The sequence below is a fragment of the Rhipicephalus sanguineus genome, chromosome 5, assembly GCF_013339695.2.
Source record: "Rhipicephalus sanguineus isolate Rsan-2018 chromosome 5, BIME_Rsan_1.4, whole genome shotgun sequence".
NCBI lineage: Eukaryota > Metazoa > Arthropoda > Arachnida > Ixodida > Ixodidae > Rhipicephalus > Rhipicephalus sanguineus.
The window spans coordinates 148,920,913-148,993,001 of record NC_051180.1 but is presented as its reverse complement, the minus strand read 5'-3'; positions in this window follow the sequence as shown (position 1 = coordinate 148,993,001).

Sequence of the window (72,089 nt, the reverse complement as noted above, 5' to 3'; positions counted from 1 at the left end):
GTGCGCCGCACGATTAGCTTGGGCCTTGGTACGTAGCTCGAGACTTTGACAAAACACGCGGACCGTCAATTAGAATCTTCAGCCAAATGAAGAAGTGCGTACGAATCACTGTAGTAAATAAACCAATGATGTATATTGCGTTACCGTGTTTTATAACGCTTTGATAAAGTGCAATCAAATTTTTGCTGATATTTTTATGCACTTGAATATTTCTTATATATGCTGCCAGTTAGACGCCACGCTGGTAGGCAGCATCTTGTACCCAACGTACACGAGGGACATGTCTTACACACCAGAAAGAAAGGCCAGAAGCCGGAGGCCGCTTCAGCCGCTGTGAACCGTAACACAACCACATAAGTGCTTTTTGAGGTCAATAATTCACATCCATACACCCCACGGAAAGGGCAGAACAAGCACAATTACACCCTTTTCATGGGCATACTTCACGGACGTACACCGTTATATGACTCAATTTTCAAGAACCAAGAGGGCATACGAGAGAAAGTGAAAGTTTCACCGCAAGGGCGAAGCAATTAATGTGATAGCAAGAAATTGGAATGCTACACGAAGAACGAGAAGCAGCTCGACACTTGCAGCGCGCCGCTGAAGCACAAAGAAGGACGCCCAGAAAGAACGCACATGCATGCACAAGGCAAGCGTGAAGTAACCACTGTCGCGGTTGTTATGTCTTTGTGCTTGAGCAACGCGCTGCAAGCGTCGACAACGGAGAATCAGATGCTCTCTAGATGTTTCTTTCAGTTCTTTCAAACTGCAGCGCGTGGATTGACCCCCTGCGTTTCCTGCCACACGGCGGCGTCTGATGCAAGGTGCGCCTAGGGAGCCTACATGACCGGCCGTTTTAGGGTGATGTCAGCCTTTGACCCACTACATGCCGCCAACGCACCGCCGCCGGCCAAAACACAGTGTTGCCAGACAGCAACGCCGCGTTGGGAGCGGCGGCTGGCCCCAATATGGCTGCGAACAGAAAACTATGCATCTTGGCGCCCGCACTGCGTCTGCTCCCGGTTGTGTTTAGTTCTCGACAATATGGCGTCGAGCGTTGCGGTAGCGTGTTAAACGCTGCCAGTGAAGCCCTGGATGCTGCGTACCACTCTGCACTAACCACAACAGAAAGAGCGTGCGAATGTTCCGCTTCCCAGCGAGCCCTGGCCGACGACAACTCTGGATGGCGCAAGTGAAGCGAGACGGCTGGGACAGTGCGTCTCGTATTTGCTCTGTGGGTACTGCGCATTTCGTTCAGTTTTTTGCTGCAGCACACGTTATACGTGTTTCACGGTGATCGCGAATGCGTAGATAACGATGTTGTCGTTGCTGCGTCCACGCATTGCGAGTAGGAAGCTTACAAACGGGACGCATCCAAGCGTCCGTACGAAGACGCGTTCGCTAGTCTGAGCTGTTGCCTCCCTTGCGTGAGTTCGCGTCAGCGTAACCTCAGTATTATGTCACCATAGGGCCCCTTATGCCTTTGCCTAAGATGACTAGACGTAGAAAGCCTTCTCATTTCGATCTATTATATTGATCCATACCCCGGAAGCTTTCTGCACCTAACGTGCTTTTGCATTGCCTCCGCGATCATAGGCATTGCAACTTTTTAGTTTCGACTTTCGTAGTTAAGCATTGCCTCCGAGATGGGCACACGTTTCACCAAGCGACGATGGCGTGTGATGACGTCATCATGCGAGGTCATGTGATGAACTCATCATGAAACGTTATCGACACGTCACAATTTTCGGAGCTCTCTGACATCATGATGACGTCACACGGTCGGCTCCTTGATGACATCGATTGACATTCAGGTCATGCGACTTTCGATGCGCCGTCGGCTCGCATGCATTCACCTATCCAGCACGTGACCTCTGCCTACCTTTATTCCGTTTTCTTGAATCATTTGTGTTGACACCGCCGCCGACATTGTGTGGCGATATCATCATACGTGTTACGTCATAGTGATTCTCATGATGACGTCATACTTTGGTGTCATACCATGGTATTGCTTATTGATGTATCGCTCGTGTTGACGCCGACGCTGGACGCCAACGACGGTTACATCTCGCGTTGGATGCATCTAAGGCTTTCTCCTTAATAAGGCTTTCGCCTGAAAAAGGTCGTTTGAATACACAGCAAGTCACTGCTAACCGTGCAGGTCACGAGTAAATCCATTCATGGCAACCCTTGTGGAGAGCAAGAGTGCGTAGCTGGAGTAGCCACCATAGCTGGAGCGAGAGGCGGCTGGCCCCATTATGGCGGCGCACGGAAAACTATGCTGAATTTGGTGGAAGCTGGCAACAGCGTGCCCCATTACCCGCTGGTTTTGGCTGAGTTTCTTGAAGGCATTTATTAAAGGGGCCCTCCAACACCTTTTTCATCGCTGCTGACCGCATCAACGCGTAGTGGCGCTCGCCAGAACTATTGCGGGCGGAAATGACGAAGATGAGCGCTGGCCTATGATTGGATAAATGCAACGTTAGAAGCAATAGCTGCGTTGCATCACAAAAGGGGTAATTGTTGGGTTTAGTTTTTCTTAAGCATGCTTTTTTCACTGAACGCCAACTAGACAGACGATCTTAGACATTTCAGCTTTAAAACTGCAGCGCCCGGCAAAGAATGCGCCGAACGCAACGGCGCTGGAGGGAAACGCGCTCGGGACGCTCCAGGCGCCGTTGTTTGTAGAAACTGAAGGGAACAAAATGTAAGAGCGTTGATATAGACGCCGTCGCGACAAGAAACACGACTAAAACTATAGTCGGTGACAAGCTAAGAATAAAAAGTAAACTATACCGCTGTCCATTTGTATTATGCGCGTCCAACTACGGCCGATCTTTACATTGACGTAACGGTTAAGACGAACCAATGAAAAATGCAACATGGCGCCGTTCGCGACGAGAAGCGAGATACCGCTGCACCGAGACCGAGATCCGTCATTTCGAATTTCCTGCGGTGTTTGTTTCTTCCAGAAGGTGCTATTTCCTACTGTTATTCGCACGTACCCAGCATCGTACTCGCCGGTCGTCATTCGATGCAGTAGAACCTTGTGACTGTGCCGCGTTTGAAGTGCACCGATGTTGCAGCAGCTCGGAGTGTTTTGCAACGCTTTAGCGCGTTCCGTCGTTTCGGCAGCGTCAAGTTGCAACACGGCGTGTGTTCCCTTCATCGCTCGGATACATCAAGCATATCGCCTGAGGGTCACCACATCGGCGATTGTCGTCGCGTTCATTCGTGTGCAGTGAGGTGAAAGTGAAGTCGGAATGTGCGCGTCTGTGTACGATTTACCGCCCGCAAAAGCCATGGCATTAGCGTTGCCACATGTGCGCGTGTGTGTGTTGCTTGGAGCATGCGACATGGGAATCTTGGTGATCTATTGTGATATGCGCCGTGCTGTGCGCCTATATAAGCGACGTATGTGCGGACGAAGCGTGAGAGAAAGAAAGCGACCAACATAACCCGTTAGTGCAACACAATGCGAAAGTAAACAAACCAGGTGTGGAGAATAGGCAGTGGTGTTTGCATTATAAGAAGATAATTGTGGTAACCTGGTGCGTGTGTGATTATGTGACGTGTGCCCATTTGCGCAGTTGCGTCGTCTTAACGGAATTCAGTTCCACCAGCCCAGAATGATGTGCTAGGTTGAAGTGTCCGTCGCGTAAGTATCGCGCTCGATGCACAAACGCCTTGCAATGAGAAACGCCGTGCGAGGTAATCGTTGTCTACGAACCGTGAAATGCTGCGCTCGCTGTGAATCGTCGATTGCATGGATTGTGATCGTAACTGAAGTGACGCCGCTAAAACTATTATTGAGTGAAAAGAAAGCGTTTGTTTTTAATTGCGTTGCATCATATTTCACGATATCATATTTGGAATACCTTGTTTTTGTCTAACGTGCGTTTTTTAGCATTTCGCGTGTATGGTGTTCATGTATTACGAAGTGATATTTTGTTTAAATTAGACTCGTGAAGCGTATAGTGCATAGACCCTTTTTTTTTAAGCGCTTATCCCTTCTTCTGAAGCCTCACCCCCTCACTATGCTTCACGAACAAATGAGGAGGGGGCAGCCGGAGAGCTGGGGCTTGACAATGTAGGAAAGGAATGTACTTACTGATTGTGTCCACCGAGATTACCTATGTAGACATCTATATGTTTTCCTTTTTTTTCTTCGAGGATGCACATGCTTTTTCTATGTCCGAGTGTATATGTGTCATCTTTTGGCCTCCCGATTTTTTCATTTCTGCATCTTTTCTTTTTTTTTGTCGCTCTACCTGCACGGAGGACGATGCTATAAAAGCGCATCGAAGCCTCGTAAATTTTCCCTTGATAAAGATCGGTCTCCGATCGAAACGTTGACAAATAAACTTTTTTGAGAAGCGTGTATCCTTTTCCTATTTGTCTTATGGCAACCGATGACAGCCTCTTCACAATCTACGTATATATATATATATATATATATATATATATATATATATATATATATATATATATATATATATATATATATATATATATATATATATATATATATATATATATATATATATATATATATATATATATATATATATATATATATATATATATACCTTCGCACAGATACATATATAGAAGGTAGGGGCCCCTCTTCTGCTGTAATTTCCACTGGGGTGACGCAGTTATGTAATAGATAAGTAATAAATTAACTAAAACCTGAATGTTCAAGGGCTAAAGGGGTAATGGCAGTGCCATTGCAAGTTGTCGAAGCGAGAAACAATCCCACGTAAAGCTTTTAGTCAATGCCAATTTAGCCGCGTACCCCTCCTTGGCGTGAACGGCAACGCACGCAATGGCCGCCACAGTTAAACGCCATGTGTGCAACATGCTTTTATTTCGATGAAACAAGGCTTCCGATGAAGCATGGGCGTCTTCCTCAAACACGATGACAAGCAAGACGACTAGAGACGCAAATACGGTATTTACGGCAACACCAGAGTCTAAATTCACAAAGGTGATCTCAGACCACTTCGCCATACTTCGCTTTGAGTCACAGTTGCCATAGTTACAGCAGACAGTGAAGAAAACTGGCGGCGAGAGTTTCGCAAAAAAATTACAAAGGACTTTATTAAACGTGATTAATATCCCTCTTTTGTTCTGTGAAACCGTGAAATAACGATTCCTTTATTTTAAGTTTTATGTTAAATCTGGCATTCTTTGTTTTAATACCATATTAGATACTGCTCAGAAACATCGCCTTTGAGATGTACATTACTTTTTCGTATAGACACCGAGATGAACGCGGCGGGGGGTGCGATTTAAACAACACATATATTGTTATGCTGACGCTGAACTCCGTGCCTTCACAATTTATTTTATCTAGCTTTGCTTTCTTATTTCAATATCAGTGCAGTATTGGAAAATAAGGTTTATATGAGTGAAAATTATTGCCATTGTTTAGGAACTACTTCGTTTGTAGCGCGGAGGCATGCAAAATATCAGCAATGCGGCCTCGTGGGCGGAGCTTATATTTATTCTTTGGTTGTCACCGACTATAGGAAACATAATAGAGGCGTTCACGATCTGCCTCGTTTCGGACGCGCAGTTCACTCTTAATGCCCCACATTGTTTGTTACTATCGCAACGGCGTCATCAATACGTTGGAAAAAACGGCCAACATTGTATGCAAGCTTCCCGTACGTAGGATCTTTCAGTTCATTTCATTGGGGCGCCATCAGACGTCACAGGGCGACTGAAACATGGTCAGGTGACCCCGCGAGAATCGAGTTGAGGGTAGGCCTCCATTTTATTGTATTTTGAGTGTTCTAGGTTGAATAACTTCGGACTGCGTGCCCCTACCGCTGCCGTTCTTGCTGCACTAATCTCCTTAGCCTCCAGTTTACGCAACCCGAAAGTAAAAACTGTAAAACATTGAGGTCAGGAAAAGTGTTAGAGGGTCCCTTTAAGATGTCTCCACCCTAAAAACGGCCGTTCATGTAGGCTCCCTAGGTGCGCCCGGTGTGCTTTGTTGTTTTTTCTTCCACATCACGAGTGGGTAAAGAAAAGGGCCACTTTGTCGTGAGCGTCTGAAGGGCAGTTTACAAAGTGAAAGAAAATTAGGAGCGTTCCGTGATAGAAAACACGCTCAAGCTCCTCCGAGATTTGCTTACCACCAGTGGTTAATGGTGTATGTAAATAGCTTGCCCTTATTTCGCCGGCGCCTGCATGGGGCATGCTTGAGGTATTTAGTGCAGTGGGCTGGGGGTGGAGGGGTCGATGGTTCGAACCCCCGATCGGGTGCTTCGGAATTTTTTAACATGTAAGTGTTTTATGCCGGGGTCCACCAAGACTTTGCTGACGTATTTCCGTCACGGAAATAAGTCAGCAGAATGAACGCCATCAGGCGAAGAAAAAAAAACCAAGTTCCGCTGCAGGAGTCGAACCCATGACCTCTCGGTCCCGCGACGATGGCTGGTGGGCGTTTAGTACACTGAGCTACCGCCAAACACATAGCAGAGGCTACATGAACGCGCCTTTTATCTTTTACACTTTCCTCTAACAGTGCTCATGGATGGATGCTCTGAGCGTCTTTTTTATAACGGGGCGGGTACGTGTGTGCCACCATGGACAAACATCGTTGCTACGACCGTCCGATTCGGCGCGTTTCCAATAGAATTGTAATTTCGTCAGCGCTTTAACACACCGCGAGGTAGTGGCTTTAGCCCAAGCCTCGCTCATAGCATCCATCTATATCGAAAAAAAAGCTCTCTGACGCTTGCCTGGCTGACGCACCCCGTTCTCCGCTCACCCTGTGAAAATTAACGGCCAGGCTAGAGGAAAGACACGACGCGCGTAGCGTTTCTATTCGCGTTTCACGACGCTTTGAAGGAGTGCATATCGAGTATCAGTGCTTATTATGTGCCTGTTGATGCCATATTTTCGCGGGATTCACCATGCAACGTCCACGTATATGTTAAGACTTCAGCTACCGCAAAGGAATAATCATGGTCATGGGCGTTAGTCGTCGGTACGGAGATGTGTCACTAGGCGTCAACGTGAGTGCTTCCACATCAAGCGGTGTTATACCTGCCAAACAACAGTAGGAATTGTAAAAGCGCTCATATACCTATGCACTATAAACAACCAACTACTTCTGTGACGACACTGTTCACTTTCGTGTTATACCAATTCCTATGACAGGGGAATCAGCCATCTTTTTTTTCTTCTTCTTCATTTTTCTTTGTGCCTTTTTACATATATATGTATATATATATATATATATATATATATATATATATATATATATATATATATATATATATATATATATATATATATATATATATATATATATATATATATATATATATATATATATATATATATATATATATATATGGGACATGAAGGCGACGGCGACGACAAAAAAGTCACAGTTTCGCAGCAACGGCGAAGCAATGAATGCGATAGCAACAAATTGGAATGTAACGCGAAGAACGGAAAGCAGCTCGAAATTGCTAGCGCGTCGCTCAAGCCCGAAAGACGCACGAAAAGAACGCACACAAGACGAGCGCGAACTATCATGCGTTTCAGCTCGATACTTGAAGTGCACTGCTGAAACATAAAGCAGGACGCACGAAACGAACGCACAGGTACACACAGGGCGAGCGCAGACTAAATGTCGCAGTTGTTACTTATTTCTGTTTGTACAGCGCGTTCCTTTCGCAAACGCGGCCGCTGCAGCGAGCGACGTGACCATCGTTGCGCTCCTCGCGCCATCTCGCTGGCAATGAAGAAACGCCTACAACTGCCTGCCGTCTCCGAGTCCGGCCAGCTGTAAAGGTTGTGTATATAACGCTCGCCGTTAGCTTGCTAGAACATCAGCGCTTCGTGGCGTGTTGGCTAGCGCGACGGGCTGCGGAGCGACAGGTCCCTGGTTCGATTCCGCGCTTCGGAAGCATTTTCAGAATTATTTTCCTTTGGGACTTTTATATATACATACTTATACATATACGGTGAATGACGGCGGCGGCGACGGGGACGGACAAAAAACCAGCCGAGACCGTCCATATAATTGCTATCGCAATAAAATAAGCCGACAGCGTCCGTATAATTGCTATGGCATAAAAAAAAATGTTCAAGCAACGATGACACAACGCACGTAGTTAGACCGAAAAGGGGCCTATATACCTTTGAGAGATCACAATTTCACCATACATTCATATTTATCACATGAAAAAATAGGATAAAGAATTCCTCATAAAGGGACCCCACGAAAGAAACATTCACTACTGATGTGGGGTTGCCTGATAATCGTTAATGCAAAAAAATTCCTGGCATATCCCACGCACTGTGGGAGTCGATTTCATGCGAGCGAGTAAGCCAACAGATGCGTGTGCCCCGTTGCTCGGCATAGCGCCAAGTCTCACGTTGTGGATTGATATCTTTGTGCAAATTCAGTAGCTGTGTGCATATCTAGGGCTCACCAGCCATGTCCACTACACTGCTGGGCTAATGGTAGCGTTAGACGTTACAGCAAATACGCCACTTCTACCGAAACGAATTGCAACCAGCGTTCGTTGGCATAGTCCTGCGCAAGCTAAAAACACTAAACTATAGATTGCTGAGTTATAGCAGCATATGTATAATGTTTATTATAATATTATAAGGCGGATAGCCAACACTCCAACCATCATTGACGTTAGAAGAGCACCACCACAACTGATGTTAGGCAACCGTTCATGTAATACAATTGTTTTGAACCGTACCGCATGACTGGTCATTCACGCAGCTTTGTCACCATTGGTCTGCTCCATTCAAGTCCCTAACTATAACAAACGGTATGTCTTTGTCTTGTTCAGCCCTAAGTCTCATATGAAATGTCCGATATCTATTCTCGCCTTTCCTAGAATTATATATACTGCGAATCCCGTTTCATCCATACCCGCAAACCACGGACCGTGGTATGTGGCTATGCTTCACAGGTGAATTGGGGAAAGGATTTCGTGAGGTACGCGAGAGGCACGTCACGGTATTTATGACATAACCTGTGAATCGTGTTTGTCATACACTTACGTCCTTTTACGTATACCAAGTCAAGGAAAAGACCATGAAAGCCCCCAGACGCGCTATAGGCGGATCGATGGATAGATGAATGGTGGACGGACAGACGGACGGAGGGACGGACGGAAGGATAGATGGATGGATGAATGGATGGATAGAGGGAAGGACGAACGGACGGACTGACGGACGGGTGGATAGATAGATAGATAGATAGATAGATAGATAGATAGATAGATAGATAGATAGATAGATAGATAGATAGATAGATAGATAGATAGATAGATAGATAGATAGATAGATAGATAGATAGATAGATAGATAGATAGATAGATAGAATGGTTAGAGTGCCTTTGCTTCACTGGAAATGCTTCGCATTTGATATATTGAAGCATCTGGACATTTGCTTCCACAGCGGTCGCCCAGTATGAAAATGCGAACTTCGTGAAGAATGTAATCTCATGAAGTGCCTGTGAATTAGAAATCAATGTCATAATTTAGGCAGCGGCATTGGCTTCACTACGCCTTCTCTGTACAAGAGCTAAATTAGCCTCAGAAATTTTTGCTCTTGAAAGCAAAAATCTTCCTGATTACTGATCGCAAGGCATTCAAGTATCGCAAAAAATGGCTTTCGCAATCCTGCGAAAATAAATATTTTTCTTCATTCAAGCAAACTTGGAATGAATTAGCGTTCAGTGGTCGCGTGGAGTGCGATAACAAAAATTCGAAAAGATCTGGCACCATTGTGAGCCTAGCACATCTCAGTCAACCGAGAAGAGAAAATTGCGAATTTGTCGATAAAAAATTCGGCAGATCCAACGTACCGTGGGAGTCGATGTTATGCGAAGCATGCGGCGGGTAGGTGACTGTGGCGTTATTTTTTTTTACTGAGCGACACGTTACAAAATGACGCTAAAGATTTGTATAAATTTTATACGCACACATATATATGTTGAGGAGCCGCATATGTGTTATATAACCAGTTGTATACGCTTGGGTAACGCTGCCAATGGCAACGTGGGTATTACCAACACCAGAAGCGGTAAGCTGATATGTAGTGCTTATACGTGTCCCTAGAACGCACGCACGTTTCACGAACCTGTGTGCAAGAAGTTCTTGATAGTTCTTGAACGAGGGCATTATCACCGTGATCAGTGAGCACCAGCAGCTGTTCATGACTTGTTATAGGATCCGGCCATTATCGTGGTGACGAGGGGGGCATGGGTAGTAAAGTATGTGGTACAGCAGAGCTGTTAGAATTCGTGGATACCTCGGTCATTTCGTCGACAAATTCTCTGTCGATAGAGCCGGCGACATGTCGAAACCTGAAGCCACCCTTCGCGTTGGTGAGGTATAGGCCGTCGAGGCTGGTAGGCCTGGATAGTGCTACGTAGACCAACATTAGTAGATGGTATTTGTCGTATTCGTAGACTACCTGGGCGTATGTAGCCTGCGTAGCCTAGTCTACAAAGCGGCTGTCCATCAATCTGGCATCATCCTCGGTCAGCATGAGGCCATCGCCTAGCCTCGTAAGAAATGAAGAGGACACTGCGTCCTTCCGTTGGACGAAGTGCACTTTACGGTGCGGTGATGTGGATATTATATGTAACTTTCGTTAATGTATTCCTCCGGGATCGAGCAATGCTTCAATATAGCTTGCTGAATCACAGGAATACAAACGTGTTTATTAGACTGCTATAAAAGCGGAGCCAACACTGGAACTACAGACGTTAACCTGATATGACGCCTGTATTGTAGAAGTACACATCGTAGGAGTATCGTGTAGTGTTTATTGCTTTCTTGTAAAATGAGATAGCCAGCACCACAACCACAGTTGACGTTGCACCAATATTACTTCTGCCTAAGCTGTTTTTTCCAAACCAGTTTATAGACCTGGGGTGGCTCAGTGGTAGAATACCTGATTGCCACGCAGCATGGTTGGGTTCGATTCCTGCTGGGATCCTAATTTTCATTCTTTCCATTCGTTGAGTCAACGCTGCCGATGTTGGTTTTCCTTAACGCTCTAGCATTTAAGTTACCAACGTCTGTTCTCGCCGTTCCTGGGTAGATATAAACCGTCAATCACCTGTGGCGCATACCCGTACACCGCGGCCCGTGGTAAACGGGTATGTGCCACACGTGTCTAGTGGAAAGGGTTTGACGACGTACGCGACAGGATTTTAAGGTTATTGATGTCATGAACCAGCAATCAGATTCGTCAAATCCTCTTACCCTCCCATGCAAATTTTGGTCTACACCATGTTAAGGAGGCGATCATGAGAGCACCCAGACGTAGGCGGATAGATAGATAGATAGATAGATAGATAGATAGATAGATAGATAGATAGATAGATACGTAGATAGATAGATAGATAGATAGATAGATAGATAGATAGATAGATAGATAGATAGATAGATAGATAGATAGATAGACAGATAGACAGATAGATAGATAGATAGATAGATAGATAGATAGATAGATAGATAGATAGATAGATAGATAGATAGATAGATACGTAGATAGAAACGCTCAAAGTGCCAGAGGTTCGCTAAGAAATGCTTCGCATTTAAAACTCATTCGCCGAGAATGCTTGCCTCGCGGACACTTTCTATGAGCCTCTGGACGTAGGAAAAGTAATGGACTTGTTTTCAGGAAAATGTTCATGACGTACAGACACTCATAATAAAGAGATATGAAAATCTAACAACAGGATTATTGCACTCTAATGCTTGCTGGTTGCGGAGCAACTTGCATTTCACAACACCTGTTTAACCTTCATTCCGCCAGCCGTTGCTACATATTTATCCATAATAATGATTCCACTATCTCGCATAGCCAATCCGAAGCAGCACCATTTGGAAAAGAAGGTCATTTCAACGGTTTGATTGTGCACAGCTGAACCCTTCGGGGGAAACGCCATTTTGCGTGTTTTGGCGCAGGCGAAATGCAACGTGCGGTAGTGGTAAAGAAAAAAAAATAATACAAGTGTTAACCAACTGCAAAGTCACCGTGTAGAGTTCTTCCCGCAAAAATATAATATTCTATTTTTGAACGATCCCCAATTAGTTTATTCACTTATTTAGCAATATTCCAGTGCGCTGTAGCATTACTGGATCGAGTGATAACACTACACATATTGCAACATTACAACAATATAAAAAAACGCTTTTACATCAAACACTAGAAAACCTCTATCAACCTTGAAATGCTTAAAGAAAGAGAGATGGCAAGTCAGTCATATGCTGCGTCATCCTTTTCGGAAAATTATTTCCTTTAGCTAACACAAAACCCTCCTTATTCTAAAGGTGCAATCCGTGTGAGAGGAGACGTGGACCGGAGAAAAAAGTAATCGTATAGGTTGGTTTTACAATGGACATACACAGCAAAATAAACAACGTCCTAAGTGCTCATTGGGTATACCAAAAAATAAAACAGCGTTTTCATTAGGTATTTTATAGTAATGAACAGGTAGGCGATCCTTGAGCGCTACCGGTATTGAAATGAGCTCATTCGACTCCAAATGTCTGAAGAAATTGTTACAGTGCTATAGCTTAAAGATAATGTGAACCACAGAAGGAAACCGCGTAGACTGACATGCTTTGTAAAAAATAAAGAACTGCAGCATGTCGGACACTGTTGAGTGCTCCAACTATATCTAATGAAATTAGTGGAGTAGAAAATTTGGAGCTTTGTAATAAGCCAATGCGTTGCGGAGTGTGTACGTAATGCGCAAAGCAAAGGGAGTTCACTTTCCAGACCTTTAGTTGTGAGCACACGCCATATTTTATGTTGCTGTAATTAAAGAAAGCTGGTGCCTACGAAATGGAGTCCATGGGACTGCAATATGCATTTCTTTTGTACCACGGTATGGTTGTTGTTACCCGTGTTACACAATGAAGGATCCGCACTTGTTGTTTTGCATGGATATACAAAAGCTATTTGGATATTGCTCGTAAGATTGGTAGATAGCGGAGTCAAATAATGATAACCACAAATAAAGCTGCATGTTTTCAGCTCAGCCACTGTTCAGCGATAGTACGCATACACGTTATAGTAATTCCTTCGCGAACTGTTAGTAGTGCTCATGCCAAGAAAAAGCAAGAAGCACAGGTCACTAAACGATCTTTCAAATCGCTGTGATTTTTCCTAACACGGATACTGGGTCGCCTAATCTAACAACACGTTCATCCCTTTACGAGTACTGTCACTTGCCCAATAAAATTGTAGAAGCAGTTATTATACCTGTGTACCACACAACAGCACATTAACTTGCAACTACATGTCTCTCGAACTTTTTAGCACTATTTCCTAGAAATGCTTCACTGACGTTTCCCAGAAGCTGAAAATCTGACCGTAACAGAATTATATTGACAGACACATCGGAATAAATATAGGCACCAACGATTTATCGTTTCATAGATGAAGCACTGTTCGGCATAATCAAAGATATCTTTTTTCTTAATCTTGAATACCCTTGCATCAGAAGGGTTCACATCAATAAGTTAGGAGGAAACGTGAGCACCCATATACGGCTCGCCCTGTTGGAGGTGCTTTTAAGTTTTTCTTTCTACGATCGTCCCCTTCTTTCTCGCTCTTGTATACTGGTGGTCACTGGCTCTTCTGAAGGCGCTCTTTTGATGTCAACAATCTGTGCTGTATACATACATGTATCATAGGAGATGGATGTCAAAGTAATGCGCTAGTTCAAGATTTCGTTAGACAGCATTTTGTTCAGTAATTGGATGTTTCTTTCGCTCTCTCGCAAAAGAAAAAGGAAGAAGAATAAAAACGATGACTGCCTAAGGTTGATGCACAACTTGTATGACAGCGCTTTTTAGCACAGGTACAAATGCATTGTAATATGTGAAAGGACAACCCTAGAAAACGTTAATGAGTAGGAGAAATACAAATTTATTGTTTCAGGAAGCGAGAAAGTGTGTGTTCTTCAACCGCGGTCGGCGGCTCTCTCTGTCAAGACAGCCAGCGTCCAATGCCGCTGCCCGTGCCAGGTCCAACACACTTCACTGATCGTTCAACCTCTGTGCCCTCAAGAGTGCAAACCATGTACACAGGGGTCCGCAGTTAAAGGGAACATCGGAGCATGTGGCGGCAGCTCGGCTCCACCGCCGCCCAGTGGCTGCAACGAGATTCGCGCAGGCGCAGTGCGCGCTGTGAGTCGTGCGTTTTCGCCGTCTGCTTTCGCGCTGCGAATCGTCGCGAAGCGAACCGTTGACGCGACGAAAGAGCACCGGGCACAGTGTTCACTGCGTCTGCGCGAATCTCGTTGCTGCCGCCGGCCGGCGGTGGAGCCGAGCTGGCGCCACACGCTCCGATGTTTCCTTAACAGTGGACCCGTGTGTAGATGTTTTCAGTACTCTGAAGATCAATAAGGATGCGCTGTATAAGGGGTAGCAATATGATATGGTTGTGGCATACTTTCTTGATAGTAGAAGTACAGTAAGAAAGATTAACGCCGCTTGCACCAAGTCAGGCAAGGCTGGGTCACAGCAGATCTACTGGGTACCTACTGGCTCGTCTTGGCTTTTACCCTCTCACCTCTCCTCTTCCCACTCCTTGCTATTCTATACTATACACGGCTATGCTTGCGCTCTCCAATAGCGCGTATGTGTCACAGAAATTGGAGAAATGCCACTGGTCCAATAAACATTAAGGGAACACGCGGGCGGCAAACACCGATTAGGGGCCGCAAGTTTCATCTCCTCTTGTTAACCAGCTGTACCGAATGCTGGGGCAGTGATTCCGCGTGTGACGGTTCATGATGATGATAATTTTATATCTACGACGCGCGGCAAGCCTCGACCATAGCAGCTCTGCTGTACAAGCGCAAGAGCGCACAAGTACCATAGATATTAGCCAATCCCACTACTCGCCGCACTAGTCCACTGAAAATCAAGGCAACCCACGGGCGTCAAGCACCAATTTGGGGCCGCAACTTTCAGCTTCACTTGTTAGCCATCTGTACCGAGTGCTTGGGCGATCACTGAGCATGTGCCGCTAATGATGATGATAATTTTTCAACTACGACACACGGTGAACCTCTACCATAACAGCACCGCTGTAACAGGGCGGTGCAGGTGGTTAGTTTCTGAAGCGCCATATGCAAGACTAGGCTATAGAGGTTAATTTAGTGGGAACTCGGAAATCCAACTATAAGTTGATGGTAATGACGAGACAAAACGTTAGAGGGAGAAAGTACAATTCGTTATTTGAGACCCGTAATTGCGTACAAAGACTTACGAATAATCACATGCAGGAGCATTTTTCCCCAGCAGTGGCTGATCAGGTAAACCAATACGCTTATTTCACGGATGAAATACTAGCATGCGACGATACGAAAGAAGGAGACTTGTTCGAAGCACTCCTTTCTTTGTTAGGCACAACCAATGAAACCCACATACAGTAAAGCCAAGGAAAGCATAGGAAACATTACTTGTTGTTTTTCTAAGGTTGTCGATTCCGTTCGCACCGACAGAAAGGGCGCTTCTTCGTCCACTTTAAGGCCTTTCAAGTTAGGCGATAATCATGACACTACAGTTAAAACAACAAACAACGCCCCCTGTGCTTTCATTGGCTTAAGTGTTTGTTGGTTTCATTAGTTGCGGCATGCGAAGAGTAATTGGGCAAAACGACATGGCCGAGCAATCATCCGAAAAATAATTAGCAATAATATTTTGTCATATACAGATCATTTGCACGAAATATTGCGGGAAAACCACCTCAATTTTCTTATTGAGAAAAAAATGCTAGGAAAAAAAATGCTAGGAGACGGACAGGGTTACACTCTCTTGAACGCCAATGGCGGGTTCTAAATGAGACATAAATGTTTGTAATCGGCAGCCATTTAATCGCAAAATGCTACAAGATACACATTACAAATATAAGGGAGAGCAACACATTTCTATACAGAAAGTATTACCGAAAGACAAAGCATAAAAATAAAAAAATACTTACTCACAAAGCATTGAAGAATTCAATTTATAAGACATCGACATATTACAAATGCTAAAAGACACGTGACCATACTACACAATCAGTTGCAGTGCAGTAACTCGAAAAAGAGTTGCGTGCACAAACGACGCTATGTAAAGAAAGTAAAGAGGTCATCGTCATTACAAACGCCATATTTGTAAAGACATCTCTTCCAATTAACTCCAGTTGAACGTGTCGTGCGCTAGCCCATACCATTTTCGCAACCGCTCGAGAGAGGGCAAGGGTTTCTCTTAGAAGGTGGTCACCACACTATGTACCAGGAGGAGTTATTTATCTTCCGGTGAAAGAGGGATGATAGAGAGCACAGATAAATGTGGTCATTCAGCTGCCTTGCCTATCCGGTATTACGTCCTTGAAGAAGTGGTTCGTCAGCCAACCTCCCGAAAGCTGCGATGTTCAAATAGTGTCTCCAGTTTCATGACGTTTTCTGAATGAAATAATGCAAAAAAAATATTGTGGAGAAGGACGCATAATTAGCTTACTGCGATGATCAATGTCCGAACGAATGGCATAAAAGCGTCGCGTTAAATTCTACTTGTAGATAAATATATATCGTAGCTGCATTTGGAATTGAAATTGCATAGCACAAAGAAACTGGGAGACGAAAAGCTGACATTGCACAGGTGCTGACTTCTAAATCATTATTTTATTGAAATCAATGCACTATACAGGCTTGTGTGCGAATACTTACAAAGAAAACAGGTGCACTGACAATAAAGGAGCAAAAGAACAGTTCTCTGTTAGGTAGTGCGACTGACAGTTTACTTCACGCAGCCGCTCCTCTCCTAACCATCTGAGCCGCCTCGCTGATTAGATGTGCTTGCTGATGCTTTATCCCATTTACCGCTGTGGTACGCTGAGAGAGAGAGAGATGGAGAGAAAGGCCGGGAGTTTAACCAGGTATTACCATCCGGTTTGCTACACTGCACCGCGGTGGGAAAAATAGGGGTCGGAAAGAGGGTGTAGAGAGTGAGAAAGAAAAAAAAACAGAAAACGCACACACATATCAGCAAAAAAGGAAGAACACACACAGGAAGGGCATTCTGATTACATTCATTCAGGAAGGCCGGTCGATCGCAAGAAGCGCAGCTGCGCTTGCAGGGCCTCCTTCTGCGATTTTGAATCCTGTTCATGGCGTAGACTTCTTCCTTCCTCAAAGATCCGTCATTCAACTTCTCGAGCGCGCTGGAAATGGAAAATCACTCTCCACTATACTGTCGGCAGTCACAAAATGCATGTGCAATTGTTTCTTCATTGCTGCAGGGGTCACAGGCGGCAGTGCAGGCAATCCCAATGCGGAACGCATAGGCGTTGGTAAATGCAACGCCCAATAATAGTCTACATAAAAGAGTAGCGTCTACTCGGCGAAGCATCTGACTTAAAGTTTCGTTAAATGAGTGCGATCGGGCGTGCTTCAAGTGCGACTCATTCCATTTCGACGCGTTGCACTGGCGAGAAAGCAAGCGGAGCTTCCGTGCAGCGCCGGTCCTGGTAGGGATAGTTTGTGGTGTTCTGTATAGGCTGAGTGGACAGCTTGATTGGCCCGTTCAAAGCCCGTGATGCCTCAACGACTAGTAGCCACTGAAAAGTGGTTTGATGTCCTTTTCTAGTAAGGTGGTGCATTCCCTTTGCTGTCTCCAGTACCTACTGTTCATGCTGTCCGAGGCGTAAGGCTGAGAGTAGAGGCTGCGGAATGCACCACATACGGTAACATGCAGTTCCCGGGAACCTTGATAACCATTAGGGAGATTATCCACGTGCTTACGTAAATGCACGTTGAGGCATCTGCCCATCTCGACCACGTAAAACGCTCCCCACGGCAAGAGCGATCTGCACACGACACTTAGTGCCCTATGTTTGATGGTAATTTGGTTCCAGCGTCTCTTTGCAGAACCGGTCTGCCTCGCCAGCTGGGACAACTTCTCAAAACCACCGAAAACAACATTTACATAAATACTTTGCCCTATTTTCTTATTGCGATGGGACACAGTGTGGATGGAATTTGTGACGGCCAATCTGTCTCTTTTTTTCAGCTGCTTTTTCTTCTCCAGTCATTCCTTTACGTTTGCGTCAGCGCCTCCTCTGGTTTGCTTTTTTGTGCGCATTGGATCAGCTGCACAAACGAGCAACGGGCGTGGGTACCCTGGTTCTTCGAGGTGTTTCGGCTGAGCCAAGATACTCGCTGTTGAGAATTCATAGCTGGAACCCTCGAATGCGTTTGAAAAACATGACTCCAATATAGCTCTATTCATTAGCCTACTATTAACTGATGTGAAAGGAACGACCGGCTTCTGCTCACGAGGGTCATGACACCAGCACGTCTGGTCCGCTGAGACGAAATTCCTGATATCTGCGAAACGAACGTTGCCCCTTTGCGATATTTCGTGATCCACGATATATGGACTGATGCACTCAAGGTAGGTGCCTAACACCTGGCGGAGCACGCGCAGCATACACGGCAGAAGGGACGAGAGACAACACCCCAGCAAAAGGACCAAGCTTCTAAAACAAACCCTTTTCACGCAAATGATAGCACATCAGTGTTAAGCGAATGCAATGCAAAGGAATATTAACGTTTTTTTCACATTCCTAGCGCCAAACGCTTCAACAGCACCAGGACTATTGGTTGCGACGATCAAACAAACATCAGTAAACCGCAACATTGTTTCTTGCACTGCATTCATACACTTCAACACCAGGAGGTCCTCAGAGCGGAATCTTGAATCTCGTCGAAAATATTTCTTGTGGTTGCCCTACAACCTTCATGTTGTCTGTGGCTAATCACAAGCTTACTACGTATGGCCTTCAGAACATGCGTGCAGCCACTGTCAATGCCAGGCTTCGTGCGGTGCTGATAGCTACACAAAAATGTCTCAACGTGAACAGTGCGTCATCAATATGGTGGAAAGTATGACGAAGTGATGAACTTTTCGCAACGTTCCCTGTTTTCCTCTATGAATGAGGATAGCGAACCAACACGCGGACTTCTTTAGGACCATGAAACATCAAGAGCCTCAAGTGAGCGAAAACTCATTCCTACTACTTCGTAATTTATAGTCAGCAGGGAACTACTCAGCGCGTAACTGATTTCATTCATTTCATTTGAGCATAATTGTACCTTCAGACCTGACATATAACAGAGGGTTTAAATAAACTACATTTCTAAAAACGGTACACTAATACAATATCATTGCCGATACACAAATACATCCCGAATATAACACGCGAATATGAATTTCTAGGAAGGATACACCTAAAAAGAGAAAAGTCAAACACTAAAACCACGTCAATTGAGAAAGACAGATAATTCAGGAACACAAAAGACGACGAGGTGCTACAACAATAAACACACTGTTAAAATGTTTAGCTAAAACTAGCTAATATATTCGTGAAACCTGGATGAACTGTAATGTCTACAGTGAAAGCAGGGATGTCATTAGAGTATTACACAGTTCATAGGTTCTCGGAAAATAATTTCTGCAGCGCAGAAGTCTTAGAAGCCACGGTAAAATTTAGATGCGAAGCATCTTATGGCGGAGTTCAAAACAGGGTGGTGGTGGTGTGCGGCGTGACCACCCTTACTGCGCATGCGCAAACCTCCTCTCCACTACCCCTGTGCCTCTAAACTTCCCCTCTCCCCCTCTTCCTCCCCTTCTTCCTCCCCATCTTCCCCCTCTCCACTTCCCCTATGAAACACGAGCTCGACATGCCGAAACGCTTCTTCGCATCGCCTCATGGTCCCCTTTAGGGGAGATGGCGTGATGTTTTGCCAGTGATCAACGCCCGCAGGCGCCATTTAATTTTTGACACGGGAGACAGCCGGTGAATGTGCAATTTTTACCGTGGGTACCTCAGACTTTTTTTACTCTCTGTCACATAACGTGTTGTTAAAATGTGCCATTGACTGTGCCATTCAACAAGTGTAGGAATCGGTTTTCACAGAAAAATGTGGTGTTTAAACGTTGGCTTTTCTGGAAATACTCTGGATGTATAGTAACATGTGTGATGCTTAAGTAGAAATACGTCTTTGTACTGGAATGAAGAGCTTGCATTGGTTCGAAAGTTGTTTCCATTCCTAATAATTTATGCCTTGACAAGATTCACATAGACATAGAGAACAGTCTTTTTCGTTGTAATATTGACGAATTTTATTAGACTGATGTCTACGCCATTTTTGTTTTAGATGCTGATTTGATTGTTCTGCTACATCAGTAAGCTCAGTAATCAGTAATCTACAGTCACCTGGAGACTAATAACTTCTTTTTCTTTAATCAACATGGATTTCGAAAACATCTGTCATGTGATACGCAGTTGTTCGAGTTTACTACCGACTTGCACTTTATCATGGACAGCAATTTAGAAACCGATAGCATTTTCCTTTACTTTTCCAAGGCTTTTGACCGGTTGGCCCATTGTCGGTAGTTTTCTAAATTAAATTCCATCGGACTGGACTCTGCTAGCTTATATTGGATTGGGAATTTTTTATCATCTCGACAACAATTTACCGTGATTAATAATTGTGTTTCTCCCCTTGCTGATGTAACATCCGGAGTCCCTCAAGGCAGTGTTCTAGCCCTTTTCTCTTCCTCATTTACATTAATGACTTGCCCAATAATATTTCCTCAAGTATAAGACTATTAGCTGACGACTGTATCATTTATAGAAAAATAACATCTCCTGATGATCTCCACATCCTGCAAAATGACATTAACCTTATAAATATGTGGTGTAAAAAATGGCTGATGGTATTGAACTCTGGAAATGTAAACTCATTTCTTTCACTCGGAAGCAATCAAACTCAGATTTCCCCTACGTTATTAACAACTCTGCCATATCTCGTGTTCAGTCATTCAAGTATCTAGGGATAAACCCAACTCACAATCTTTCTTGGTTCCCCCACATTACAGCTATCTGTGCTAAAGCATCATAAACGCTTGTGTACACTCGCCGCAATCTGCGTAAATCGCCACCTAACATTCGCAAGTTAGCGAATCTAACGTTCATTCGCCCGCAGTTAGAATTCGCGTCATCTATTTGGTCCCCTCATCAAGATTACCTAATTACTAACCTAGAACTTGTACAAAACCGTGCCGCCCGTTTTATGACAGGAAATTACGAGCTCAAGTCCAGTATTACGAAAATGAAACTAGAACATTCGCTGCACCCTCTTCAGGTTCGCCGGTGCGTTTCCCGTTTGTGTCTGCTTCACGAATATATTCATAACACCAGGCCACATTCCCTCCCTTTGAAAACCCCACTGCGCATGTCTAGGCGGCTCCATAATCAGGGCAGTTTTGAGCGCATCTTTGGCAAGACAAGGGCGTTTTGTTGTTCTGCGCTGCCACATGCCGTTAAACTTTGGAACGATCTCCCTGGCGATATCGCTTCGATCACTAATCGCAAAGCCTTCCACGACCGCCTACTCGAACATTTCATGCTTACATAGTTTTCTCATTAAACTTTTTCCAGATCTGTTACTTCGCACGTTTATCTCCTTTTTTTTCTTTTCTTTAAATATTGTGTAACGCTGTATTATATCACATTGTATAGTATTGTAAACGCTGCCAAAATTTGCTCCGTTTTTCAATCACTGACTGGCAATGTTAATTAAGTTCGCATTTTTCCCGCTTCGCGCATGCTCTTCCCTTATTTTACTTTTTCTACCTAGATATCACTCTTTTTTTTCTGGCACTCGATTACGTCGCAGTATCTCAGTGCACCTTTCAGTATGTATAGTTTAGATTTTCAACTTTTTCTGTATTTATCACATGTCATATTTAACCATGTATCACCCCCCTGACACAATGCTCCGATAAGGAGCCTGTAAGGTATTGTGAATAAATAAATAAATAAATAAATAAATAAATAAATAAATAAATAAATAAATAAATAAATAAATAAATAAAAGAAAATGTAGGAGGGCTGAACATTACTAAAAAATTCCCTCAGGCTGCCTCAGGAGAGCCCACCTGCCTTGGTAGCACTCTCCAACACCTTAAAAGCCCTGCAAATCGTTTTCATCCGAGCGTTTATGAAGTTGCAAAAAAAAATCAATTGGCATGCCATGCCTTAAGGTCTCTCTGACGAAATTTTGTTTGTATAAGAGAAGTGGTAGCTTTAATGCACAGGTTACGCGTTTATTAGTAGTAGGTTACCCTGGCGTTGCAGGAGCCGCTATCGCTGAACGCTTGAACATTAACATTATTTCGTCAAGTTCGAAATTCGTTGTAGAAAGTGCGAAAGACGAGAAAAGAGTCTTATATTGCCCATACATCCGTTTGACTTCACACGCGCTAAAGAGTGTAGGGAGTGGGTAGAATGTTAACGTCGTTTAACGCCTGTCAATAAGCCAGGCAAGACATCCCAGGGACATTTGTTTCTGAAAACACACGAATACAATTAGGGACTGCCGTAGTGGTGGGGTATCTAACTACCCAATGGCTTGCAGCACATACCAACCATAAAACACACAGCAGAAGACACGGACACAAGGCGCTGTGTCCTTCTTTCATGATGTGCGTTTCTAGCTGAGTTGCGCTGTAAGTCAATGCATGATTCTGGTTCAGTCTATTATGCGATATCCCTGTCACCAAAGAGAGGCCGCTGGTGACAGCCAAACACCCAAAGAGGCCGCTGGGTCAGTAGGAGGTTAACGGGGCGTGGCTGATTGTTAAATGGAGCGCTTTCTTTGAACCGTAGGTATTGTCTCTGTGCGCCAAATTTCGATGAATTCGTAGTTTTTCACAGGAACAACAACGATGGAACGCGTCTAACGGTCCCGACTTGTCATATCAATAGTGCTGAAAACGTTTGTGTGAACCAGTCATCCAATAACTTGCATAAGGGCGAAATGAAATGCCCAAATATTTATCGCTTGTCTAAACCTGCCTGAATGACACGTGTCAGTACCATACAGGTGCATGCGCACATAAATTTTGTGTCTACTTTAATTTTGAAAAAAGAGCGCCCTTTAAGTTAATAGTACGCGTTTGTGTTGTTTGGCTTTTTTTCTCTTGTGTCGTGTGTCCCCCAACCGTAACAGCTGCAGTTAATCGCGTGTTAAGACAACAAATGAGGCGGTGATTGTAGCGGCTTCTGAAAGCATTGTCGAGTGGTCGCCATTATAGCTGGCAGTTGAAATTGCAACGCTTCAAAGGCCTAATTTTCTGGTCTGAGCTCCGCTCGAGCGTTCATGACTAAGACCGAAGCGAGACCGCGGCTCCATTATTGGCCCCGACTCGCACCCGTTGGTGGAACTGAGCCTGGCATGCCTAAAAACTGTATCGCTTAAATGGTACATCCAATTAGTAACAAATCGTAGTTTCCATTGTTATGAAAAGGCTTGACACTGGCTGTTACCAATCACCCGGAAATGGGCCCTTCTCATAGTTTTAGAGAAGAGAATTGTCAGGCATGTTGAAAGCTACTATGCAGAGCGCTTTGAGATATCACTGAGCATTCCCTTCGGTCTAGGAGGTTTTATTTCACATTCAGTTCGAGAAGTAAATTGAAAATTCCTTGCTCAATAATCGCAATGTCAGGTATAGACGGACACGACACATGAAACTATCCAAGGAATTTCGTATCTCTAGAGGAGGCAACTTTGAAATGATAATTTCAAAGATAAGTAACAACCAAATAGCTTGTTTCTATATATTTAATTTCAGAAAACATGACTGGTCAGAGTATTTTGGAAACCGAACCGTACAAAACTCTCAGGGCGCGAGGACGTGACGCTGGGAAAGTGTTCTTCTGATAGAATTTTTTGTTAGCAATTGCATTGATAGTAACTCGAGACACAAATCCGTATAAAATAGTATAAACGATTGCTAAATGACAAGAAAAACGTAACAAGACTAGTAGGTAGACGTAAATATCCATTCAACCAACCGCATCTACAGATACTAATAACAATAGCAGCTAAGCTACAGTGATGTTTGCAGTGACACTGATTATTGAATAGCTGAGGCACTTCCATAGAATCAAGAGCCTAGAATGGGTGTTTCACTGAAATATGTTCAAAAACATGGCACACAAATTCGTTTAAAACGATTGCCCACCCTTAGGAACAAAATTATATAGGCGTAATATAGAGGACTGCTCCGCTGTTTTGGTGTCAGCCTTTCATAGACTGCAGCTTTTAAACGGAAATAGCAAAACAAGAAAATAATGCGATAAAGAAACTGGAAGTGCGATATTCATGAACCAGCGTTCAATCCGCATTGAAGACAAGCTTCCTACCTGCTGCGTCGTCCTTCTATATTTCATTTCCTATCTTCCTGTCAGCACTGACAGACTGTGTTCCATATCAGTGTGTACACTCCCCCTCCCCCCAACAACAAATCCAAATAAATGCTCAAAAAAGCAAACATTTCTCCATCTACCTCATTTCGTAATTATAGCTTGTAAAAGCTGCAAACCCGAAATTTGTGGGCAAGTATATTAAAAAAACATTTGCAATAATCAATTCAAGCATTACATTCCGCCAGATGTTGCTAGGCACACAGCAAAAAGCATCAAGAAACCGCTAAGCTGAGACATTTTGTCGGACATATTCTGGGCGTCGTCATCCGAAGGTGTGTATTTGCACCTTACGACGTCATGATCAAGCTCTGTCTCACGAATCCTTCCAACAAAACGACGAAAGTCTTTCAAAAGCACAAAATTTTTACGAACCAGGATGCCAATAAGTACTGCGTTTAGCGCGTCTTCCGCCACAGGCAAAACGAGCCGCACGTGGTGTAATATCTCTCTTGATTCAACAACACTCTTTGATAACTTTCGTATATGACTATTTGAAATCCTGTTTATGAAACAAGCGTGATCTTTCTGCTCTGCACACGATAAACAATCAGCACGATCTACATATTCTAAAGTCTCTCTCCCTTTGTTTGCATGGAAGGCTGCGCTCAGTCTATTGTAAATAAGAGCATGAGATAGATTCCTTACAATAGCCTCACGCGATGCAGATCCGATGCAAAGACACGGAACAATCGCTTTACTGTCGAGAGCACGGTCCAACTTGGAAGTCCACAATATCGAAGGAAGTGCGTACACTAACGCGGGAAACGAGTTCACTGCGCAAATAGTTAGAAAGGGTTAGGACAAATATAAGCCAGACACTGTACATCAAGGTACGGTTAGTGGTCATCTATTTCTTATCGGAATAGGTGAAGGAGTGGCATAGAAAGAGGCCAGAAGAAAGAAACGATGTCGATCGCCGAGCTCATGCGGTGGTGAACCATTTCGACACGGTCAGCTACAGTGAAAGAAAGAATGTTGCATGTCATTCCCAGAAATGTGAAGTAGAGCGCAAGCCTGCAGTCTACGAAAATTGTAACTAAAGAGACCAAGGCGGTGTAAGCTTTCATATAGAACATTTCCGGTTGCCTCATGAAAAGATTGCACCGAAGAAGTATGGCACTAATGTTTTCAGTAAGTGCGAGAATGTTTGCAACCATATCTAGTTTTCCGTTAATAAGGCCCCACGTAGCGTGGGGTCGCTCGCGGTACATGATCCAATTTATTGTGACATTGTAAAGAGAAAGTGTGCTGAGGATGACTGATTGTTTGCAAGTTCTGCAATTTTCTTCTGCCCTAAGGAGGAGGATGCAGCCAATATAAATCGCTTTATTCCTTAGTTGATCTTGGCTTAAGGCATGCGCAGAATCTTTAGGAGTCAGTTGGGGGCATTCCTTGGTAAATGCACTATGACCTGTCACAGGTGAATGAACACTTCTGCTCGTAATGCCCCGTGTACTCGAGGGTTTACTGATTTCGCAGTTCGACATTCTTGTGAACCTTATAACGTTGTGTGTAATCAATGATGTTATTGGGTTTTGAAATCTGTTCAATATTTAACAATCGATGGCCGTAAAGGCCGTCGGCAACGTGGGGCAAATTGGTAGGCAACTGGTATCGTAGGAATGAATTTTCCTTGCCAGTACGATTGTTTTTATGCCAGGTTTAATGAAGCCGTCAAACTTGATCCTGTTTGAAATGTCACTTGGATTCGTCCAAGCCGTCACAGGCCAATGCAAGTAGCGCAAGAATAAACTGTCATGCATGTCGAAGAATCATTTGCATGCCACGAACGCAACATGAACGTGTCTTCATGTGCGCGACTCTACTATGGTACGAATAGTTTTAACTTGCTCACGATCCAACACGTTTTCCCGAGTGCAAAGCACCTGAAGCAGAACCAAAATAATTAAAAAAAGCGAATTTATACTGATGTAGTCAAACTTGTGGAGAGCGATCGTTAGGGCTCAGTGAAGCGCCACAACTTTAGGGAAGGTCTTCCTTTGCTTTAGAACCAGCGGATTAGCGTATTATTTCCTTGATATTTTATCTAGAAACTGTCATGGAAATGTGAAATACGTGAACAGTTTTACAGCGAAAGCTGTTATGAGATCACTTCAGCGGCCGTTTCTGGCGCCGTAGTTGTCCGCCGCCGCCGCCGCCGCCGGTGTCCGTAACCAGTATCGCTCGAAATAAGAAAAAAAAACGAAATAAAAAAAAAAATTCCAGGATGGGACGAGGTAAGAACCTGGGTCCTCTGCGTGGGAGCCCAGTACTCAACCTCTGAGCCACGCCGGTGCTTGAAGCTGCTTTGCAAAAAAGGTCCTATACAGGGTTCATGTCGGGAAGGAACCACATTAACATTTTCAATATAGCGTGGTAGAAGAGTAAAATAAGCACCAAGCGTCGCACAACGCGAATTCTGTAACCAGGCGTCACACAATGCGAATTGCGCAACGAGAAGGTTGTTGAATGCTTCCAACCCATTACAAAGAGCTCCGACATAATTCTTCATCGTCATCAGGCACAGCATCAACAAAGTGCGCATAATGCCTTACATGCGTTTAGCAGGTACCACGGCTCTCTGTAGAATGACGAAAAATGGCACAATGCCTGCTTTCCTACTTCTCAAAACTTACAATGATTTATAGCGTAGTGGGTTCCTCGCAAGTGCACTTGTATTGGTTGCCAAGGAAGCCCATAAGCGCATGATCTATTTCCTCGAATCGCACTAATGTCTTCGCCCCCCCTCCTCCTCTCTCCCACGTCAACGTATCTTATACAAGCATGGCGGGAGAGTGAAATAGCGACCGGGTGTCACCCAATGCAAATTACATAACTGGTGGGCTCGTTAAAACTTCCAACGCATTACAAAGGGCTGAGCCATAACTCTTCATCGCCATCAGTCGTCGCGTCAACAAAGTGCGCGTAATGCCTTACAGACGTGCCTCGCTTCTCCGCAGAATGACGAATATGGCATAGTAAGTGCTTCCCAATTTAAAAAAAAAAAATGTGATTTATGGCGTAGTGGGTACCTTGCTAGTTTACTTGTATTGGTAGCCCCAAGAGCGCTTACAATGGGCTCTAGAAACGCCGCTCTTCCCGCTTTCGCTCTGACTGTGCTGCGGTTTCAGCGCCGGCCTGGCGTTTTTTTTACTCCTGTCAAAGCAATGTTCTTCGCCCCCCCCCCCCTCTCTCTCTCTCCCACGTCAACGTATCTATACAGCATGGCGGGAGAGTGACATAGCGACCGGGCGTCACCCAATGCAAATTACATAACTGGTGGGCTGGTTAAAGCTTCCAACGCATTACAAAGGGCTGAGCCAAAATTCTTCATCGGTCCTACGAATACGTAGCTAAAATGAACGAATGATTTCTATCTTTTTATGCCTAAGCATTTGGCGTTTACAGCACGTGTTATCACATCAATGAGAGATGAAGTAAACAGCAGTTGTATCTATCTATAATGCACGAATAGGCAACAGCAGACTATAGTAACAGCTTCTATTTTAGTTTTCAGTGCACCTTTCTAAGCACTAGTTCGATATTGTGAATTAAAACATACATTGGTGTTTCTTTTTTTTAGTTCAACAACGTAGATTAGGTAACTACTTTTGGTAGTAGCATTTGTATATACTGCGGCTACATAGACTTGATTAGATGTTTCGTCCTGTCACTGCTGCTGTACGGGTGACCAGAGCTTAATCAAGCTGCGCAAGCGCAGCTTTTTCCTTTGGTCCCCTATTTTCGCAGTGACAATGCACTGTATTGTCTGAAGCGAAAATAAAATTTGATTTGATTGATTGATTTGATTGATTGATATGTCACCTGTCAAAGCAGCCTGTTGAAGTTCTTGCAACCTTTCGAATAATAGCTCTAAGAACGCGCATATACCATATGTATACGTCAGTACCTGATGTTGAACATCGGAAAAGCCTTGCCGTAGCGTCACAACAGACACGCTTGCTTTTCGTAGGACTTCTTTCACCGCCAGGAACGATAACTTAGCTTCCCTAAGAAACTTTTGCAAACGCGTAGTTAACCCCAGCTTCCCCCGGAAAATATACAACCTGTCGCTATGGTGCATCGAAAGCCACTGTCGGCGATACACTCTATGAAAAAGAAAGAGTCAAAAGAGGGTCATGGAAACGTGACTCTCTTCGGGCGTCCATGTGATCCATTTTGGAAGGTAGAGGCAGAGAAAAAGTGTTAGCATTTTGGAAGGAGTCACTGGACGCTCCTGAAGCGCGTTTCGATTGGCTTCCGTCATGAAAGAGCCGCCGTATACGCCATACATATCGCGCGCTTGCCCTTTGGCGCCGTTGTGGCGCGTTTGCTCGCCGACGGAGACGGGGTTGGCGCCGGGTCCCGGGTGGCGCGCTGCTTCTGGCTTCTCTCTCAGTCGTCTCAGTCAGTCTCAGTCTCCTCGTCTACTGGAATGCGTTGCGCGGTTGCGTTGATAGCGCGGGTTGCATGTCTTGAAGTTTCATCAGTTTCATGTTCATGCGCGTCTTCGGTGGTGTTGACGCCGCTCCGTGCACGAAGTGACGCCTTGGAGGGCGGAATATTCATGGAGCTGCGGGATACGCAACAGGCGCCAGTTAACGGCGAGTGTACTGCTTTCGTAGGCACTAATTATACAGCTTTAGCTGGGCGTCTGCAGCAGCTCTGTGGAAGTTATCTGCCAGCCATTTCCAACAGCAGCCTGTGTCCGCGGGGCTGTTGCGGATGCCCAACTAAAGCTGTCAGTTAACGAGTTGCCACCGTTATGCGCGCTGCTGTACAAGCTCCCATAAACTGAGCGATGCAAACAATTATCAAGGGTCATTTCTTGCTGATCGCACGTTGTGTCTGCACTACTCAAGGTGCAAGATGTCGTTTTGAGATGCACTTTAGTCTACTTCATAATAACATTTCCATCGACCTTGAGTGTGCTGCGTGCTTCCGCGCGTGGGAACGTGAAAAAAAAAAGAAAGCCTGTGTACAGAACGCTCACACGCACTATATATAATGATTTTAGTTGGCATAAAAACGGCAGTTTGAGGTGCAGACAAAGTGCGGTGGCTTCCAGAACGTACGCGGTAGTCATTCAAGTTGGACACGCCTCGCCGGTAAGGCAATAAAGCTAGAGACTTTCGACGGCGCCCGTTGCGCCCGCCGCCGTGCACTTTTTTCTTTCGTTACTGTTCGTTGTTTTCATGGTTTGCCAACATCTGCGATGACGCTATAACAGAATCAAGTGAGTGTACATGATTGTGGGAGTTATGTGTGCTAATTCTAGCATATGACATGTCTGATCTCGACGTAGACGGCGTCCGCACGCGCTGGGTGTCGTTCGGGCCCTCGTACTAGCATGTTTTTTATCTGAGTATGGGTTACGTTTGTAAAACATGCGGTCAGTAACCGCTCACGGCGTGCCCCTGACTGCCGGAGGATGTGCTCGGGTGTCGGGGTAAGCCGGCGCAAACCGTGTTTATTCTGAAACCAAATTTTGAAGCGATTTTCAAAAAGAAGTGCTTTCATTCGTGTAAAGCCAGTGTGTATTGCGACACGAGGTTCCCGCTGCCTTTTACGTGAAATTTGTTTTCGTTGCGAAATTTGAACTAAACAATCGTGGCAGATGTGTGTACAATAACGGTGTGTTGAACAAAGGTGGTTTTAAATACAAATAATATGTGTGTTTTGGTTATTCCCAGAATCCCGGGTCACTTCTCTCGCCTGTTCACTCCATTTGACAGCCACACTCGGGGAAACGAAGGTGCCGCTCTGGTCTGGCGCCTCACCGCTCGTGACGGGAAATCAACAGCGGCGTTCGCCCTGTCAACGTGGCAGTCGGTCCTACTTTTTTGGTTGGACAAGACGACGTAGGAAAAGTGAGTGGCACCCACGCAAAGGAGCCTAAACCAATTTCGTTTGTTGTTTAAAAGAGGCTCACATCATCTTGTGCTGGAAGTTTGTCGCCAAGTGACGTGTTACATACAAAAGGTACGATTTGCAAGTTGTGTTTTACACGAAAGCGGCAAAAAACTTGGTTTCTTACCATACGTGTTTGCATTTGTTGTTTTGTTGTGAGCCTTCATTGTGCCTATGTGAACCATTTATTTTGAAGGTTTCGCAACCTTTACTGCAATTTAATTTTCTCATCATAATATCACGTTCTGCTTTTCAGATACCGTTTTTCATGGTGCTCACGCTGAACAGGAGCGACAACCTAGCAAGCCACAAGTCTGATGCCTCCAGTCGTCACCACTTTTTGATTTATTCTTAATCACAAGGAATAAAGATTGAAACATGATGCCTATTTCTGTAGTTTATTTTGCACTATATGGCACTATGCACACCGTCACAGATTTTAGTTGGCTATACTCATAGAAGCATGTAAATGAGGAATACCCAAACTTCCTAATTGGAAATCAAAGACCATCTTTACGCGCTTTCAATATAACTTGGCTGGAAAATATGTGTTGTTTTGACGAGTTTTATTAAAATAATGCTAAAACTGAACTTTTCTTTTTTTGTAGTCGCCGGGCAGAACGGCAAGTATTATTGGACTTACTTACTCCACTGTTTTCAACAGTAATCGCGCAAAAGTAGAGCAAAGGACCAATGAGTAGCTTAACATACTTGTGGAGTCGCTTGACGCTTCGGTGTGGGTCACTTGACCCCCGTAGGAGTGTTACCGGCAAGAGTCGTCTGACTCCCTATAAGTGGTAACGTGATCCTTCGGACGAGAGTCTTTCCACTCTTCCTAGAGGGTCAGGGGACTCCCCTAAAGCGAGCCGACCCTGACCCACCAAGAGAGTCACCGTGACTATTTAAAGAGAGTCCTATACGTGGCAAGTCAGAACTCTCCGAAAGAGTCACATTCTCTCTCTTTTTTTTTTTTTCTTAGAGTGTAGAAGAGCGGAGCTTCATAGTTCTGGTCGAACGCAACACCTTTTTTGGGGATGGCGTAGGGCAATATTTTCCCTCTTTTTTTGCATAAGCTGCAGCGGCTTTTTTGTGTGTGCATACGAGAACGAAAAAGAGAGAAGGAAAAACTCGTCTTATGCATAACTGAAAAAAAGTATTGAAGTGAAAGCACACTATACACAGCTTGAGTAGCGTCTAGTGCAAACAAAATCCTGAGGCTAATCTATGACCTTGCCGTCTAGACCCGGGTCGGTAGTCACGGCTGTGCTCTAGACATTGTTATCCACAAATTGATTGGTGAAAGTACAGCGGCCTTCAAAGGCGTGACTAGCAGCCACCCAAGCGTCTTGATTAACTTGAGGACTTAGCGACACGAGGTCGGACGCGGCACTTAGAAGAATAGAGATGGCTTAGGAAGTAATGAAATACAGCCTGATACTCCCGCCATTCATTATTCAAGAACGTGAACTTTTCCCTCTTGTTTCCTACTAACTTAGAAGTGTTCAGATGCGAATACCTCTTTACTAATTGTGCATGAATGACGCGAGTGTTGTGTTATTTATATCGTGTGTCAAGCGGGTGTCGTAATAATTTATAGAATGTGTATGTGTGTCTGCTTGTGACAGAGAAAGTGTGCTTCTGGCTAACTTCTTACATGTAAATAGGAACCTGCTACGGTGGGTACTGTACACCGTGAAAATATGCCAGCATAAATAGCTGTGATGTTAATGCTCATATGAATCATAAAAGAGCTAAGAAGCGTTAGCCCGCACAGTTCAAGCTATGTCCGATATATCACTTTTAACCGCAACGTGAACCTAGGTGATTGATTTGTGAAGACTGTGGTATTACTTTCAAGCCACTTATCACTTGCAAGTAGTGAATATAACTTTCCATCCTGCCCCTTCGCGAAATGTCCAGTGCTAGATTCAATATCCCTGCAAAGGATTAAAAGCCAGGAAAGAGACGCGCAAAACTTGCGTGGATGCTTCAGTGTGTCGGGTCGCCACGACGCCGCTAACACGTATATTGATATCTCGGTAACAGGGGCGTAGCCAGAAATTTTTTTCGGGCGCGGGGGTGTTCAACAATACTTCATGCATGTTCGTGCGTGCGTTTGTATGTGTGTGTGCATATATACACAAGCAAATCTGAAAATTTTCGGGTGGGGGTTTGAAACACATAGAAACCCCCTAGATCTCGGGATAAACCACTAGGGCTGCCATCACTGACGAGCGCTCACGTCCCCAACCGCGAAAGAACTTGAAAAAATCACCCGCGGCAGAAAAACGAAACACAAAAGCGAAACTGATAAAATACTTCCTCTTTTAATCTATGGATGGCGCTGGCTGTCCAGAAGCGCTCAGAGAGCGCGAAAATTTGAAGTTGACATCCACGATGATATGCTTGAAAGGTGGGTGACGTTTCAAGGTCAAGCGGCGCATTTCGCTTGCAAACAACGTTCGTGCGTTGCTATCACCGAAATTAACGCATCATTTCGCAACATTTCCGCATACATTCAAACGCAAGTCGCGCTATTTTCGTTGCAATTACAATTCGCATAGGACACTGCACGCGTTTAAATGATGCTTCGAACAAAGTAGATTCTGGCTTGATACATTGAGTGTGAAACGGAAAAAGAGGCAATAAACAAGACACGTGCTTATATCCGACGTAAATGTTTAAACAAGAACATTCAGCGCTACTGCTGTTTTGTTTTACATGTTTTCTCGTACTAATTCATATCTAACATTCCCTGCGCAAAGTGGAAACCCTATCTTGCATTCCCTGTGCAAACTAACGCGGGTATGGCTGACATTATTGTTTTGACTTTTCCTACGTTCTCTGTCAGTAAAAATGAGGCGTCGCATAACACTGCAATAAAAACAGGGGTTCTAGTAGGAAGAAATGTCACACGGTTTATTACGCATTCGCCTGAGACAACTTGAAGGCAAACGTGATCTGCACTCGATTGCACTGATCCCAGCTTCTCCACCGTCTCCCCTCCCGAAAGGCTTTCTGCACTGCCTCCGGGATCGGAGGTATCGAAGCTTTCGGCACCTCACGCGGTTTCGCAATGCCTCCGGGACCGGCACACCTCTGACCAAGCGACGATGTTGCGTTCTGACGTCATATACTGACATCATCGTTAGGTCACAAATTGTGGCGACATGTGGCGTTATGGTGACGTCATATGCTGACGTTATCACATGACTTTAACTTTTTTTACCGCTCGGGTTGACGCCGACTGTCACTTCTCGCGTTTCACGAGGCATCTAAGGCTTTCAGCTTAATGAACACTGGGTTAATAGTATCTCAATGATGCAGTGATTTATGACGATGCGAGGCTAACGTTTGCACGTGAGTCCCGTGGACACTTCCGGGCACCTGCTCTCAGCCTGTTACACCTATCTTGTGTCAGGTTGATACAGTAGACCGAAACACTGCCTACGTGCTACCCGTTGCAATAGCCTTGTTGATACGGAGTCGCGATGTTAACTGTGCCTTAGGTGTGATACTGGCCTAGGTGGCTTATTTGTAGCCCGCTAAGGTGACAAAAGTTAAGCTGAACTGCCTAGTTACTGTGCGCTCCACAGCTATACTGTAATTAGAGCAAAAATTCACGTGGCTTATTACTTAACTCACAAGGGAGCCCATTCTTCCTGCAGTGGCTACAGCACAATATTCTCGTAGATGAATGTGCCGTCATTTGAGCTGGGCGGCATTCACTCATAGTTCATTAACATTCCAACTCTACCGTCTTCGACGCGCAGATTCTCCCATAATGTCTCAAGTACTTATGGCGACGAAGAATAAATGTGGTATTGACCTTGCGGGCCGTTCATGCTAATTAAAGTTTAGAACGAATTTTCAAGTTTTCGGTTTCCTTTCAATACATTTATCATGGTCGTTGCCCAATACCATCAAACAAACGCTAGTCACGCTGTTCCAGAGAGGTTCTAGAGGGCTACTAAAGCACAGCCGTAAGGGTGTAGGCGCTCCGGAGCACTTCATGTGCGCTCCAGGACATATGTAAGCGTTTTGGTCTGCGAGTGCCGAACAAAAAATAAAAGCGAATAAAGAATACCCCCGCCTTTCGGAGCCATCAATCGACGGGTTTAATCAAGGAACGCCTCCTTCATTACCGTAAAATCTCGAGCAAGCGCTCGTACCCAAGCAAGCGCAACCCACCTCCCTTTTTCCAGAGATTTGAAATATGCGCCAATGAAAAAGCAAGCGCCTCCACCCTCTGCTTCTGCCATTTTTACTCTTTCATTCACTGTTTCGGAAGCAGCGAATGCGTGCGTACTCAATAAAACATTTCATTAGAAGCACGGGTGTGCATTTTTCATGCTTAGGGGCTCTTCCGCCGCCATCTCAAATTTTGATCCGCGATCGATCAAGGGCCCGCCTCCAAATCTTGTCGGATTATATTTACACTAATCATTTTACACTAATCATATTTACACTAATCACAATTAATATACACTAATCACATAACGTGTTTCCGCCCAACCCATGTCGTTTAAGCGAGGAAGGGCCACCGGCTTGGAGGCAGCTTCTTCCTCAGGTGCAAGCACTCGCTCCGCTGTAGCTTCAGCCTTGCACCACTAGTGCAAGCTAGTTTTACTGCTACCTTAGTATTCGCACCACTACTGTGGAGACGACCCAATTTTCTTGCTAGTTTTTTTGTTGAGTTTCTAATATGTACCAACTCTCAAGGGCATAATTTATGCTCAGCTTCAGAAAGTGAAAAAGTGTGAAGTACATTTGTTCTAGTGTAATGTAGAGCTAGGCAGTTGTGTGAACTGAAACAAACATTGCACACAGATGCACTTTCGTCCAGCTGTTCGTGCCGTATCGCCTCGAAGCGAATTATATAGCTGAATTTCACTAGTCTAATTAGTCACCAAGAGCTGTCCCAAAGGAGAAAATAAAAAAAAAGACTAACTGATAGGAGCGCTTTTCACGTTTTGTGAGAAATCTCGCTTTGTGCGTGTTTTCAGCTGCCCCGGTCCCCAACCCCTGTCCACTCACGGTGTTTCCCCCCTTTTTTTTATTTATATCTACACAATTCTCAGACCCCTCACTGGCCCAAATTATACGCCTTCAAAACCTCCACGTGGCCATCAAGGTACCTATTTTCTGTTTTACGCACGCGAATGCCGAGCACTGGCCCCAAAGCTCGGGTTCGCATTGAGGCCGCTAATCAAGGCCCCCTCAGAACACCTCCCCTGTGTTCCTTTCCTTTCCTCCCTACCTCGCAGCTGCCTGCTCCGGCATCGACGGGATTCTCGCTCGGTGGGCTTCACCGACAGTGGGGTGGCGACGTTAATTTTGAAAGCACGTGACACGGCACGTGCTGGAATTCCCACGTACACCGGAGCAACTAAGGACGCGCTCTGAAGAGATAACGCGTCTGGAAAATAGGGGACAACTTCTGCCACGCGTACGCGGCGTCTGGATGAGAAGATAGGGCTGTGCGGCAAAGCCGACCAAGTGGAGAGTGCCTCGCATGCACGAAAGCCGAACGGTGCACTTAGTCGATCGGACGTACCACGATCCTACCCCGCCCTCTCGCTCTTGGGGAGGATGGCGTACCAGTGAAACAGCTCAATTCTATTCTGAACATGAAGGAAAACATGTCGACATCGAAAAGATAGTCGACATCAAACACAAACATGGCCAAATCTCTTTCTTGCTCCTCGAAGGGAACCTAAAAGAAAATACCGAAACGTGTTACACAGAAAAAATAATTTCAGAACTGGATTCTATATTTCCACATATGTTGATTGTAAGAAGAAAAACGAATGTAAATCTGACGTCCTGAAAACTGCGCGAAACCCAGCGCTTGTGTCTTAGTGCGAAGTGTATTGCTCACGTGCATTTTAATTCGTACTTGCGCTCATAAGCTGAGTAAAATGCGTCAAACTGCATGGTTAAATTAGCTGTTTTTTAACGTAGAGTGTAGTCTGACTTTACCAGCTTAAAGGAGACAACTACGAAACAGTAGCCACAAAAGTATATGACTTAATAGTAAGCTGCTGCAGAACAGTAATGTATATCGAACTTTGTTTCATTTCAGCGCATTTTTAATTTATGAAAAACCAGGGTAAGTCAGCAGTGAATGGGTTGGAATGAGGACATGGTTGATATTGAAGAATGGTAAGTTCGAGATATTATTTTAATCATTTCTTCTGTTTATTGGGCCTTGAGATGTTCGTATTTTACGCTTGTAACGTTATCATGATTACCTGTAAATTTTGGGCACCATGCAATAGCTAAAGCAAACTCAAACCTGCGATGTGCAAGAAAATGAGTTAGCCAGCAAATTAACTATGGCTTTTTTCTGTTTTTACGGAGCATCAATAAAATATTCATATTTAAAAAGTATGTGGAGTGTCGCTTTTTCTTGTATTGCAAATTTTCTTTCATGCCGAGTTGCTTGACTTGCAGGATAATCGCGCTTCAGTGAGAGTCTGCTCATATTAAACGAACAATCCCTGACAGCATCACTTCAAAGGGGTTGGTTTTTCTGGCTTTCATCTAGATAAAGAAACAGCAACATTAGCAAAGAGCGTTTGTTCATAGAAACATTTACTTCGCGGAATGGATGCAGCGAAGTTCATGCAGGCTATCTATTCGCAAACTTGCGTTATATGAACGAACATTTCGGAACAGAGGATGCCGAAAAGTTATGAGGATATAATATTTGTCCAAGAATGTGTTTCCCAGATGCTCGCAGACGTCAAGGGCTTTTAAAGTGATTATATTCTGGAGCCTTAGCTTTTTTTATATCGTTGCACGAACATGATGCGTATTCTAGCGTTTAGGTTACGAAAAGAATCTTCACCATCCAATAAAGAAAAGTTGAACAATGTTACCAAGTAGAGAAGAGCTTTTAATGGATGGGCGAGTTCATAGCACTCGACACGAGACAGAGCCGGCTGCGGAAGCATAAAATAAAAGGCTTCTTTTCTCGGTTACAAAACTCTAGGACATTATTAGCAGCAGAACAGGAATGCTTTTACGGATTTACTTCGGGCTCGGTCTTGCAAACGGCGTTTTGCGCAAGCCTCTCGAAAAGTGCATCTGGAAACGATTCCAGCCTTTTCCAGTAAATTTCATTGTTTTCTGATCCGAGATTCGTATCTTATAGAAAACGTTCGCAGAAAGCGCCAAGAAAACGACGACAAATCGCGATGGCCAGCTTGTACAATATAACGTTTTGTACGATATAACGTTCGACGTCATATCGTTTCGCTTTTTTTACTATCCAACTAATCTTCATTCGCGTCTTCGCACGTCTTGTGGCAGCCACATGCAGGTACATCGCACAGTGCGCACGTCAAAAGACATGAACTGATCTGTTTCGGTGCGTCTCAGGCTCGTCCTTTGTTCGCAGCTTTCTTTGTGCAGCTCTGGCAGCTTTTTCGCCAATGCTACACCTCGCTTGTTGACGTTGTCTCAGACTCATTGCAACCCTCAGAGTACACATCCCCCTCCAATTTGATAGTACGAAGGCCGCGTCTCCTGATTTTATTCTCGCATTATCAGCATTTGAGAGCGAGAGGACTAGCAGTTATGTTAAGGAATATTCAGCCACAATACACCTGCTTATGTCTCATTTAAATGCTGTCTGTTGCGACCTGAACGTTTCTACTACACCCGTTCGCTTCGAAATAAATATAGGCGCCTTTTGAATTACTGTGTCTGATATGTAAAATATATTTCCTGATTTAGATGTATTCCCCCCTCGCTGAAATATTTCATAGCAAGCGCTCTTCAATACAGCAAGCATTGATGCCAACGCCCGTCTATTCGTAATAAACAAGATACAGCGGTAACTCCATCTCAAATGAGTTGCACGATGCTAGAGACAAAAGAAATGTTCTCATGAAACATATCACGCACTTTGACAGATTGTAATGTCTTTGAAGGGTCGGTCAAGCGGACTATTTAGTGTTTTTGTTTTGCTCGCCCTTCTTTGTGAGCTCCTGTGCACTGCTGATTTCCTGTAAACATCGAAACCAGGATAGTGCCGAAAATGTGCTATCAAACCTTTTTAGAGCAAAAGCTGTTATGAGGTCACACACAAAAAAAGAACAAATTTCGTGACCTAGTTGTCCGTTGCCGTAGCTGGAGCCCTAAACGCTTTCGCGCACAATTAGAAAATAATTTGGGGATCTACGTTCTAGTGGTGCGCGGAATGAGGAAACGGCGGAGCCGGTGGCGTTCTCTCCCTTCTTTCCTTCCTCCTCACCCTCACTCCCCTTTCCCACCCCTTGATATACTATGCTACACATGGCTACGCCACACTTCACCGTCACCCCTCCTTCTTTCCCTCTTTCTCACCCTCACTTCCCTTTCCCCCCAAATCGCTATGCTATACTACACAAGGCTATGCTATTCTCTACTCTCCCCCTCGTTTTTCACCTGCTCTCCATCAAATCATTCATCTAGATCATTTCGCTTTCCCAAACTATTGATACCCTGCACTTCCTTTTCTTTATCGTTCTCTCGCCCATAGAAACTCAATTATATGTTCCATAAAGCTTGTTCTGCTAGCGTGCGTGGATAGTCTATTGTTTCGACGCTCGCCTTCGCACCGTGGGTACGCAGGTCCGAAACTCGGCAAGAACTTTAATTTTGTTTTCTTTATTTCTTCTCTTCCTCCTCTTCCCTTCTCTTCTCCTCCTACTTTCCTTCCTCGTACGCGTTGCTAGGCGACTGCCGTTCCACGCGGCAGTTGAGCATTCTACCGCACAGCCAAGCCGGTGTTTGAAACTCCTTCGCAAAAAGATCCTATAGAGGCATCATGTCGAGTACGGACTCACGTTAAGAGATCTTACAACATGGTAGAAGAATAAAATAGGACCTGGCGACATACAATGCGAATTACGTAACGAGCGGGTGCTTAGAGCTACCCACCCATTACAAAGGGTGCAGCCATAATTATTATTACTTGATGAAGGAGAGGAGCACAAATGACTCAATCACACACACAGAAATGACGCGAACACAAGCGCTGGACTGCAGCTCAGTTCCAGTCCAGCGCTTGTTTTTACGTCGTTTTTATGTGTGCGTAATTTTTATCCTGTATGTACTACTTCACCACATAGCATAGCTCACCAACTAGCCCACCAGTGCATATTAGGTATATAATTCTTCGCTTTAATTAGGCACGGGTGAACAAAGTGCCCATAATGCCTTGAAGACGCATAATTGCTGCATCGCTTCTCAGCAGAATCGTGAATGACCGAGGAGGTATTTCCCCACTTCGCAAAGTTATGATGATTTATGGCGATTTCGGTACCTTGCAACAGTGCTAGCCGTAGTCGCCACAAGAGAGTTACAAGAGGCTCTGGAAAGACCGCCTGCTTTAAATGCGACTGTGCTGCGTGTTCCGCGCAGCCCTGACATTTTTACAGCAGCTGTTATTCCCGTCGTTTTCGTGACTCGCGATGTAGACAAGAAAGAATCGACATGCCGGCCCCGCCGTGTCAAGCCAAGTTAACCATATCTTCCCGAGTGAAGCCAAGTTATTCATAGCGAAGCGTAATTGAGCGTAGTTGATCCTAGCAAAACCTAATCACCTAATAATAATTAAAAATTCGGTCAGAGCTTAAATAGCCCTAATTAAGTTAAGTTATGATTCTGGTGTGCCAACGTATGGTGAGCGACGCCTAATTAAAACTAATTAATACTGAAACTTTGTCATCATGGGGACAATCTACTAATTGAGCTTATGTTGGTTTGGGATGCAAGATAATCAAGTCAAATCCTCGAATATGCAAATTAAGCTAGTTAGCTAATTAGGTAATAGAGGTGCTGTGGTTGATTGCCAAGCGATTGCCGGTCGAACCCAATCAATACCTATCCAATACTCCCGATTTACAATGTGACCACGTAAACATTTCGTGCGTCGGCGTGTAAATGCACATATTTGTTCCTAGTTAAGCCAGGACTAACCGAGTCCCGACCAGCTCTGCTCTCCCTCAGCATGGCGCAACTCAGTACAAGCTGCGTAACTTTTATTCCGCATATACGTAAACACTCGGCGGCTTTTTGCCGTAGCTGTCGGCGTCATGTTCCGCATATATTCGAAACCAATAACATCACTCCGCGCATCGTGTTTTCTACCCGCGCGTAAAAGCGCGAGCGGGTGCGATGAATGCGGCTGAAGCAGAAATGAAACGAGCCCGTCATTTCCGTCGCACGGACGTCGCATGCGACCGCATCAACCGAGTGCGAAGCATGCCGTCGCATGCTCCTGAAGGACAGAGGAAACGCCTCACCCGTCTTTCCTCGGACGAAAAAACATGGACGTCGGGGAAGGGGGGCTGTGTCGCTCGAGCAGCAAGCGTTAACTTTGAGCATGAGGGTGCGGTCCCGAGCTCTGGCACGCGCGCTATCTCGGCAGATATCACCAAACGGCTCATATGCCCTTCTACGTGCTGTGCGTACAGCTTTGCGTTGAGACAACAGACAGCATAAAAGCCGCTTCTTTCCCTTGAGTGGTCGCATTCGCTTACAACAGTGTTTCACATGGGAGCTTTTAAAGCCGAGTCGAGCCGGCGAAGTATTGTTCAGCATACAAGTTTAAACTGCTCGAACACAACATGTAAGAACACAGAAACAAGCACACGCACGAAGCGCACGAAGTGTTTCTGCGTCGACTATCGTCGCCTGAAAAAAATCACGAAGAACGACGTGTACACTCTCCCACGAATAGACGACGCCCTAGATTGACTCCACAACGGGAAATACTTTTTTGTCGATAGACCTCAAGACCGGCTACTGGCAAATCGAAGTCGACGAGAGAGATCGAGAAAAGACTGCCTTTAAAACGCCAGACGGCCTGTTCGAGTTCAAAATCACGCCCTTTGATCTTTACCCGTACCACCACCAGATTTCACGTTGTGACGTCGATAAAGGCAGCAGTCGGCGTGTCCAAGACGGAACTCTTTATTTGGCCGTACTTCTGGCCGGGAAATGTAAAGTCAAACAACAGCAATACACACTGTACACTGATAGCGGCAAACAGCGCGTCGGCGGCCGTCGGTGAACTGAACATCGCTGGGATGCACCGTCTTTTATACATCACGCATCGAACTTTCCAGCCTTATCACTGGTGGTTGCCGAGGCTCTGAAATAATCTTGACGATTCGCGTCATGTGCGCGGTCTTAACAAAATGATCTAGTTCAATCTGGAATCTTCCCAGGCATTCTGCACGCTTTGCGCAAGGCAGCACTACACGTGCAATGGCCGGTAACAGAAAACAAAGAAGGAAAGGAGCGTGTATGGCAATATATATTTACTCTTCTTCAAGTAACGACTAAAGAAATGCTTGAAATTCTATAATCATCGTTTATAATTTTGTTCTCTCCTTCCTAAAGAGTAGGTAATCGTTCTTACCTCTCGTGGCTGTTGTCATCCTGCGTCCTCCCTCTTCCCTTATGTCCTTTTTTACTGGCGTATATTCTCATACCAATAATAACGAGGACTGAACAGCAGACGAGTTAATTTTGTGGGCCGAGTTCTTCCAAAAAATAGTTATTAGCATCGAAGACCAACCTTTTTGGGTGAAGCATCTACCACTCTTACCAACATACTTTAGAAAACATTCATTCATACCAGTCAGACCTAACGTTACACAACTAACAAAGCTTGAGCTGTTGCTGGGTTGAGTTGAGGCTCTTGTGAATAGAATTTTGAGAGTGGAGTTAGGCATGAGACGTGTTGTTGCGAAATTTGATCTGGTCTTGCTTCCAGTGCACAGATTAAAGAAAACCAATAACAAAGACGGGAGCGATGATTAATTGCACAATGTTGAGCCAGGATATGAAATATCACATGAATAGTGGCTGATCTTTCGGATATCACTGCCGGTGGAAGCTGACGGTATGGATTTAACCACAATAGAGAAAACAAAACTTTGGTTGCAATTACATATGCCCTTTCCACTATCGCAGAGCGTAAAATGTTTGCAATGAGTAGGTTATTACAATTATCGCGCTATATTCGAGGCTTTCTTTCAGCGCCATAACGGCGCAGCTCACGCCACCTTGCCCAGGGCTTTGTTTCTCACGACTGTGCCAGCGCCTCCCAAACACCCTATATCTAAAACCGAGCTTTCGTTATTTTCTGTTTATTTTCCAACAAAATTTGACCAAGATAGAAACCTTACCGCTTCATAGGTGAAGAAATGCTCACAAAGACTACTTATCAGCACAAATATTGACAAGCTCTAGGTCGCTACAAATAGTATAAAAAAGAGATCGACAGTTATATGTCAAACAAAAACATTCTTAACACAGATAATCCCACTCTGTGTTATAAGAAAGTATATTTGTTTTAAAAGATTGACTTGGCTTTAAGTCCTCTAACCTGTGGCGGTTGCAAATTTTCAAGTAACACATATCGCTTTCGCCTATCACCCTACAAACTAAACTTTATCATAATTAAATCTTTGTTTCTGAGTTGAGCAGGACCGAAGCGTTCCAGATCTCGGAGTAGTCTTCCGATATATTGAGCCAAATTCACCTGGATGGCGAACTAAGACAAATTTGTCGCGATGAAAATTGCGAATGCGTGAATAGTTCGACAAACACAACTTACACGTCTGACGCATATGCACAAATCTCGAGAAATGGAATATACATATACGAAGGATACGTATTGCTATGACGCAACCGATACGTGCCGTCTGATGTGGTGAATGTTCAGAATTAGATACGAGCTCGGTATGCACCGTATTGATTAAGTGGTCGCGTGGAAGGTCTTGACGTTCACACAATGCTCCGAGTATTAGGTACACTCAGTCATTGTGCATTTTTTTTACTGACCCCCATATTTCATGCTTTTCAGGAAGGCGACATAGAGTTCCAGTTATTTTCACTTTTTATCTACTTTGACGTAATACGTGTTTCCATTCCTAGTTATAAAATGAAAAAAAAAAAAAAAAACTGTCAGAATTCACGAACGGGGGAAAGCAAAATAAAAAAAAAGCTTAACAATTCATGAAATCAATAATCGCAGAATTTTTGTACCGTGTAACAAAAACTTAAGGATGTTCCACGCCTGGGAAATCTGAGTAAATAGCGGAGCTGGGAAGCAAGCTACACCACCTGGCGGATTGACATCTTTTACAGCGAAAGCTGTTATGAGATCATTTCACCGGCCGTTTTGGGCGCTGTAGTTGTGCGCCGCCGCCGCCGGTGTCCGTAACCAGTATCGCTCGAAATAAGAAAAAAAAAATCAAATAAGAAAAAAAACTCCAGGACGGAACGAGGTTCGAACCTGGGCCCTCTGCGTGGGAGCCCAATATTCAACCTCTGAGCCATGTCGGGAAGGAACCACATTAGCATATGCAATATAACGTGGTTGAAGAGTAAAATAAGCACCAAGCGTCGCACAACGCGAATTCTGTAACCAGGCGTCACACAATGCGAATTGCGCAACGCATTTTGTAATGGTTGAATGCTTCCAACCCATTACAAAGGGTTCTGCCATAATTCTTCATCGTCATCAGGCACAGCATCAACAAAGTGCGCATAATGCCTTAGATGCGTTTAGTAGGTACCACGGCTCTCGTCGTAGAATGACGAAAAATGGCACAGTGCCTGCGCCCTACTTCCCAAATTACAATGATTTATAGCGTAGTGGGTTCCCCGCAAGTGCACTTGATTTGGTTGCCAAGGAAGCCCGTAAGCGCATGATCCATTTCCTCGGGGTCTCAGTAAAATTACAATGATTTATATTGTAGTGGGTTCCCGCAAATGCACTTGTATTGGTTGCCAAGGAAGCCCATAAGCGCATGATCCATTTCTTCGGGGTCTCAGTAAAATTACAATGATTAGAGCGTAGTGGGTTCCTCGCAAGTTCACTTGTATTGGTTGCCAGGGAAGCGCATAAGCGCATGATCCATTTCCTCGGGGTCTCAGTAAAATTACAATGATTTATAGCGTAGTGGGTTCCTCGCAAGTGCACTGTATCGGTTGCCAAGGAAGCCCATAAGCGCATGATCTATTTCCTTGTGGTCTCAGTAAAGTTCTTCGCCCCCCCCCCCCCTTCGTCTCTCTCCCACGTCAACGTATCCTATACAGAATGATGGGAGAGGAAATAGCGACCGGGCGTCACCCAATGCCAATTACATAACTGGTGGGCCGTTTAAAGCTTCCAACGCATTACAAAGAGCTGAGCCATAATTCTTCATCGTCATCAGTCGTCGCCTCAACAAAGTGCCTTAATGCCTTACAGACGTGTAGTGGGTGCCTCGCTTCTCCGCAGAATGACGAATAATGGCTTAGTAGGTGTTTCCCAACTTCACAAAAAATTGTGATTTATGGCGTAGTGGGTACCTTTCTAGTGTACTTGTATTGTAGCCCCAAGAGAGCTAGCTTACAACGGGCTCTAGAAACGCCGCTCTTCCAGCTTTCGCTGTGACTGCGCTGCGGTTTCAGCGCAGGCCTGGCGTTTTTTCTTCTCTTTCTTTCTCTTCTTAGCTGTTTCTTTGTTTCTTCTTTCTTTCTTATTTTTCCGTCATTTCCACTTTCTCATTTTAGTCTTTCCTCCTTTTATTCTTTCTATATTGCTTCAATCCTCCTTTCCCTTCTCCTCCTAACCCTCACATCAGTCCTCCTCACTTCTCTTTCCCACCACTTGAGTAGGTTATTAGAATTAAAGCGCAAATACGTACACTGTTATGTTGAAACTTACTCTCTCAGCTGCTCCTTTGCGTCCTCCTTTCTCTCCTCCTGAACCTCACTTCCATCCTCTTGCTGATCTAAACTATTACAAAGCTGTGCCGTGCTTTACCCTCTCGCTTCCTTTTTTCCTTTCTCCTCCCCTTCACATCATTCCTCCTCACCCTCACTGCCCTTACCCACGCCCTTGCTATTCGCGATGCGCAGCAGGGGCGCCACTGAAAGCCGCGTAGCGGCGGCCGTTGGAACCGCTGGCGGGTCGCGTAGCAGACGCCTCATTTGCGCGCGTGCGATTTGCCGTTTTTGCGCGCGTGCGACTAGCCGCTTGTGCGCGTCCAGATAATTACTTTTGCGGCGATTGTGTGCGCAAAGGAGCCGCACTTTATAATAGTGGACATGTGTCCGATGTCACAGCTGTGTGGGACGACAATGTCACCATATGCGCCAAGTGTTTGTCACAGACAAGCGTCAACAAGCTTGCCTACGAAGTGTAGCTCATCGTAAGTCACCGCTTTCTCTATAACGTCCCGATCACTAACACCTGCATGCGTTGACGCGTGAACCAACGTTTTTTTCTTTACACAGTAGATTCGTAGCTTCGTTACGTGCGAGTGTTTATATAATAGGTTTTGACCACCCGAAGGGTCAGCGTTGGTAAAACTTTGAAACCAGCACGATAAACTTGTGAAAAAGTAAACGCTAAGGTTGTCGTCATCGGTGCAGAAGCGCACAGCGAACATTCTGCACCGATGATCGCATTTCAGTGCCATTAATAGGTAGAACGCAGCCGATTTCGTACAGCACACGTGTGATTCCACGGCGCTTTTGTAAAGGAGCCGTCACCTGCCCTACATTATCTCGCATTGCGCTTCGCGCCATTCGTTTTTCAAGAAAGCTTAGGTATCGCGTCTTATCAGTAATAACAACCTCATGTGAATTGTAGCGTCTACAATGCAGGCGAGGCGACCAAGTGTAAACGTAGTAGCGTTCGCTGAAGACGTAGCGACATAAATGGAGAAATAAAAACACGGTAATCGTTCTGACACTTCTGACACTGCCGTAAACAAAGCGCGATTGCTTAGCTTCTACGTCGTACAGCCGCAATCCACCGCCGCCGTCGCTCGCTCATGAAATAGCACCGGAAACCTGTAGAAGTGCGTTCCTGGCGATTTTTCTGTGTGTTTGAGCAGCCGACAACGCAGCAGTTATTTTTCGACATTGTTGAGGCCTGACAGAGTCGTTAAATCACGATGAAAACACATCCATCCGTGCACTCGCGTAGACGCTCGGGGAACACTGCTCGCCGGGACCCGTCAGCGCTTCCGAGCCGTGGCGGAAGATGGCGTCGTCGGCGCTTGCGCATTGCCTATACTGTACTATGCGTGGCTATGCTATGCTAGGAGCTGTTTGGCGCATAGCCACTCTCTGGGGCGCATACCCACCGAGCTTTCTATCCTCGACATCGGCCTCACTACGAGCTTAAACATCTCCGCTTTTGAAACATTATAAAACGTTCTGAAAGATGGTCAACTAGCGTAATAAACGATAATACTCTTTACTTTCTTTTCAAAGAATGCAGTTACATATTAGGCATGTGCCTCTTAGCTACGGAACCCAGATTATTAGGCTACCAATAAGATAACCAAATCAATAAAATAACGAGGGAAGAAGCAGGTGATAAGGACATCTTAATCAAAATCAAGAAAACATGGGCATGTGCGGGCATGTAGGGCGTAGGCAAGATAACAGCTGGGGATTAGGAATAACAGACTGGATTCTAAGAGAATGCAGGCGCGCGAGGGGGAGGTAGAAAGTTAGGTGGGGATATGAGATCAAGAAGTTTGCGGGGATAGCATGGCTGCAGCAAGCAAGCAGCGGTTGATTGACGAAATATGGGAGAGGCCTCGCACTGCAGTGAGCGCAATCAGCCGGACGGTGATGACGAAAATAACTAAGTTTGAAGTCGCGCCTGCTTCCTTTCATTTTACAGAATGAAAACTGATAAACAGCGGAGACGAAGTGCAGGACTGTGAACTCCATTCATTACGCGAGACGTCAGGTGCTCCGAAGATTTAAGAAAATACTTGGACGACACTTGAGCAGTGCTGGGCAGTATCGAAAATACATGTATCTTAGATACTCTTCGGGTAACTTGTATCTGTATCGCAATACGTCTCGCCAGACGGGTATCAGTATCTGTATTTCCGATACATTGAAGAACGTATCGAGTATCTTAAGATACAAAATACTGCGATCGCACCACCACCGTGCGAAACAATAAACGTTGACTGAATACCGCTTCTCAGCTGATACCGCTGCCACTAAGTCCCCAGAATAAAACTAAAGGCCGCGCCAATATTTTATCTTTCCACCAGCATTTCCAGCGAGGGTAGGCGATGAGCTGTGAGCGTCCTCAATGGGGATCAGAGTCACGTGGTGCCGATCACGTCGTCTCGATAGACAAGCGTGCGAACGTTCGCCAGCCGAACCTTCGTTTCATCACTTTTTCTTTTAGTTGTGTCAGTGCCGCGACGATTCGCACTTAGCAACTGTTCTGTGCCGCGTACTCCAGTACGCGTGGCGTCTTTCGCACACGCTCTGAGGCCCCTGTAGAGTCATTATCGAAGTTTCTCTTGCGTGGCCTTGTTACAAAGTCTGAAGAATGCAAGCTTGGGGGATTGCTTTGCGTCTAGTGACTTTCACACATCGGCGATTTGAAGGATCTCGAGAATGTAAGTTTGATTTACAAGTACTAAGATTAACTTGTATGAAATAATATTCCAATAGCAATAGCACAACCGGTACCGATGCTGGATCTAACAGAACAAGCATTCAGATAACAACCGCTATCTTGGCGTCTTTTTTTATTCAAAGAGCCTTTAAAATCACAATTTGATTGTTAGCAGAAGTTCTTTCTTAGCTCTCTTCTTTCCTCCATAGATTACATACAATTTATATGTTTTTTTTTTTCTGGTCTGCTTACTGCAGTATGCCTTTAACGGCCAAGGTAAGCTCTCTGATTCAGTCTTGCTCTTAACTGTTTGTGTCATTTCTGCTACTGTTACATACTTATAGTCCACTTGATTTTACTGTCATGTAAAGGCGAGGTTGAGAGTAAATATATTATAAAGACGTTTATTGACGGCACTAGTCGACGAAGCACAACGGCGACAGTCAAGACAGAGCGCGGACTCTGTATGCCGGACGGGTGTCTGCCGTACAATAAGAAAAAGGGGGAGAAACCAGTAGTGCTCTGAGGGGCGGTATTATAGGCGTAGGTGACGAAAGGCAGAATGGCATCCCAATTGGTGTGATCGGCGGCGACGTACATCGAGAGCATGTCGCCGAGCGTGCGGTTAAAGCGTTCGGTGAGGCCATTCGTCTGCGGGTGGTAAGCAGTAGTTTTCCGGTGAACAACGTTGCACTCTTTCAGGATGGCTTCGACGACTTCCGACAAGAAGACACGACCTCGATCGCTGAGCAGCTCCTGGGGTGGACCGTGGCGCAGCATGAATCGGTGCAGCAGGAAGGAAGCAACATCGCGCGCTGTAGCCGCTGGGAGGGCGGCAGTTTCGGCGTATCGCGTAAGGTGGTCAACAGCGACGATGGCCCAGCGGTTACCAGCCGACGTTAGAGGAAGTGGTCCATACAAGTCTATGCCAACGCGCCCGAACGGACGGTCAGGGCAAGGCAGAGGTTGCAGAACTGCCGGCGACAGGTGCGTTGATGTTTTGCGGCGCTGACAATCGATGCAGGAGCGAACGAACTTCTGCACGTAGCGGTACATCCCTCGCCAAAAGTACCGTTGGCGAATGCGGTGGTAGGTTTTCGATACCCCAGAGTGTGCGCACTGCGGATCAGAGTGGAACGATTCGCATATGTCAGAACGCAGACTGCGGGGTATTACGAGTAGCCACTGGCGGCCGTCGCCGTAATTGCGTCGGTGGAGGAGGTCGTCGCGAACGGCGAAATGGTGGGCTTGACGACGCAACGCGCGAGTGGATGGTGTTGCCGATGGATCAGTCAGCAAGTCTATCAATGAGGCGATCCAGTGATCCTTGCGCTGTTCAGTAGCGATGGTGTGAATGTCGATAGAAGAAACGGCATTGTGAGACACTGAGCTATGGGTATTGTCGTCAGGCAAGGGGGAGCGCGAGAGTGCGTCGGCGTCAGCATGCTGGCGTCCATTGCGGTACAGCACGCGGATATCGTAGTCCTGTAGGCGAAGTGCCCAGCGGGCGAGGCGACCTGAGGGATCCTTCAGTGACGACAACCAGCATAGTGCATGATGGTCGGTGATCACATCAAATGGGCGACCATACAAATAAGGTCGGAATTTCGTAAGGGCCCAGATGATCGCCAGGCATTCCTTTTCGGTGACGGTGTAATTGGCCTCGGCTTTAGTAAGCGTACGACTTGCATACGCCACGACATATTCAGGGAACCCTGGTTTGCGCTGCGCAAGGACAGCGCCAAGGCCAACACCGCTAGCGTCTGTGTGTACCTCTGTAGGAGCCGTAGGGTCGTAGTGGCGTAGTATGGGAGGCGACGTCAACAAACGGCGGAGCTTTTCGAAAGCGTCGTCGCACTCGGACGACCATGAATGGAGGGGCCCGTTACTTCCGAGGAGCTTCGTCAGAGGCGATATGATAGTCGCGAAATTTCGAATGAAGCGCCGAAAGTAGGAACACAGTCCTACGAAACTGCGCAGTTCTTTGACGGACGTAGGTTTCGGGAACTCGGTCACGGCGCGAAGTTTGCCTGGATCGGGGAGAATTCCGTCCTTGGACACGACGTAGCCGAGGATTGTCAGCTGCCGTGCTGCAAATCGGCACTTCTTTAGGTTCAGTTGCAGACCGGCGTCGCTCAAACGCGTCAAAACATGCCGTAGGCGTTGAAGATGGGTGGAAAAGTCCGGAGCAAAAACGACGACGTCGTCGAGGTAGCACAAGCACGTGTGCCATTTCAGGTTGCGCAGAACGGTATCCATCATGCGCTCAAAGGTGGCGGGCGCATTACACAGCCCAAACGGCATGACGTTGAATTCGTACAGGCCGTCGGGCGTGACAAAGGCGGTCTTCGGTCGAGCGTCGTCAGCCATAGGTACTTGCCAGTACCCTGAGCGCAAATCGAGAGATGAAAAGAATTCGGCGCCTTGCAGGCTGTCAATCGCATCGTCTATTCGCGGCAGTGGATACACGTCCTTACGAGTGATCTTGTTGAGTCGTCTGTAGTCGACACAGAACCGCACAGAACCGTCCTTCTTCGCAACAAGAACGACAGGAGACGCCCAGGGGCTGTTGGAGGGTCGAATAACATCGCGTCGAAGCATGTCGTCGACTTGCTCGGTGATTACACGGCGTTCTGTGGGAGATACGCGATATGGACGTTGCCGCAGTGGCAGGTGGGCGCCAGTATCGATGCCGTGCGTAACGGCCGACGTGCGGCCGAGAGGCGTTTGAGCGACATCGAAAGAAGAGCGAAATTCTTCCAACAGGTCCAGAAGCTGGGAACGCTGGACCTGCGTAAGGTTGTCAGCTATGGTGGAAACCAAACACGTCAGCGGGTGATGAACCAGACATCGAAACAGCACTGAGCGTACTGGAACTGCGGCCGTGCGTGTCATCGGGTTCGTCCATAACTTGTGCGTCTTCGAGGGGTTCCACGCTGCCGAGACATTCCCCTCGCACCAACGTAACACTGTACGGGGAGGGGTTGATTACAAAAATAGAGGTGCTTCCCTGAGTGATTTGAACGGTCGCGAAAGGCACCAGCAAGCCTTTCCTCGTGCAAATACGGTCATATGGCGAGAGGAGTGCAACGGTGTCGGATAGACTGGCGCAGTAGACGGACACCGCCGTTGACGAGTTTGCAGGCAATTTGATGTCGTCTTTGACGAGTACCTTGCTCGCAGCCGATGGACTGTCTTCCGGCGTCAAATTAGAGAATGGTGACAGCTCTATTTCGGCTGGTGCGCAATGAATGACGGCGTCGGGGGGAGAGAAAATCCCATCCGAGGATGACGTCGTGAGAGCAGGCAGGAATTATGATCAGTTCGACGGCGTACATAGCGTCCTTAATCATGACGCGGGCTGTGCACACCGCTGTAGGGTGAATACGTTGGGCGCTGGCTGTACGGAGGGAGAGCCCGGAAAGTGGCGTCGTCACTTTGCGCAGTATTCGGCTAAGCTTTGCGTCCATAACGGATACAGCGGCTCCAGTGTCGATAAGGGCAGATGCACGAACACCGTCTACAAACACGTCTATCACGTTCGATGGGCTTCGCTGAGGGCTTTCGCAGTTCGATCGCGTCGCAGCCCTTGCCTCGTGGACTGCGACGACTAGTTTTCCTGGTCGCGTGGGACCAGACGTGGCCGCATCGGGGACAGTGAGCGGCGTCGTGGTGACGGTGAACGGCGGGTAGAGGGCGCTGGGCGAGACGGCGGTGACATAGGCTGCGGTGAATCGTAATACGGGCGGCTCGACTGGCTTGGCATGGTTGAGGCGACTGGAGGCGACTGCACGCGATTGCAATAGCGGGCGACGTGACCGGCGCAACCGCACGCAAAGCAGATGGGGCGGTTGTCGGAAGTGCGCCATCGGTTCGCCGGGGTGGGTCCCATCCATGGCCCAAGACGCGGTGGACGGGGCGGCGGCTGATAGGACTGCATGGTGGGCTGCAGTCGTGGCCTAGGAATGACGTCGGCGTACGCAGCCGGCACACTCGCCTGGAAGGCCTGTGGTCTGGCGACGACTTCGGCGTAAGGATGTGGGGCAGACACAGGGATCGCTGGGGGTGGCCTGGCTACAACTTGCGCGTAACTGAGTGGCGCAAGCGCCGGGGTGGCTGGTGGTATTCCGGCATGACCTCCGCGATTTCCTGTTGAATAGCGCGGCGTAAGGGAGGCAGCAGTGTGGTCGACGGCTGTTCAACATGCTGCGACTGAGGCAAGGTCAGTAGAGAAAGCTGGCGGGCAATTTCCTCGCGTACAAATGACTTGACCTCGGCGAGCAAGCCCGAGTGATCAGAAATGGCCGACAAGCCAGCGAGGTCGGCGTCGCGTGATGGAGGTCGACGGGTCAGCAACCGCTGCCGGCGCAGCTCCTCGTAGCTTTGACAGAGCGTGATCACCTCTGTCACGGTACGAGGGTTCTTGGCGAGCAGCATGGTGAAGGCATCGTCGTCGATGCCTTTCATAACGTGTCGGATCTTGTCAGACTCAGACATGGTTACGTCGGCCTTCTTGCACAAGTCGAGGACGTCTTCGATGTAGCTGGTAAACGACTCACCGGTCTGCTGAGCTCGTTCACGTAAACGCTGTTCGGCTTGCAGTTTACGTACGGCAGGTCGGCCAAACACGTTGATGATGGCGGTCTTGAAATCAGACCACGTGAGGAAATCGGTTGCGTGGTTGTTGTACCACAGGCTGGCCACACCCGCGAGGTAGAAAACCAGGTTGCTCAGCTTTCCTGCCTCGTCCCATTTGTTGGGTACGCTCACGCGCTCGTATATCGCGAGCCAGTCCTCCACGTCAGTGCCATCCGCGCCGGTGAATATAGGAGGGTCGCGGATGCGGGGGGAACCGGAGCATGGTGTCGGTACAGGGGGAAGCGTTTGCTGGGCGGCGTCTTGAGGCATGGTAGAGGGCACGGTACGGGATCGAAGCGCCAGGGGCATCGAACGGACCGAAGCTGGTTGGACGGCGCAGCACTCTCCACCAAATTATAAAGGCGTTTATTGACGGCACTAGTCGACGAAGCACAACGGCGACAGTCAAGACAGAGCGCGGACTCTGAGCGCGAGGAGCGTGCTGTCAGAGAAGAGCCGAAGGGGACGACCCACTAGAGAGCGCCCGAGAGGGCGACCCATTACATAGACTTCCAACGCTTCGCTACAATATAATAAACCGGGCGCGCCTGGCGTATACAGTACAAAAATACTGCTTACTACTAAGTGAAATCGCAAGATTGAGTTTTCATTATAATAACACAAAGTATTAGGAGCCATTTTAAATATGTCAGCAAAGGTATCCGAGGAACACTGTTATAACAAATGCTCCGTTTTTCTCATAAGCGTCCCAACGAGCCATTTTACGCTCTTTTTAGAGGCACTGAATTTCATTCGCATAGCTATTAGAGGTTACCCCCGCGGTGGTCTAGTGGTTATGGTGCTTGCCTGCTGAATCGAAGGTCGCGGCGGCCGCATTCCGATAGAGGGAATATGCTAGAGTCCCGTGTGCTTATATTTCGGTTTTAGAACCCCAGGTGGTCAAAATGTCCGGAGCCCTGCATTACAGCGTCTCTCACAATCATATTGTGGCTTTGGGACGTCAAACGCAACAATTATTAGCTCTTTGGGTGATGCCCGTATGGCGTTTCTATGCTTATTCGCTGTGGTTTATACGCAACCGCTTTTCTATTTTACTTACATATATTTGATTTCCTTGTTTAGGCTTCCCTAAATTCTTTTACTCTTACAGTAATCACCAGATAATCGGAGCTATTAGTAGCATTATTCTGAATAGTGGCGGTGTCCTGTGGCGCTTTGTACCACTGTATGATACGTCTTAATCGTGTCTGGGAGACACATGTTCTTGGTGACGTACACCTGTCCGGTGATCTGTTATTGCGAAAACCGTAATACGTTTACGGGCAAAGTAGAACTCCACAGTGGTATTTGCACTATCGTGCGGAGGCTTCTAGTGAAGTTCTTATGATTACATGGCAACCCGCTAGCTGGTCGGCGAGCAGAGCAGCGACTCCAATCAATTTCAAAAGCAAAACAAAAACCTCTATCGTCGAAGAGTATAAAGTAACAAACAAAAACCTCTATTGTCGAAGAGTATAAAGTGCTGTCACGTTAAGCAGCTAAAGCAACGCCAGTAAGTTGTTTCGGAATGGAACTACAGTGAAACCTCGGTGATACAAATCTCACGGGACCATCAAAAATATTCGTATCATTCGAAATTTGTATCACCAGAAAGCAGGGAAAATTAGCATGCGACAAAGAAAGCTGGCGTACATTTTCATTTATTGTATTTCAGGGCCGCAGCAACGTCAGGAAGAAGCCTGAATGATTGTCAGTCACGTTTTTAGATGACGGCAATCATACCAGCACTCGTGAATATACGGTCCGTACACGCGTACCTAGTTAATGAACCGGGGCGTTGTGACCCGCGACAGCAGTAGGCCCTTCCAAATTTTAGTGTACTTTTTGCATGACACCGCAGTACTGCAGCGAAAGTAACAAAAGAAGCGCTTTGACGCGATGGATCAAGGCCACAATTTACAGAACCACGGTCCTGTGTTATAATTTCGTTATCGAGGAGGCGTTGGGGACGTTTTTTTGGAGATTTACGGCCGTACCCGCACAAGTGCGACCTCAACGGTCGCGCATGTTGACGTTGTGAGGCCTGGCTCCTTCCCCAAGACCGTCCTCGCCTTCTTTCGGTCCTTGTCCACCTTTCATAGGATGTCTGACGCACGAGACAGACACGTGTAAACATAGTACAATGACAGAAGCCCGCGTCGACGCGTTAGAAAAAAAAAGCATGGCGCTAATATCCTTTGTAATCTAAACGCCAAGACACACAGAGGCACATAAGAGCCTCAAAGATTCGCGCACACAATGTCGGAGGCCGTGACGCGTACTGAAGGTTTATTCTGACCGTAAGAAAAGTGGTTTTCTTACACCGCAATTCTGACAATTTGGCGGTGCGGCGCGCATGCCCACGTATTCCCGCGCTCGCACGTGCTTCGCGCATCTTCCGCGACAGCGCTGACAGCACCTCTTCGTACCTGGGCGGTAGCGTACGTTCGTATGAAACGTCGCTGGGTGAAAATCGGTTCGAAACAACCGTACTCCATTACATTGCAGGCCATTGGGCCTTGGCCAGGACCAACGAAAAATTCGTATCACCCCGAAATTCGTATGAGCTGTGATCGTATCACCGAGGTTTCACTGTAATATACCTTGAGCAAGAAGTACAAAACTTTTGAGATTCATTCAGTTCATGCACACAGACACATTCATTCAAATGAAGCTAAATTGGTCGCGGTTAATGTTTTCAAGCAAACATTTTCGTGCATAGGCATTTAGTGCTACAATATATAGGTGTATAATAACAAATTTGCGAATGTATCGGAGTATCTTAAGATACTGTGTTGTAGTGTCTTGTATCTCTATCTCAAATACTTCTAGCCAGAGTATCTTGTGTCGTATCGCGATACAATTTCAAAGTATCTTTGCCCAGCCCTGCGCTTGAGCTTCGCCTTCAAGAGTAGAACTCAATAGCGTACCCCTACCGTGTTTGCATCGCCTTCTCAATCGCTAGCCTCCCTTCGCTTCTCGGTGGACACCGTGCCACTAGGAAAGGAACGTCTGTGGGCATAACGCTGGCTGTTTCAGACAATCCTAGAATGCCTACTGTCCACTTCTTCTCTGTGTCATATTCATAGGCGTAGTTTGTTTTTTACCCTAACTAAGCAACCAGCCCGCCCCCCCCCCCACCGCACGCTCCTTGAGTTTTTCTGACCAATTACTACTTTATTGCGATAGCAATATATGGACAGTCTCGGCTGGATTTCGCCGTCGCCGTCATGTACCGTATATGTATAAGTATGTATATAAATATAAAAGCCCCAAAGAAAAAGAATTCACAAAAATGCTTCCGAAGCGCGGAATCGAACCAGGGACCTCTTGCTCCGCAGCGAGTGGCGCTAACCACTGCGCCACGAAACGCAGCTCCTCCACGTAGATAACGCCGAATGTTATGTACACACCCTTTACCGCTGGACGGACTCGGAGACGGCAGGCGCTTATAAGCGTTTCTTCATTACCGGCGAGATGGCGCGAGGAGCGCGTCGGCGAGCTCGCTCGCTTCTCTTATTGCGCAGGGAGAAACGTGCCCCTTCCGCTGTCTGCTCGCGTGGTTTCTCGTGGTGAGGGGAAGAGGGATGTTTCAAGCTTTCACCGTGATGTCCGCGCTCATGTTACGGAAGCGTACGAAAGTCACTCGAGCTTAAGGCACGCCGCTAAACGAACAAACAGAAGTTGAGCGCGAATTATCGAGTGTCACAGCTCGGCACTTGAAGCACGCTAGTTTCCTCGCTGCTTCGGCGCCTTTGCAACAGGAGCGCTGTTCAAACTGAGAGTATCCATTGGCAAGCCTCCTTGATAGCATTAGTTTCTTGCTATCGCATCCATTGCTTCGCCCTTGCGGCGAAACTGGGACATTTTTTCGCAGAGTAGTACACAGATATGGAATCTCGGTCCAGCTGTTTTCTTTTGTGTTCCGCTATCTCGGAAGAAAATGTTCTTGAGCGCACGCGGAATATTACTCAGCTGGCCCCGAGTGGCCGAAGTATAGAAAGTCTGCAGATACTGAAAGGCGCTGCTTATACGACACATAGGGAAGGTTTGTACACTACATGTTTCGGACACATGTCATTTTGAATTGCCGTTTACTTTATCGCAAAGGTGTCTGCACTCACATGCCTCGAGGATCGGCCCACATTTGTCCAGGAGGCGATGTCGTGTGATGAAGTCATCATGTGATGTCACGTTTTGTGACGCCGTTACATTCTGACCAGGTCACCATATCGGCAATATGGGACTGATATGTAATGAGGTGTGTCATCACAAGATGAACATTTTTTGCATTACTAGTGTTGACGCCGACTGTCACTTTTCCTGTTTCACAAGGCATCCAAGGCTTTCACCCTAATAGGTTTGAGGGTGTGTCGTGAAGATATAAAGCCTGTGAGGGAACGCTTTCAGCCTAACACAATGTCACAGTAACACGACATTCAATTTAACTGTCCCAGAAGAATGTTGAATTGACAGTGAAAATGCTGTCGTCACAATGAAAGAAAAATACAAGATGGCACTGCTAAAGAGAACAGATGTGGCAGGAAATGAGGGGAGGAACCATAGAGGAGCCCCCCTCCGCTCTAAGGATAAGAAAACAAAAGATAGGTTTCGCACTATAACACAAGCAGTACACCTACCGTTGCATCTTCAGTCTTCTCCGTCTTTTGTGTGTCACTGTCGATTAATTATTCCCATTCTAATATTTGTTAGCATTTCTGCATTTTGACGTGGAATACCAATATGGAATACCAACTAGCCGGTACACACCTTGCTGATTATTCTGCAATCTTTCAGCGGACACAAGCAGCCACTCCCAAGACATCAGCAAGTATTGGACACCCACAAAGGCCAATACTGCTATGTTTTGGCACATATCGCTTGCAATTGATGGACGCGCTTGGTAAACTGTGAAGAACACATGTGTTCAAGCCAGGGTTAAGTGTTAAAACAAACTCAGGTGAAAGAAGAGCGGTTTTTCCCCTAATCTAAATTGTTCCGAAGGGTAGCGGGTAAGGGCACGCCAACATAAGCATCCAGTGATCTATCATTCGAGGGATAAACGATACAGTAGCACGGATGTAAACCAACACACTGACTCGGGAAACAAAATAGATCGTGACAGGAGAGGCGTGTGCCTCGCTGTTTTCGGGATCCTGGGTGCGCCTGCTTCAAGAGAAGGATTTTCGAGAGAAAAACGACCGCAGCTCACACGAAATGCGTTTAGGTGGGGGACACCAGTGCTGGGACACTTAGTGTTTGGTTTATGGTGGCACGGAAAGGGGTGATCACAGTTACAAGAAAGCGAATGGTGGAAACTATTTCCTCTATAGTATTAGGTGGTAACTTTTGCTGCGGGTCTATATGATGTAGCGGCGATAGATGTGGCAGAAGGTCGTCTCGAGGGAAAGCTCATGAAAAACCTATCACGAGCGCAGAGAACGCCAAATGCACGTCTTAACACCGATTTATTGGGCAGCAGAAGCCGATGAGAAAGCGTGACTTCAAGCCGCGGATTAGAACGCTGGGAATGTAATCGCCGCAATGTCACCTGTCTTGGGGTACGGTGAAGGAGGACTGCCCTTGGTGGGCGATCTGGTCAAAAATTTTTCTTCGTGCACCGGGAGCTTTGTCACACTTATTATTTCAATGCGCTGCTTCATCCATTATTACGCGCTTTTTATTACTTCTCTTTTAAAGAGTCAAGGGTAAAGAGCGTCCAAAGGCACTTCATACTCTAAAAGTGCCTTTGCACGCTCTTTACTCAATTTGTCAGAGGCAGCCGTATGCAACATCCAGAAAGTGCGCATAATTCCTTACATATATAGGGGTACCTCGCTGGTCCACAGAAAAACGAATAATTGCATAGTTGGTGCCTCCCCACTTCACAAAAATTATGGTTTATAGGTCCCGAACGAACATGGCGGCCGAAAATCCAGCAGTCCACTCTTAGAATCCGGGACCTCTTTTGCAGCGCTTTCTTGGAGGCGTTCAGTTCCGAATAAAAACGTGACCATATTCGCGGAAGAAATGATCTGGCTGCTCCGCCACGCTGAACCAACATGCCTGAAAAGAAGAAAGTTCATTTCCTCATACGAGGAGCAAAGGAAAAGCTCTTTGCTGCATTTATGAGCAATCTACCGAACGCCGTCCAGGAATTTCTCTCAGAGGCAATAAAAATACAGAAGACACTGGAAATGCGCACCCGGCAATCCAATCGGCGCTTGACGCCAGGCTTCGCAGACCATATCCGGAAAACTAAGGGCAGCAACCGATGGAGGTGTGGTTGCTGTACGACGAAGTACCGAAGATACCGAAATCTGAAAATACCGGAGAACCGAAAATACCGAAACCTAAAGATCACGCCGCAAGGCGAACGGAGCCCTAACGTCGAAACTTCCCGGCCCGAAGAAGACCTGACGACGCAACCTCGAAGCAGCGGCACAAGTCGACGTAGCTACGATCTGATACCGCGACCTAACCGCAACGCAAGGCGACGAACTAGCGACCTCCACGTTCTCATCGGCCACAGCATCACCGCTCTCGTCGATACCGAAGTCGACTATTCCGTCATCAGTGGGCCGTTCGCCGCGAAGTTGAAGAAAGTTAGGACTGCTTGGAAAGGCTCCGAAATCCGGACCGCTGCAGGCCATTTAATGACGCCGTCCGGAGTTTGCACAGAGAGAGTCTCGATCAATAATCGCACTTCTCCTCCGAGCTTCGTAATCTTGCAACATTGAGCCAGAGATGTCATACTTGGCATGGACTTCTCAAACCATCCCGGGGCCATCATTGTCATCAGCATCATAATCACCAGCATAAGCATCAGCATCAGCATCATCTTCAGCCGTATAGGCTGAAGACATGGAATGTGTCACCGAGAGCGGTAAGCGTTTGCTGCTAGACCGTGACATTTGCGTCGCAAGAGGCACTGCTCGGTTGCATGAAGGAAAAGGATGGGTGATGCTAACAAACATCAGCCAAGAATACAGACACCTGTGCAGGGGCACCACGATTGCATACATCGAGGAAATTGTGGCCGTCAGCGGTGCTTTCGCGTTTTCAGATTTTCACGAAGATACGACGAAGACCCCAATACCAGACCTTCCATCGACATCAACCGAAGTCTTCCCGCATGCCAACAGCAACAGCTCCGATGCCTTCTGCAGCAATACAAGGAGTGTCTCTCGTCGTCATCAACGGTTCCACAAACGCCCCTTGCTAAGAACGGTATCATAACGGGTTTCGACCAGATTAGCATGCGAGAAACGGGTTTCGACGCGAGAACGAGAAGCTATAAAGCGACAAGTCGACTAAATGCAGCAGGATGACATTATACAAGCATCGAAGAGTCCGTGGGCATCACCAGTACTCTTGGTCAAGAAGAACGGAACTTTGCGTTTCTGTGTCGATTACCGTCACCTGGACAAGATCACGAAGAAGGACGTATATCCCCTCCCACGGATAGACGAGGCCTTGGATCGACTTCATAACGCAAAGTACTTTTCTTCGATGGACCTAAAGACGAGCTATTGGCAAATTGAAGTCGAAGACAGAGACCGCGAAAAGAAAGGTTTTATAACACCGAACGGCATGTTTGAGTTCAAGTTCATGGCATTTGATCTTTGCTCGGCGCCTACGACGTCTTAGCGCGTTATGAACAAAGTGCGGGTTGAATTAAAGTGGCAGTCTTTTCTTGTCTACCGGGATGATGTGGTCGTCTTCGCTCGCGACATTGACGAAGACCTCCGACGCCCTGGAAGAGTGTTTCAGGCAATCAGATCATCTGGCCTGACACTCAAACCTGAAAAGTCCTGATTCGCCTGCGAAGAGCTTCTCTTCATAGGACAGGTCATCATCAACCCTGGAGTCCACCCTTAACCGCAGAAGACAGCCGCCATCGCTACATTCTCGCCACCCACCGATAAGAAGGCTGTGAAATCGATTTCTCGGCCTGTGTGCCTATTACAGGCGGTTTGTCAAAAACTTTACACACATCTCGAAGGTACTTTCTAAAGTGACCAAGACCAACGTCTAGTTTAAGTGCGAAACGGTGCAAGTTGAAACATTTTAAGAACTCATACAACGCCCGCAGACGCCTCTAATACTTGATCAATCGACGAATAAGACGATACGGAAATCCACACCGACGCAAGCAGTGTAGGACGCGGCGGCGTCCTTTTGAAGACTAACGTACTGCAAAGAGTTATCAGCTCTTGCAAATCAGTTCTGCGGAATCCCGCAATGTGGCGGAAGGGTTAAGGAAGGGGAAATAGACAACCACCCTTTTGAAGCACGAAGCCACAGCCTTGCGGCTTCGTGCTACAAACGGGTGGTTGTCTATTTCGCCTTGTTTAGTTATCAGCGATGATAGCCGGTCGCTATTCAAGGAGAAAGCAAACTATTGCAAAACAGAAAAGGATTGCCTTGCCATCATCTGGGCTACGTCAGAGTTTCGCCCCTACCTCTCCGGCAGGCTCTTCAAAGTTGTGAGTGACCACCACGCCTCGTAATGGCTAGCTAACCTAAAGGACCCTTCAGGTCGCCTCGCATGATGGAGTCTGAGAGTTCAAGGGTTCGACGTTGCCGTTGTCTACAAGTCCGGACATCGGCACTCTGACGCCAGCTGCTTGTCCCACGCACCAGTTGATACGCCACCGTGTGACAATCTCGACGAGGACATCTTCTTGGGACCCATAAGTGCCGATGACTTCACCGAACAATAGCGAAGCGACCCGGAAATGAGAAGCCTGGTAGAGTACTTGGAAGGTAAGACCACCGTAGTACCCTAGGTACTCAGGCGTGGATTGGCGTTGTTTTAATTGCACAATGACGTCCTCGCAAAGACCTTTTTGCCGGCCCAGGCCAACTACCTTATCGTTGTACCTTTGGCACTACCCGATGGCTGGCCACCTCGGTTTTTCCCGCACAAGTAAACTACTACTGGCCACGCCTGACCGCTGACGTCGCTCGTTACGTAAGGACATGCCGGCACTGCCAGCGACGCAAGACACCGCCGTCAAGGCAAGCGGTATTTCTCAAACCTATCTATCCACCTCGTGGACCCTTCCAGTAGATCGGGATGACCTTGCTGGAAACATTTTCAACGTCGACGTCCGGCAACAAGTGGATCGTCGTAGCCACGGACTACCTCAACCGCTACGCCGAAACCAGAGCCCTGCCTAAAGGCAGTGCCGCCGTGGTAGTCAAGTTTCTTGTTGAGAACATCGTGCTTCGACATGGCGCCCCAAAGGTCTTTATCATCGACAGAGGTACGGCGTTTACTGCTGACCTAACTCAGGCGATCTTGGCACACCCCCAGACAAGCGAATGCCATACCACCACCTACCACCCACAGACCAATGCCTCATCCAGCGTGTAAATAACACCATCGCCGACATGTGGGCCATGCAAGTCAACGTCAAATACAAGACATCGGACGCCATCCTTCCATGCATAACATTCGGTTACAACACGACAGTGCAAGAAACAACGCACATAACGCTGTTCAAGTTAGTTACAGAAGGGGCCCCGGCGATGCTCGACGTCATGCTGCCGACCATCAGGGACGAGGACAACCTGGACGTTGCGTTCCACCTTCAGCGCACCGAGGAAGCCCGACAACTGACCCGCCGACGCATCACTAATCAGAAGACGTCCGACAGCCGCCGTTAAAATCTCCGGCGACGCTTCGTGGAATACCAGCCCGGCGACCATGTTTGGGTCTCGACGCGCATACGCCGACGTGGACTTAGTGAAAAACTTCTTCGGCGATACATCGGGCCATACGAGGTGCTTGGACATCTCGGCGCTCTAGACTACGAGGTCATCCCTGAAGGCAACGCGAACTGTCAGTGGCACCGCACACGACTTGAAGTCGTCCATGTCGTGCGCCTTAAGCTGTTTTATGCACGTGAGCGAACCTTAGGACGTTGCTTTTTCCTTTGTCATTGTACTTTATTTGCATATGCACTCCCCCCTCCCCTTTCATGATCTCTTACAGTCATCGAGATGATGCTTTTTCAGAGGAGGGCAATGCCAAGCCGTTATTTTTTTTGTAAGTAGTCTGTTGCACGCGTCACCGCCTCCTTGCGCAAGCGGCGCCCTAATGTCTTGGAACCTTGCAGATTATGTTAGAATCTTTTATAGGGAACCCAAGCATAAGTTTGGATGCGACGCTCGCGCGGCTGAGCTATGCATCAGTGGGGGCACACGCCGCCCGCGAAGATATATGCGATCATGACCCCATGACAGCATATATCTTACACCGTGAGCAGTATCCCGAGGCGAAAATTACAGCGCAAACACACAAGACACCCACTAAGGAAAGAGACGTACCACGACTCAAGCGCTGACTAAGAACTGTTTTATTCTTTCATGCGGCAATGCATATATAAGCCCAAGGCAGCCTTACCGCACATGTGCACGCAGCAATAGCTCTAAAGCAAGATGTGTAGCTAGGATGATAGTGTATTAGATACGCGAAGACATGAAATCATGTTCAGATGGGTGCAGGGACAAATTGGGAAGGACGAAGAAGTGCGTTTGCGCTGTAATTTTAGCCCCAGGAATATGTACCGACTAGACTCAAATGAAGTTTCATTTTAGTGATCAGAATCGTTGCCCGCAGAAAACGCGATCTGTGGCTTCACGTGTTACTGCCAACCGCCGTCTTTATTTTCTTCTCTTGAGATCCCACGCTCTCCGGTGTTCGCCGCCCAAAAGAAGGCGCTTCAGAGTCTTAGGACAACGCGAGAGCAAGAGTCCGAGAATGGCTTGCGTTCTGCACATGCGCCCTGGCGGCTGGCAAATTGCTTGGGTCCCCTATTCTTAAACTGTCTAGTGTTTCGGCGGAGTCCGCATGTGCACGTCCGACTTATACTTTGACATGCAGGGCGTGCTCGACCGTGCTCGCGCGCTTATCTCTCAAGTTGGAGTTTTGTACGTGTTGTGCTTTCACCGCAAAGTTTGCGCTGAAGCTATAGACCATATGAAGGTCACTTTGATCGCTGCAGCGGGCGAGTTTGCCAATCGAGTAATCTGCTAGCTAGCAAAACCAAAACAAGGGCAGGTTGAAGTAACAACTGTGACAGTTCGCGCTCATCCTGTGTATACCTGTGCGTTCGTTTCGTGCGTCCTTTGCGTTTGAGCAGCGCGCTGCAAGTGTTGATCTGTGACAGTTAGCACTCGCCTTGTGTGTTTTCTTTTCCTGCGTCCTTTGTGCTCGAGTAACGCACAGCAAGTTTCTAGCTGCTTGCCTTCTTTCTTTTTCATATTGCAATTTCTTCCTCTCGCATTCATTGCTTCGCCCTCGAGGCGAAACTGTGACTTTTTTCCTGAAACGGAGCAAGAGCCATCCGCTCTTTGCCGTCAGATCAATGTAGCCATGGAAAAATTGCGACCCACAACATCGGTATCACCCAGACATTCGTACCTTAAATAAGACATAATGTTTTTAAGTTGCTATGCACTCATGATTAACCACACGAGACAACCTTCCTGCGTGAAACGTAATATTACACAGTTAAGATGGTGTCCGATAATTAGTAGGCGTACTACAGGTCCCTCCTTGTTACAAATTCTATATCTGTAGATGCACAAGGCCACAAATTCCTAATCGTTCAACTGAGAGACTGTGTTCTATGACGCAACGAAGCCGCGAATTCCTCTTTCAATGCAGCCAGATAGCAACACGGCTCCTTGGACTTGTTAATAAACACATGGTAAAGTACAGTCATTTTTATAGGCTACAGGCAACTTGTCATTACATGCTAGTGAGCATTTGAGGCCACCCCGCCATGTTTGGCGCCTTTCCTGTATATTTCAAATAGATTTTTGTACGCTTTATTATGGATGAGTGGTGTCACAAAAGAGGTATTCCCGAAAAACTATACAGATTTCAAAATTTGTCTTTTTATGTCAATGTGTTTTAGACATATTCCGAACGATGGCAGAGACAAGCTTGACAGTTCGTTACAACACTCCGTTCGCCGTAATGTTCGACCAGAAAGGAACTGCTCTGTCATACGCTTCGCCTAAGGTTCTCTTCACATGCTGCGAAGACAGTCAGTCTCCATCACAGCCCTGCATCTCAGTTGTTTTTAGACCATTAGTCCCGTCCGCCTGTGTGCAAGGCAGCAAAGGCAAATATACCTAACTACTCGAGACAGAATGAGGCACGTGTAAAACGCTACAATAGAAGCCCCAGTTGTACATATCCGGGTCAATAAAAACATGAAAAAAACAGTCGCTGCAAACACTCGGGGATTCTTTGCGCAAGAAAAAGGAGACAGGTATAAAGAGCGACAACATATATAGACCAAACCTCCGTACGAAGATGGCGACGTAGCTTGGGTGTGGGTGCGCGCTTACTTGCTTGCTTGCAGCTTCCCTAGTAGAACAACGGCGGCATCGTCGGTGAGTGCCAAGTTATCGGGGGTAGAAGCAATGGTCCCGAACGGAGTACAAGCTCGTTCTGCGCCTGCTGCTTTTCTCCAGATAGTGCTGCTGCATCGCGAGTGCTAATAGCGATCGACGTACTGAGCTATAGATGACGGAAAGAAAGAAAGAGCCAGAGCAAGCGAATCTGTGGCATGATAGGCAAAATTACACGGCAATGCAAAGAATGCACTCCTCAACCAATGCAACCGAGACAGTGTCTTGTTTGCAGCCAGCTCTACACTTCCTTCATTATTTTCTTTATTTTTTCTCTGATGCCTCATCTCAGCCACTTCAACAGGGCTCCCAACCTTCTTCCACTGCTTCTTTGTCACGGAAGACTGCGTGTTCTCTCGACGCCTGGGGCATTCTTATAGCTTTTCTGTTTCTCGTACTGCGCCTCGAGATGCGGTCGATCTTCCTTATACGTAGGTTTTCCGGTATTGGCGTCTCCCTCATACGTGCCTGTATAGGTGCTTCCTTTCAGAGCGGCTTCTGTTCTGGTCCCCGACGCCGCGCCGTTCTCCTGCTCGTCTCCGGAGACGTGTCCTGGGCCGATGACAGGTCCGGGAACATACGTGGTGTGAACGTTCGTCACCAAATGGGAACACCAGCGTGCCGATGAAATAGATGTTTTGGCGCTGATCGCATCTGACGTGCTAGTCCGGGTCGCTGAGGAAGTTATCAGACGAATGAATGAAAAGGGCTCTACCGGAGAAGGCCACGTTTCAGACCTCTCGATTGTCCCTGCCTTGTAATAACAACGTGCGTCACTTGAACCATTTCGATAATTACGAGATCTGGTAGACACATTCTCATAAAACTGTGCGAAATTGTGGTGGAGATGTGGATGCGTTGAATGGCAACAACAAGAAGACAAAACAGTGGTTTGGTCGTAGTGCACAACACCTTAACTAAATATATTCAGGGAGCACATGCGCAGCATTTTTGACACCGTGCTTTTTTGTACGAAGTGCTCACGTGAATCTCGTGTGCTAAAAACACTTTTACACGAATGAAGAAAATAAACATTTTTGCTATAAACCAATGGCCAGATAGACTGAAATGGAAGTCATTTACATGCTGTATAGCGCGAAGCCTATGGAATTGTTTGTCAAGTTATCCCCTCATTGATGCTTTTGTATTCTTCATTTCCAGAACCTCCAGAAAGCGCGTTCACGACAGGTCAATAGTGAATACAGAAGCACAACCATAACATGTAATCACCGGTCATCACATCCATAATAGAGTACAATAATGTAACTATAGAAATTGGCCGCCATCCCGCCCTGCGAACGCGAAGCTGCACCAAACACCACACAGCTGATGAGGGAATGACGTAATGCAGCTCTAAAAACACACACACCACAAAGTAAGGAACACAAACCGACGAGACAGGCGCTACTCAAAACTTTAATGAAGACTACAAGATTGTGGCACACATATACACATCCCAATGCGCAAACGCAACGTCACAAACCATAGGGGGCGTATCATATCAAAGATTTTGAAAAAAAATGTGTTCCGCATTGTACAGGAAGACTGACGTCTGACTGACGCAATCATCATTCTTCTCTTTGATGTAGAAAGCCTCGAAAAGTTCACGCGCCGTTTTATCATGGCTTCTGCCCAGAATCCTCACATCATTAAATCTTGGCACACAAGAGCAGGTCTTACAATGCGCCGAAAGGTGCGCAGTGAAATCCTTCTTTAGATTGTTTGCGTGTTGTACAAATATGTGCCACAATCTTGTAGTCTTCATTAAAGTTGTGAGTAGCACCTGTCTCGTCGGTTTGTGTTCCTTACTTTGTGGTGTGTGTGTTTTTAAGCGCTGCATTATGTCATTCAGCAAGCACGAACTCGCCCAACAACACGTTCTTCAGCTGATGAGGGGGGGGGGGTATATTCTATTTTATTTCAATAGCAGTTGGTCGTGACAATCGCTTTGTGGTTGCTGCGGTAGACCTTGCTTGGTCTGCGAACATTTTTAGCAAGACGAACGTTCCCTTGTCCAGCATTGTATTATTCACGCTGTTCTTCTGGTGTCCTTAATTCCGTGTCTATCCATGGCAGTCTTAGAATGAACTGGTTCAGTTTCTAGACGGGTCTCCCTTTTTTATACGAAAGCCAGAAACACACGCGGGGAGACGGAAGGACCATTTGATGTTATCGAAGCCCTTGTGTGAAGTACAAAGCAGCTGCAACCAATCTTTATCGGGGAAACGCGTGGGTAGGTTTTTCCCATTGTTCGCAGGCGGCTTATACACATCATGCGGTTTTGACGCTTGTTTTGTGGTCTTCTTTATTGCAACCACAGTGTAAGAAAAACAATTTAGGTGCGGACGCTTTCCACCCGCCGCGACAGAGAGCGCGGTCCAGACAAATGTTCGGGCTGTAGCACATGCGCCGGCCGCTGTGTCGTGGCACTAAAGCGAAGGCGCACTGCGACGTGGGGGCCTAAACGGACCGAGCGCGACCGAGGTGGACGCATGTTTTCCTTTTTTTTCCACCGGTATTTTCCTAAAGCCCCGTGCACGCTAGGAAGTAGAGATAGAAACGCATGCCGCATTTTTCGCGACCGAAAAAACGCCGTTTCCTAGTAAGTAATGAATTATTTAACACAAAAAGTGTTTGTGCCGGGGTCTACCAAGACTGTTGTGGCGTATTTCAGTCACGGAAATAACGTCGAAAAAACGCACACGATTAGATGGCAAATAAAAAAAAAAACGGAAGGAAGTTCCGTCAACGGGAGTCAATCCCATGTCGTCGCGGAACGCGACAATAGATGTCGGGCACACTATCCACTGCGCCACCGTCCCTTTTTTTTTAATGCATGGATGCTACGGACGCTATATACGCAGCTCGTCGTCTATAGTACATGCGTCTGCCGCAGTTGCGTGGGGGGCGCTGCGACGTGGGGGCCTATAAAATCCCTGAAAAATATAAACTAGCGCAGACAGCATCCCTTCGCCTCTGCCTCCTCTCCTGGCAGCTGCAGCAACGCCTCTAGGGTGTCCTCCGGCAAGCTACGGATTTTACCCGCTGTGTGAAAACCCCTTCTTTATGCTGTTGTACCGGTGGTTGGTGGCACTGGCACAGCAAGACGGCATCCTGAAGAAACCAGAACCACCATACGAACTGAGTGAAGCGCGGTCGACGACGCACCCTGCACCGATCAAGTAAACAACCCAGACGAGGACGAACAAGATGGCGCTCGGACGACCTTCTAAAAAGGTAATGCGCCACTCTAGCGATTTTTAGCGCCGCCAAGCTTGCAGTGGCTCTCCCATCAGGAGCGAGCACTTTTGCATACTAAAGATTATGTACCGTAAAATTTTATGCTGTCGGACAGCATGAAAAGACGCCACTTGCTTCGGTATACATTACATTGCCGTATTTATCGCTATTAGGAGCTGGCTCACCAGGTTCTTACGCTGGGGCGAAGTCCCGCGCCGTAACCTGCATCCATCCATTCAAAGAGTCGTGGAACGCGAAGAGGAATGCTATGCGCATGGTGCCTTCCCTCTAGCCTGGCCGTTAATTCTCACAGGGCGAGCCGGGAACGCGGTCGACAGCCAGGCGAGTGTCGGACAGCTATTTTTAGGGCCACTTTGTCGTGCGCGTCTCGAGGGCAGTTTTCAAACTGAAAGAACGTCAGGAGCGTTTCGTCTTCAAGTGTCCGCAATAGAGAATCAGATGCTTTTAGATATTTCTTGTATATATACATCATCAATATGTAGATAATTGTAAATTGTGTATACAGTTCATCAAAATTTTAAATTAATAAAACACTGTATATATGTATATATAACAACGTGTGTCACGTCTTCATGTGATGGTAGAGTTCTTGTACGGAAGATTCACGGGTTTTCCCGATCTTCTCCGAGCCGGCTCCTCAAACATCATTCACTTCATGGATATGGCTTGATTTTTTTTTTCATACCCTTTATTTCGCGGACTTTTTCAGCTGCGTCACTTACTGCAGCGCCCTCGGGAGCTCTAGCGGAAGAGTTGCACAAGCCTCTCTTTCCGGCGAAGAGCCATGCCCTGCGAGCTTTACAGCTCAACTAACTTCAACTGCAATCTACAAAGCACACGGGAGAGGGGGTGCCTGTACACTGACACGAATGGCGCTACATTAGTTATTTTTCAGGGACTTTAGGGGCCTAGAGGGGCCGAAAGCACCGAACATTAACTGGACGTGCCTTGGGCCGGAGTGCCACCGCCTAAATCATTTTTTCTTACACTGTGACTGAAACGGATACTGAGCTCGTTGCTGCATGCCTGATCGCAAAGAATGATACGCCATTTGCGTTCAGTTGTTAAAGGGCCCCTAAATCACCCAGAGGTCAAAATTTAGTTGTGGCGATGCAGTTGTGCACGAGACTACAGGGTACGCTAGCGGAGTTACACTCGTTTCCTCGTTTCGCTCTCTTTCGCTACGCTGCTTTCGTCGGCTCGCCTGTCCTGATGCCCTTCCTCAGCGTCCGAGGCGAAAACGCAAGGAGCGCCAGTATCTGCTATCAGAGGAGCACGCGAGCGTATGTGGTGTGTCGTGGGATTTGCCCAATTATTGTGTCACATACGCGCTATCGAAGACTTGTGCTGACACCACGAAATTTTCATACCAACGGTAAGTATACAGCTTTGCTGTAATAGTTAGGTATTCCAAAGCAAATTAATAGCGTGCATTCCGCATGTCATATGTCATTATTTAACACAGGTTGTTCGCTTGTGTTACGCCTCACATCTTACGGGGCGCCTAACTTCATATCACTGAAACAGCTAAAGCACTGCACTATCGCCTGCTTTCACAGCCTGTTTTGTGCATGCATATCTGACTCGCGCACATCTCTTCTTCTCAAGGTTGTATAATTTTCTTTGGTTTATAAAGTGGCATTTCCTTGCAGAACTCTCTCCCGTTTGCGGCTACATTGCGCCAGATTGGCTACTTTTTCAATTCATGCTGCGACGAAAGTTTCAGGCTGGCCCTGTGGCTTCTTTCTAGCAACATCAAATTTCTGTTTTGGCGCCTCTACTAGCCGTTTCTCTTGTTATTTTCAGATAAAATCTGGAAATAACAATAAGTATAAATAACAAACTTTCTTTCAAAATGTTACTGTCACGTTGGCCGATGTGCGCGTATGTCCTCTCCGGCAGCAGGCTGGTGCGCATCTACGCACCTTAATGCCCGACGCGGCAGCAAATATGGAGTGATGAAGCGGCGCCGATGTTGGCGAACGTGAGGCTAGCACGCTACTAACGGTGCCTTCTATGAATGTCGACACTGCGTGCCAGGTTCCAATGCTGAAGCACAGCATGTGTTCTCGTGTGAACTTGACAAAAAGAGGTATTTCTTACAAGCCACTGGACTGGATGCACGGTTTTATATTTACCCCAGTGCCACGGAACTATATTCTCATATCCCTGCCTTACCATCGTCATTCATCCCTCTTTCGCTCCCCCGTCCCCCTTCCCCAGTGTAGACTAGCAGGCCGGAACAAACTATAGCTCAGGCCGACCTCTCTGCCTTTCTCTAAATAAATTCTCTCTCTCTGAACTATCCGCAAGAGAATGAAGTTGCACTCCTGCTGTTCAACCAGATTTCTCAATAATTGAAGCTGGACATGTGATATGGTAACTCCAGTAATCAATTACGGTGTAGGCTTCAGGAAAACAACAGCCTCAACGTTTGTTGTTTCTTATTGTTGGGCCAAAATTATTGTGGCAATAACCCTGTGATTTCGGCACGTACTACATGTAGGCGCACTGAACAATATAGTAATTTACTGATTTATTTGCAATTTACCCGGGGCTTGATGACCAAGCAAGAGGAGGAAATATTGTGCTTTCCATTTTATGTTTCACTTATTCAAGATCTCATTATCCACTGCTGAATAATAAACAAGTGTATTCATAATATCGCTTTTGGTCCCTTTGGCTGCACGTTTCACTCTAAAATTAAATGGCATGTCTACTTCGGCTACTTTTAGGTCGAGGTTTCCACTCGCTTTAAAATCTGTCCAACGGCAAGTATTCTTTGTTCGTTGCAGTTGTAGGGCAGAAGTTGGTGTACTTCTTGCGAGTTACCATCCTGTATTTCTGTATCAATAGGCTCCAGCATTAATGCGTAAGTTCAATAAGCAGAAGTGTTATATACTTTCGCAGTTAACTTGAGCCAAGAGATTGGCGTTATTTCTTACTAAATACATCAGTCAATAAAATGACATGTTACAACAGCTCGTTGAAGCTTTTAACTGCGATCTGTCTCGAACACGGTACTATGACGGCGGGCGAAACGGCAAGCACTACCTTACGCCAACGAAGCAAAGTAAAGATAGCTACCGAAGCGTGACTCGCCGATACTGGTTTTCCACATGAAGTATGCTCTCGCCGCTGTTGCTACGCAATTCATGTCGTCATCGTAAACGGCAGAAAGAGAGAGGGTTCTTTTACCTTTTCGATAAGGAATTCTTAATAGGAAACGCTTAGCCAAGCAGAAACATGACACCGGCTTAAATGAAAAAAGATGGGTGATCCCTCCGTCACAGGGATCGGAATAACACGAAAGTAATGCGTGCCCTTACAGAAGTAACTGAATGTTTACTGTACATTGAAATAAGAGAGTTTGCACAATGTATATTGATGTGTGGCAGCTATAGCACCGTTTAACGTGGATGCACCCGCTTTGATGATTGGTGGTACATCCCCATCTCGACGACTAACGCCCATGTTAAATGAATCAACAAACCCTTGTGGTAGCCGTAGTTAACGGTGAAAGCGTAATCAGAGAACGAGATGTGATAGCTAGAATGGCGTCGCATATTGGACGTAGAAGTCGGTCGCCATCGAGCGGCATATTAAAACGTGATTGAATACATTTTAACCGGTCTAGAGGGAAACGCAAAGCGCGTCGTGCCGCCCCGGTAGCCCAGCCGCGATTTTTCTCGGGGCGAGCGCGTCAGCGGGGAACGCGGTGTTACAGCCAGGTGAGGCAGGCGCATGTCGCAGCTACTTTTGGTTTGGGATTAGCGTGATGCTATGAGCAAGGCCGACGCTTTTACTACGCTTAGGCTAAGGTCGCCACCTCGCGGTGTGTTAAGGCATCGAAAAAATTTAAGTTCTATTGAAAACGCGCCGAATGGGACGGACGTGTAACGCGTTGCAGGTGGTAATCGCGGAGGCCAGAGTAATGACGAATTACTTTACTTTACCGCTCTCAGAGGGCAACACCACCGCGCCGACCGGGAGAGTGGTAGATATAAAAGGCGTGTTTGCAAAGCCTCCAGAGTCTGTGACCGTGGCGCA